Consider the following 60,948-nt stretch of genomic DNA (forward strand, 5'->3'; position numbering starts at 1 on the left):
TAGAGTTGCCTCTGCCCTCCGGACATGTGCTGTGACATAGACACATGAACACATAATAGTCACACACACACACACACACACACACACACACACACACACACACACGAAAATAAGAAAGTAAACAGTAAACCATAGCCAGGCATGGTGGCATACCCCTTTAATCCCAGTACTTAGAAGGCAGAAGCAGGCAGATTTCAGAATTTAGGGCCAGCCTGGTCTACATAGCAAGCAAGTTCCAGGACAACCAGGGATACTCAGAGAAACCCTGTCTCAAAAAACCAAAACAAACAAAAAGAAATCATTTTTTAAAAAAATGAAATGGGACCAGTTAGAAAGAAAAGGGATGTCAGTGGGAACGGAGGGACTGAGGATGCTGGCGGGGGGCGAATATGATCAAACAATATTACTATATATCTGTGTGAACATGTCACCATGAAACTATCGTTCTGTAATTATATACAACTAATATATGCCAATAATTACTAAGGGACCCCTAGTTCAAATCCAGACGCTACCTTTGAATGGATCTTTCTGGAGCCATTTTAGCCCCTGGAGCTAACACATCAGGCTAGGAAGCTCAGCTCAGAGTCCATTTGGGAAAGATCAGTGAGATCCACCTTATACTCCTGTGACTTTGCATTAACTGTGGTGGCTTTAAAGTACACTCGCGATCTTTGATATGTCCTTTTGAAGACTATGAAGCTCAATTAACCTCCTTTTGAATGTAAGCTGCCTTGGTAACACCATTCTAATGACTAGGATGTAACAGAAGTGAAACTGTCACTTCTGAACCTGGTCACTGAACACACTGGTGACATCTCCCTTGGGTCTCTGAGAGAAGTCAAGTGAGGGCCTGGGGAACATCAAGCTGTTCTGTGAAGAGCCCCACTTAGCAAGAAGGGAGACCTCCTTCCAGTACCAGCAAGGCTTCCAACAGACATACCAGAGGGAGCTTAGAAGGACTCCTCCTGCAACAGCTGGCTGTTTGTCTGCATCCTCATGAGAACCCAGAGCCACCAAGGTAAGCCCGCCCCCTTCTGAGCCATTGGAATCTTAGACACAGAACATGCCCTGGGATGTCCAACTGGTAACCAAGGCTCAGAGCCTGCTTTGTCAGAATATACCACAGGAAAGCTAAAATAAAATATTTTAATTTATTATTAAAATTCCGAAATTCCAAGCGGAATCTGTGGTTCCCTGTTCTGCCTTGCTCTGGGGTGTGGGAACTCCACCAGGCAGATGAGTCAAGAAAGCTAGATTGCATTTACCCTGTGCCGCTATCACCCTGTGCTGCCGTTGGATAGATACCCTGTGCTGCCATGAGGTGCTGGGCTTGTGGGAAGCACCACTCAGTGGGTGGGAATACGTAGCCTAAGACGTAGATCTCAGCCTGGATGAGAAATGGCACAGGTTGAGGCCGAAGCTGGGGTCCCCTGAACTCACAGAGATCTACCTGCCTCTGCTCCTGAGTGCTGGAATATATATAATATATCCAATAACAATATAAATATTATATATATAAAATATTTTAAACGAACCTTAGAATTAAGTTTGATTTCCCTTGCCCCAAGCAAAGCCTGTCGGTAATTCAGTTGGAATTCAAAGAATCTTTTAAGTTAATTCTGTGAGATTTAAAGCATTTTATAAATGGAATACAGAGTGCTTTATTTCATCTATTCAATATCCCCGAGGTTTTATACTTTCCCAGGTGGAGGAAATTCTGTCAGTATTTTGATTGAGTTACTTCTAATGCTTCATGTTTTATTCTATAATGAATGTAATTTTATACAATTTATGTTTTCTATTGTGCCTGAAATATATATATACAGATGAGATCTTCCTCGATTGTCATTACTATGGTGAAATTCTCAGAACATATAATTTACCATCCTTACCAAATGTAAATGCACAGTTCAGGGATATTTTTAAAAACTTCATAATGTTGGCCAGAGGTGAAGTGGTCAGGAGCACTTCCTGCCTGCGCTTGCAGAGGACCCAGGCTCATTTCCCAGAACCCACATATGTGTGGCTCACAGGCACTAATAACTGTGGTTCCACGACCTCCGAGGGCATCATGAACACACTTGCTACACATATGCATATACAAACACTCATACACATAAACTAAAAATACACTTTTAAAAATAAAAAAGTATAATGTGACCTGGAATACACACATAAGTAAAAACAATAACAATTTTGAAAATCCAGAATGTTCTATAGCTGTTAGCACCATCATCACATCTCCTTTCATAACTCATCCTGCAAAATTGAGACATTATTAACCAGCAACTCTCCAGCCTCCCTCTTCCCCTGCTCCTCAGAGCCAGCGTTATACTTTGTCTCATGATTTTGGTAACTCTACGTACTTCATATAAATAGAACCACGCAGTTTGCGTGTGCACTGCATTGTACACCTTTTATTTTCTCATTTATTGGTGTGTGTGTGTGTGTGTGTGTATGTGTGTGTGTGCGCGCGCGCACACACGCGTACCAGTCACAGCATACTCAATGGAGGCTAGAAGACAACTTAAATGGGAGTCAGTTCTTACCTAGCTTTTAATTTTGTTTGTATATATTTACTTACATTTTTGAAACAGGGTTCTCTGTGTAGACTTGACTATCCTGCCTAGAACTTGTTCTGTAGACCAGGCACTTTACCAACTGGGCAGTCTTCCTAGCACCCACACTAGTCATATGCCATTAAATTTTCTTCACTTAGCACAATGCCCTTTCTGTGGCATGTATTTGAATGTCCTCCTTTATGTTGTTTTGAACAGGGCCTCACTATGTAGTCCTGGCTGGACTAGAACTCCCCATGTTGATCAGGCTGGCTTTGAACTCACAGAGATCTACCTGCCTCTGCTCCTGAGTGCTAGAATTAAAGGCGTGTATCACCATGTGTCTTCACTGGGTTTCTATTGCTGTGATGAAACACTGTGATATCAAGCAATTTGAGGAGAAAAGGGTTTATTTCACTCATATGAGTTCATCATCAATAGCAGTAGAAAAGGAACTCAAACAGTGCTGGAACCTAGAGGCAAGAGCTGTTGCAGAGGCCATCAAGGAGTGCTGCTTACTGATTTGCTTACAGTTTCAGAGGGTTAGAGTCCCTGATCATCATGGTGGGGAACATGGAGCAGGCAGGCAGGCAGGCATAATGCTGGAGCTTACACACACACACACACACACACACACACACACACACACACACACGGGGCGGGGGGGGGTTCCACTTTGTAGCTCTGGCTGTCCTAGGACTCGCTATGTAGTCCAGGATGGCCTAGAACTCTAAACTTGCAGAGATTTGCCTGCTTCTACAACTGTTGGGATTAAAGGGCCACTAAGAGCTTACATATTTTTCAAAAGTTGAAGGCAGGGAAAGAGACTGGGCTTGGCATGAGCTTTTGAAACCTTGAAGCCTTCCCCTGCCCCAAGTGATACACCTCTTTCAACAAAGCCACACCTCCTACTTTTTCCCAAACTGTTCCACCAAACTGGGAACCAAGCATTCAAATATTTGAGCCTATAGGGGCCATTCGCGTTCAAACCACCACCCTCAGTGCATTCTTTTTTAAACAACACTTGAATTAATATTTTGCCGCACATGTACACTACATTTTGCTTGACCATTATTGTTGCAGCCCAGGTTGCTTCTGTATTTCTGCTATTGTGAATAAACAAACACCACAGTAAACCTAAGCTGGATTTCTTGGTTTTTACCTCAATTGTGCTCTTACCAAACCCCAGGCCAAGGGATCTTTGAGCTTAAGCAAGGTGTGTAGATCAACAAGGAGAAACTATTTCGGCTGCTGCTTTTGTCAGCCGTTTGGGAAAAGAAAAAAACTTGAACAGTAATGAGACTGAGCCCCTTGCAAGGGAAGTTAAGTGTCCAGCCTAGCCCAGGTCATCTGTGTTTTGTTGATCAGTGGTTTTGTTTTTCCAATTCCAACCTGCTCTCTCACTCCCTCTGGTGGACACCTACTTACCGATTCTGTTTCTTCAGCTCTTAAGAAATATCTTAAATGTTCTTTTCGGATATCATTATTTTTCTCTCAAATATTACCTACTTCACACTCAAAATAGAGTTGCCCTAGCTTTGGGGCTTTGGGAAAGGAAGGGGGCACCCGGATTTGAACCGGGGACCTCTTGATCTGCAGTCAAATGCTCTACCACTGAGCTATACCCCCTGCTGGTAGGGCTGGTCTCTCTCTAAACCTATTTACTTTCAATTTCCTGGCTGAACCTGAACCGGCTAGTGTCACCTGGCTACAGATGATACATTAAATTTCAATGGATAGAAAATAAAATTAATTTACTAGGCCCATTAGTGGAAATATCAGAGAAACCAATGAATTTGGAATTCAAGTATTCAAGTGCTGTTAAAACTCTGTTTCTCGGGCTTTGCTTCCCTTCCTTTTTTTTTTTTTTTTTTTTTTTTTTTTTTTTGGCAGAGTGAGCTATTAACTGTTTTCCTCCCGTTGCCTAAGTGCTGGGGTTATAGGTATATCTATGCCACTGAACCCAGCTTTGGGTCCGTAGTAAGTCAGCTTTAATGTCTCACAGGCGTCTCTCCACTCAGTAGAGATAACCTCCAGCATTTGTAAGCTCACACTTCATACTTACGCCTCCAGAAATGAGGCTTATGCCTGACTTTGGTTGGTCTGGTGTGGTTTCTGCTCCTATCCGTGCTGCATAAATGCAAGCACGGGGACGTAGGAGTGGTGTGAAAGGCCTCGGGGTTCGATCACAGTGATACAATACTATAACCAAAAGAGAAGAAACCTTGGCTTCTATGTCCCAATCACAGCCCATCATTCCAGGGATGTCAGTGCATGACAGGGCAGGGACAGAAACATGGAGGCAGGAACTGGAGCAGAGAAGGGCGATGCTGCTTACTGCCTTGCTCGGTTTCCTTTCTTTTACAGCCCAGTACTACCTCCCCACGACGGCCCCACCAGTTCCTTAAACTGAGATTCATTCTTCCTGAGTACATTGTCAGTTGACAAAACCAACCTAGACGCAGTTCCACTTAGAGTATGAGTTCATGGAATGGATAGAAACAGTTAATCTCCAAAAGAAGTCAGGGGTAACCAAGATGAGACTAGAACAGGCCATCCCTAAAACGCCTTTGAGATTATATACTATGTTAAAGAAGACTAAAAAAATAATCTGAGGGGTTGGGGATTTAGCTCAGTGGTAGAGCGCTTGCCTAGCATGCGCAAGGCCCTGGGTTCGGTCCCCAGCTCCGGGAAATCTGTTGTTCTGTTTCATGGTGCTGCCCAAAGCCCACTGCCACATTCCTTGACATTCCATCGTTCATTTACCCACCAAACACTCAGTGATGCCTACCGTGTGCCTAGCTCAACCATCCACACAGTTCCTGGTATCAGGAGCTAACAGCCGAGAGGGAAGTGCCTGATGGGACGCAAAAGCAGAGGTAGTTGTGAGTTAGGTGCTATGGAGAACACAGAAGAGGGGCTGCTCTTTAGCAGTGAGCATGGCTGGACACCAGGCTCACACTTTGAAAAGATTACCTAACAGAAGTATTTAAGAGGCTTGGAATAGCTGTGCACTTCTGAGAGGTAGGAGAGGAACCTAAAAAGGAGGGTGCCCAGGCATAGTGTGTGTGGTACAGTGAGGACTCTACCCCCAAAAGATAGAATTAATAAGTATCTGAGTTTTCACTGAAATTCTGAGGAGAAAAAGGGCCTCCAGACCGGCCAGGGGTTTGGAGTCCTGAACTACATGTTCAGAAACTGGGGCTAGAGTCCAGATATTCTGAAGTCCTACTACTCCACCCTGGGTTTCCCACTTGAGTGTCCTTGTGCTTCAATCACACTACAGCCTTCTGGGCAACCAAGCAGTGTCTACACTTGTGTCCCCATGGGGCTTTGAATTGTGCTGTTGTAAGACCCCATAGTGGCCTTACCTCAGGAGCGCCACCCACAGAGCACAGATTGACAAAGTGACCGCTGCAATAGCATGAGAGTATAAGGTTTTTAATCCACGTACGTGGGGTTGCTCATCCACGCAGGGACAGGCAACCCTGAAGATAAAAAGCACACAACTTTTATTAATTACAGAGGGCAGACTTCAGCAACAGGGTTAGCTGGTTCATTCTCATTGGTGGAACACAGGACAAAGGATCTGGTCAGGTATTGGCTGGCTTGCTCAAGGGGCTGTTCTTGGCTCAGTTGGTCACTTTCCTCATCCAGCCCTACACCTGGCCTTGGAGAATCACTGGGAAAGGGCTAAGTTGGCATGTCTCTTAGAAGGGGTGTGAACTGGGTCGTCGGGCAGGGTCAGGATAACATCTTGCGGTTGTTCTCAGAATTTACCACAGGGAGGGGTAGGGGGTCTTTCTGAGAACAGTTGTTATTGGTTTGTCTTAATTAGCTTAGTCAGAATTACCTCAATATCTTGATCACTAAAACTTTATCATATCACTGGGCATCCTGACCACCAGATGTATTTCTCAAAACCTTGTTTTTATAACTTTGTTTCTCATATCTATGAAACTTTATTTCTTCAGTGTTACCTAAAAAGATTTGTCAAGGCCACATGGGGCATGCCCCTGTTCCTGGCCCTTAGGCGAATTGAGAGTTCAAGGCCCTCTGAGTTACCTGTGACTGTCTCCAAAAACAATAAAACATGTTGAAATTTGAATCTCTGGTCTCTGACTGTGCCCTTCTTTGGATATAGCAATGCACAACTGTGCTTGATGGAGTCAATAGGCCAACCGATGTCCTTGGGTGGGTGGGTGGGGCACAGACTCAGTCATAGAAGAGTAACAACACATGAAGATGGAGTGGATATGGGATTGACCTAGGTTCTAAGGCAAGAAATCCCAAGAACTGCTAGCCATCCCCAGGAATGAGGAAGAGGGGCCAAGGAAAGAAGCTGGGCCACCTTCACCCGATGCCACACTTCTGCCCTCAAGAAATGAGAGATTAAACTTTTACTGTTGAGGCCACCTAATTTGTGATACTTTGCTATGGCAACCTTAGGAAACTTGGCCCCAGATGGGGGGTTCTCTGGCCAGAGCCTTGACCTGTACCAAGAACAGTGAGGCCGACTTGGTGTCTTCTGAATGCTAAGTACCAGCTTCTCCAGCTTCGCTGAGCTACCCAGATGTGAGAGACTCTTGTGGCCCTGTATGGCCACAAAAGAGCTTTCCCTGGAGCCTTACTCCCCAAACAGGTGGAAGCTGAGTAAGTGGCACCAGAGAAAAAAATTCAAGTCCGAGGAAAACACATGGCATTAACAACATGTGATGCTAAGTGTTCACATGCTGTGCAACCCATCCTCATATCTGAAGGCAGGAGTGTGGACCAGGAACCTTCAGGCCTTCTTCCTGCCAGTCTACCCCAGAATGAGAGCAGCAAGCTATAGTACTCTGTGGTGGTGGTGGAAGGTGGTGGTGAGCAGGTGGGTGGTCTTAGTCTCTCATGTAGCTGGGCTCACTAGCCTATGCTACCATCCCCAACATGAGATTTCTCCCAAGACAGGGTTTCTCTGTGTTACCAACGTTGTACCAGAGCTCACTCTGTAGACCAGGCTAGTCTCACAGATCCACCTGCTTCTGCCTTCTGCCTCCTGACTGCTGGGATTAAAAATGTGTACCACCAATCCTGACCTATTTTGGGGGATGGGGGTTTACATGTATGAATATTTTTCCCATATGTATGTTTTTATACCACACACATGCAGTGCCTGTAGAGGTCAGAAGTGGGTAGTGGATTCCCCTTGGAAATGGAGTTGCAGATGGTAACCATCATATGGGTGCTGGGAATTAAACTCAGAACCTCTCAGGGAACAGTCAAGGCTCCTAACCTCTGAGATATCTCTCTCTCCAGTCCTCAGAGAGAATGACTTAATAATGGAGATAAGTGCTCCATAAATATTAAATGTCAGTTTATAAAAATACTCCATGTCAGAAGAATGTAGTGGCACATAACTTTAATCCTGGCAGAGAGGCAGAGGCAAGAGGATCTCTGTGAGTTCAAGTCCAACCTGGTCTACATAGTGAGTTCCAGGACAGCCAGAATTATATAAGACTTTGTCTTGAAAAACAAAAAACAAAAAAAACCAAAATCAAACCAAAAGAACCCCAAAACTTCCATGTCACATAAAAATAAAAAATAAAATCAATAAAACCCAAAATTCAAAGTCCCTGAGCGGGTTGGGGATTTAGCTCAGTGGTAGAGCGCTTGCCTAGGAAGCGCGCGGGGGGCGGGGGGGGGGAGGAAGAAAAAAAAAAGATAAAGTCCCTGAGCTGTTTCCCTGGAACCCAAGCAACGCCTCTTTACGATCTATGAGGACAGAGCTGAGTGGTTGCACTGAGATGAGAAAACCAGAAGTCTGGATCTTCTGGTGCTGAGGGATACAGCTCAGTGGCAGAGTGCTTCCCTTGCATGCACAGGTTGCTGGGTTTGATCCTCAATGCTGCAAAACCAAAAGCATTATATTGCAATGAAAAGTGAGACAAGAGAAAACAAGAAAGCTCTAGGACAGTGCAAGTCCCTCACAGTGTGCAACTGACAATCAGGGAAAAGAGTGACTTATATGTGTGGAAAAAGTCTGGAAAGACATAAGGGCCTGGCAAGGCTGGCCCTTACAGGGGGTAAGTCAGCGCTAGAAGGGCTCTCTTTGCGTACTGCTTGTTTGTTTGTAGAGGTAAGGTCTCCTACAAAGTCCTGGCTCTCCTGGAACTCACTATATAGCCCAGGCTGGCCTCGAACTCAGAGATCCTCTGCCTCCTCAGTACTGGGATTAAAGGGTAGGCCTACCACGCCTGGCTCCCCTGTATAGTCTTGTATCATTTGAATGTATGTATGTATGTATGTATGTATGTATGTATGTATGTATGCATGTATGTGTGTGTATGTGTATACACATATATCTTATAATTGGATAGGAGGCATGGGAGGCAAAGACAGATGAATCTCTTGAGTTCAAGGTCAGCATAGTCTACAGAGTGAGTTCCTGGTCAGCCAAGGTTACACAGAGAAAGTCTATCCCAAAAAAAAAAAAAAAAAAAAAAAAAAACAGTAATTTTTTTAAGTTCAAAATGTTTTATGTGGGTTGGAGAGATGGCTCAGTGGTTAAGAGCACTGAATGCTCTTCCAGAGGTCCTGAGTTCAATTCCCAGCACACGTGGTAGCTCACAACCATCTGTAATGGGATGTGACACCCTCTTCTGGTGTGTCTGAAGACAGCTACAGTGTACTCATATACATAAAAATAAATAAATCTTTAAAAAATGTTTTATGTGCATGACATTTTGCATGGATGTATGTGCACCATGCATGTGCACATGTAAACCACTGCATGTAGAAGCTAGAAAAGGACACTGGATATTCTGGAATGGGAGTTACATATGGTTGTGAGCTGCCGTGTAGGTGCTGGGAATCAAGCCTAAGTCCTCTGGAAGAGCAGCCAGTGCTCTTAATCACCTTAAAGACTTAGACATCTTAAAGATTGTCTTTCCAGATCCTGATTACCCATCTTAAAGGGAAAAAGGTGTAAAAAGAGTAGAAGCTCCAACATAGCCCAGGAATCGCTTTTTGTGCGCTACAGCAATAAACACCTTGTCCCTTTCTCCTCTGTTCTTTCCCCACTGGCCATTTGTGTTTCCACATAAACATGTACATTCTCTTAACATATAAATAACTGGGTGTGTTTCAGTGGGTAGAGTGATTACCTAGTATGAAGCTCTAGGTGATACATGCCTATAATCCCAGCACTGGGTAGACAATGGCAGGAGACCAAGAATTCAAGGTCATCTTCAGTTACATCGTAAATTCAGGGCCAGCCTCAGCTACATTGGACCCTGCCTCAAAACAGACAACAAAATACAGAGCCAGGCACAGTGGCCAAGACAGGAGGATCACATTAAAACGGGGACTGGGGAGATGGTTCAGTGGTAAGAGCACAAACCCGAGGACCTAAGTTCATAATCCCTAGCACTTTGAACCCCCAGAAACCAAAGCGAGGAATCACTGCATGTACCTGTAACCCAGCCTTGAGGGGTGGAGAAGGGGAGATCTCAAGAACCTAGTGGAAACAGCAAGTTTCTGGTTTAATGACCAGCTCTGTATCAAGGCAAGACAGAAAGGCTAGAAGAAGACACCATATATCCTGGTCAGGCCACTACATTCGGCACATTTACCCATACACTCAAATGCACGCAACACATGTGTGCTCACACACACACACACACACACACACACACACACACACACACATACACGTGTATATGCGAGCGTGATGGGAGGCCCTGCATGCTATGGCACATGTGCAGAGGTCAGAGAACAATTCTGGAGTCGTTCTCACCACCTGGAGTCAGTTCTCACCACCTGGAGTCGTTCTCACCACCTGGAGTCAGTTCTCACCACCTGGAGTCGTTCTCACCACCTGGAGTCGTTCTCACCACCTGGAGTCAGTTCTCACCATCCACCTTTATGGTGGATTCCAGGGATCCAACTCAAGGATTGCAACTCAAGGATTGCTTGTGTTGCAAGGTGGCAACTGCCATTGGTCAGTTGCCATATATGGCAAAAACACTTATGTTTAAAGGTAATATGACTAATAAAGTTTCCAAACCCAGTTACTTGTGAGTTATTATAAAATACAGGTAAAGGGGGATCAGGAGCCATGGATGTAGCTCAGTGGTAAGTGCTTGCCAAATATACCTAAGGCCCTAGGTTTGATCCTCAGCGGTGAAAAATGTCTGTGTGTGCTGGCGGTGCAGCTCAGTGGTAGTCAACCTGCCTTACATGTGTGAGACCTAGGCTTTAATCCTGAACACTGAGAGAGAAAAAAAAGGGGATTCATACTAGAAATATTCAGGCACAGTGAGTTAAATTTGCAGACATACAGTTTCTAGTCTAGTGTGGTCTATCATTATTTACAGAATGTCCCACCAGGCCAGTCAAAGTAGAACATTGTACATCTGCTTCCATCATTCCCCATCTTCCTTCCAGGGCCACTGCCATGTCCCAGTTACCTGTGTTGCTCCATTACCAAGCACAGCCTGGCTCGTCACTCAAGATCAGCAATATTTCTAAAGTAACAAGGGAGGACAATGCAGAATCCTGATAGAAAGCTGAGCTGTCCTTGTCAGCATCTGCAGCGTTAAGCAAATTCCCGGGAATGTCCACAGGGACATTGACTACATCTGGGGACAGTGCAGCTGGCCAGCCTACGGAGTTCACTCCGCCCATTCACCCTCACAGCCAGCAGCAGCTTCCTTACTCACAGGCCCCCAAACCGTACTAGGGTGTCTGCATAAGCAAATTACAGAAAACAAAACAGCAGTTGGTCATAAGTGGATGGTCACCAATATACATTTCTGAGTGGAGGTCACTGAATCAAGGTTACTGGGCACTTATCTTCAGGGACTGAGGATAGGGAAGCGGCTACCAGGAGGGATGCCTAACATACATGGAGGGTTTTTTTAAGCCATCATACACTCAAAACCACTTTAGGTTGGTCAGACCCATGTATTCTTCCTACCCACATAGGCTGGGAAAACATCTGATTGCTGTTAGGTGTGCAGAGGCATACTAATGTTAGGGAGGGGTTTAGCCTGATGTGGGCAGGGGCCTGAGGAATTCTGAATTGCTGAGTGCATTGTTCAGAAGGGTGTGTGTGTGTGTGTGTGTGTGTGTGTGTGTGTGTGTGTGTGTGTGTATGTGTGTGTGTGTTAATACCTTCAGATGCAGGAGCTAAACTGCAGTGTGCATTGTTACAAGGGAGAGGGTGTATATAGACAAAACCAAACAGATGGCAAGCCGCTGAAGGATTCCTATGGTGCTGTGCCTCTATTCCATTGGCACTTATGTAGAAGGACCTTTTGGACAAACTGCAGTTGTTCTTGTCCTTGATGTACAAACACGAGACCCTGTCCCCTGGCTCCTTAATCCTAGGATTAAAGGTGTCTATCATCACCATGTCCAGCTAAGTTTTCCTGCTTTTTTTGAAATAAGGCTCATATAGTCAAGCTTATCTCTAGCTCACTCTATAGCTGAAGTTGGCCTTGAACTCCTGATCTTCTTGCCTTTGGGATTACAGGTATGTCACAAGCATGGTAAAGTCTTCCTTTTTGATCAAGATTTTTTCACCCAAAGTATCACTAATCCTGTTACTTTTAGTTAAGTGGGCTTTTGTTATTGTTATTTATAATCCAGCTGTTGCCCCCCATCCCTTCTTCCACAGTTCCTCATCCTATCCTCCCCCCCATCTCTGAGAGGATGCTCTCTCCCCGAATCAGGCCTCCCCCCTCCCTGGAGCCTCGTCTCTCTAGGATTAGGCACGTCTTCTCCCACTGAGGCCAGACCAGCCAGGCAGTCATCGGCTACATATGTACTGGGCCTCAGAGCAGCTTGTATATATTGCCTGGTCGGTGGCTCAGTGACTGGGAGGTCCCGGGAGTCTGAGTTAGTTGAGACCGCTGGTCTTCCTATAGGACTGCCCTCAGCTTCATCTTCTTCCATATTTCCCCTAATTCAACCATAGGAATCAGAGGGTTGAGTATTTGTGTCTGTCTCAGTCAGCTGCTGGTTGTGGTTTTTGTTTTGTTTTTCTTTTCTTTTTTTCCTGAGCCATTTCCGTAATGCTTTTTACAGGGCATTATGTGTAGTCCTGGATCCACACATAATGTAGACAGGGCCTCACCGTGTAGTCCTGATTGTTCTGGAACTCACTGTATAGACCAGGCTGGCCTTGAACTCACAGAGATCCACCTGCTTCTGCTCCCTGAGAACTGGGATTAAAGAAGTGTGCCACCAGACCCTACAGATAATTGTTTTGATTGTACCTCAGTGGAATTGCATGTTGGGAGAACGAACAGTAACTACTGTTGGGGTTCAGGAATCAACACACAAAACATATAATCACTGATCTCAGTTAAGCAAAAATAGTTTATTGAATGGTCAGAATAGCTCAGAGCTATATGAGCAACAGTATTTTTTTTTAAAGATTTGTTTATTATAGAGCAGTCTCCTGCATATACTCCTGAAGCCCAGAAGAGGGCACCAGACATACTGTAGCATGATCCCGTTATAGATGGGTTGTGAGTCACTATGTGGTTGCTGGGAATTGAATTCAGGAAGAGCAGCCGTGCTCTTAACCGCTGAGTACTCTGTCTTCACACCAGAAGAGGGCATCAGATCCCATTACAAATGGTTGTGAGCCATCATGTAGTTGCTGGGACTTGAACTCAGGACCTCTGGAAGAGCAGTCAGTACTCTTAACCACTGAACCAGTCCCATCAGTTGACAACAGTATCTTTTTTTTCCTTTCTGTCAGCTTATAAAAGAAAAGAAAAACCCATAAAACCCACAATGAGTTCTTATACAGGTACAGAAAGTGCTTGGTCAGCTCTGACTCAAAATATTTAAGACACAGCAGTTTATTTTGACCTTTGATTTGATGGGTCCTGCATAAAGCTTTGTGGAATTAAGATTAGCAAACCTCATACAGAACATTTAGAACATACAGAACGGGGAGATGGCTCAGTGGTTAAGAGCACTGACTGCTCTTTCAGAGGCGTAAGTTCGATTCCTAGCAACCACATGGTGGCTCACACCATCTGTACTGGGATCTGTTGTGTGTGAAGAGAGCTACAGTATACTCCTATACATAAAATAAATACATCTTTATACATATATGAAACAAAACAGGGTATGTGGTCGAGATGTCTTCACTCTGAGTCAAGTCGCTTCTCTGTGTCAGTGACTGGCAGGCATGTTACAGCAACAATATGAGATAGATGGCAGGCATGGACAATGGCTATGCTGGGGTGGGAGTGGGATCAGATCATAACAATTGTATATCAATTGTCAAGACCCCCTTTTTCTTTTTTTTGTTTTGTTTTGTTTTGTTTTGTTTTGTTGGCACAGGGTTCATCTGTGTAGCCCTGGCTGTCCTGGAACTCAGTCTACAGACCAGGCTGGCCTTGCACTCAGGGACACGCCTGTCTCTGCCTTCTGAGTGCTGGGATTAAAGGTGTGCAGCATCAGCTTCAAGACCCCTTTGAAAAGACTGTGTTCATGGGTGTGGATGTTTTGTCTGCACTCATGCCTGTGCACCACTAGTGTGCCTGGTGCCTAGAGAGGAAGCAATAGCATCAGATCCCCTGGAACTGGAGACTGGAGTCATAGAGAAGAGCAGCCATGTGGGTGCTGAGAATCGAACCCAGGTATATCTGGAGAGCTTTTAATAACTGAGTCATCTCTCCAGTCCCTGTCATGGCTTTTAGCCATTTTTGAGCAACAGAGTTTAGAAGCCTACCTAAAGCTTACTAAGTCCAGTTTCACTTTTCCATAGGTGCTGCCATCATTCAAAGCACTGGAACACCATTATTCTGTTAATTGTATTTTTGTAGAAATTTGACAGGTACACAATTTAAAAAGGAATAGTACAGGGACAAAGAAACAGCATATAGAGACAGTCCTGGTTCATATAATGGTCTTCAATTGTGAACACAAGCCTGAAGTTAACCAACTAATCAACCAGATGACCACAGAGGGTGAGACTTATAAACAGATATCAGACGAAACTAGGTGAGTTAAAGTAACTGGAGAGCACTGCATGGCTGTGACACACACCTTTAGTCCCTGCAGAGGCAGGTATCTCTGTGAGTTGAAGGCCAGCATGGCCCTCAAAGCTAGTTCCAGGACAGCGAAAGCTACACAAAGAAACCCTGTATTGGAAAAACAAAAGTAATAACTTGAGAATGATGAAGATCTATAACTGATTCTTTTGAAATCATCCCAAATCTTAGCTATGGCAGCTTTCACACTTACTTTTTTCCTTAAGAATTATTTATTTTATGTATGTGAGTTCACTGTAGCTGTCTTCTGACACACCAGAAGAGGGTGTCACAATCCCCTTACAGATGGTTGTGAGCCATTATGTGGTTGTTGGGAATTGAACTCAGGACCTCGGGAAGAGCAGTCAGTGCTCTTAACCGCTGAGCCATCTCTCCAGCCACGCTTTCACACTTTTTTGAGGCAGGGTCTTGTTGTGTAGGTCTGGTTAACCTGGAATTGCAGAGCAGGCTAGTCTCAAACTCCAGAGATCTGCCTGCCTCAGCTCTGGAGTGCTGGGATTAAAGGTGAGCACCGCCATACTCAGTGCTGTTTTACTTTAATGCAAACTAAATTATCTAGTCATTCATCGAAACACTTGGTAACCATCTAAGACATGCCAGAAAGTCTTGTTCAGAAACAAAAAGTCCCAGCCTTGTAGATTTTGTCATGGACAAAGAACTAATCAAACGATTGTGAGTCAGATGAATGGCTATGAAGAAACACAAGGCAGGATAAGGGAAATGGGAAGGGCTAGAGTTGATGAAGCCAAGCACAGTCCTCAGACCTAATCTGACCACTCAAGGCTGAGACAGGAGCTTCAGGCCAGAGTATCCAAGTAACAAAAGAGAGAAGGGGACTACAGTGGCGATCTTTGTAATCCTCTGTCAGAACATCTATAGGAGCAGTCTAATGGAGGGGTTTTAGACTTCATGGGGAGGAAAGCACGGCATCTGGGATGGCATGTGTCCGGGGCAGTGAAAGCTAGCAACACAGGACTTCATTTCTGAGCAGATGGAGTAGAGAGAAGGAAAGGATTTTCATCACCAGCTCCATGGCTTTAGACACAAGACCTGTTTGGTCTCTTCATAGATGATCCCCAGAGCTCAACATCTTGGCTTACTTCACCCTCAAACTCCAGCACCCTCTGCACAAAACTGGATTTTCCTTCCTGCTACCTGCCCTCAGGTACTTCCACTTCTGGTTTTACTTTTTTTTAAAGATAGTTTATGTGGCCCAGGCTGGCTTCAGAACTTTAAGACAAGGTTTCATGTAACCCAGGCTGACCTTGAATTCCCTATGCAGCCAAGGATGACCTAGACCTGCTCATCCCACCTCCACATGCCAAGTGCTGGGATTATGGATGTATACTGGTTTCTATGGCTTTAAGGATCAAACCCACAACTTCATGCAAGCTAGACAAATGTTCTACCAGGCTCTACTCCCAGCTGTTTTATCCCAAGACATTTGCTCATTGAGATTATGCAACCAAATGCAGGCTCGTTGTGAGTCCCTGAGTAGTAGCACAGGCTAGACCCATGATGTCCTTACCCTGATGGTGTTTAAGAACAATGTTTCCATGATGCTTGAAGCACTGCACAAAAGGTCTTGTTTCAAAGTCCTGTCCCTTTAGGTGTGAAACAGAGCCACTGGGGGCCTGCTGAGTCTATGCTCGGAGTGTGTAGGGTATGTGTGTTATGGAAAGGGCTTGTCTGGTACAGAGTAATGGTGAGGGAGAAGAATACAAAATGTCACCAGTACCTGGAGAGGGAAAGACATTTTCTGGTCAGGACCTACCCAGGACAGCCTGACACTTGTGCTCAACTTGGAAACATGGCTACAGCACTTAACATCCTGCATAGGTAGGAGTCATGAGGGCAGGGCTACAACTTTTCCTCACTTACAGAAGTAGAAAATAAATGTATGCCTTATAGTCAATGGACCTTAGGATTTATGAAAATTAATGTATAAACACTGCACATAAGTGGTGAACTGTGGTGCCACCTTATGGGAACATACTTATCACCTCCACTGAGTGCTGAAGATCTTTTATTTATGTGCACGTGTCAATGTGCATATGCCATGTGTTATGTGTCCATCATGACCAAAAGAGGGCTAGAGCAGAAGAGGGCTGGGCTTTGGCCTAGTGTCATCCATGCAAAACCATCTGGCCCTGCCCCAAGCCCATCTCCTTGGTGCTCCCCAACAATCCTTTTCTTTCAGCACTTCAATAGGGACACACAGTTGAAAGTGACTAATCATCTCCATTATCAAAATCTGAGCAAAATAAGATTACTGCATCACAAACAATAACCAACTTTGGTAGGGTCATCAAGGCAAGGAGAAGATGTCACAGTTCTTCATAAACACGTTTATTTTTACAGGTTTTTAAAGTGAATATGGAGCCAGGTGGTAGTGGTACACACCTTTAATCCCAACACTCAGGAGGCAGAGGCAGGTGGATTTCTGTGAACTCAAGGGCAGCCTACAGAGCAAGTTCCAGGTCAGCTGACACTACACAGAGAAACCCTGTCTCAAAAGAACAACAAATTAAGCTTAATCAGACCTTCAGTAAAACCCAGCCCCAGATGCAAGCAGCAGCACAGGCCTGTTTTCCCACATTCCTCCCAAGTGGGGACAGTGACGCTAACAGTCCCAGCCACTCCAGTGGGAGTCCTTGGAAACACACATGCTGTTATATATGTGGCCACTGATGAGAGAGATGATTATCTGACAACTCGGACTTTGAACTCCTAAGGATATTTTTTGAAACGGGGTCTTCACGTAGCCAAACACAACCTTGAACTTCCATTCCTCCTGCCTCTACAAAAATACAGGAACTACAGGCAAATACCGTCATGGACACATAATTTGACGCTGGGGATCTAGCCGTGGCTCCGTCCATGCATGCTCAATGAACACTACTGAGTCACAGCCTCAGCTCTGTCCTAGGGAAATCCTGGAAACTAGCTTGAGTTGTTCAGCTTCTGGCCAAGCAACTCTCAAAACTGTGACTTTCCTAACACGTCTTTGTTGCTGCATAAATTGCTAAGACGGTGGTGGGACTGTCGAGCTGCTTGTTTCTGCAACATTTTCTGTGTGCATGAAGCTTCCCTGCAGGAAGAATCCCAGGGGCACTTAGCACCTGCAGTCCAAGCCCTGGGAAGCCAAGAAGATGGCAGGCACCATACATCTGATCCAGGAGAAGCTTGGAATCACGGAGAAGCCCTGTGTCCTAGTGGCCTCGTTACAGAGCTCTCTGGGTGCTACCCCGCATTCTCCATCTTTACAGACAGACAACTATGCAGAGACCCCACTAGACTTTCCTGATCATGGTTGCTGAGCTGCTGACCTCCGCCATATGCCTTGTGGTCCTGACTAACTCTAGTGTCCTTGGATCTGGGCGAGACAGAAGGGTCACTGGAGAACTTTCCCCTGGCTGAACCTTTAAAGAGACCTGTAGGTGGCACATAACTTGGTGAGCTCCTCTCACAAGCCACATAAGCAGAGGATGCTGAATGTGCATGACTGCTCTGATGGCGTACCAGCCAGGAGCGGCAGGTGAAGCTCTTGCCACACTGGCCACAGGTAAAGCGCTTCTCTTGAGAGTGGCTACGCAGATGTCGCAGGAAACTGGGCTTGTGCGTGAAGCATGAGCCACACTGGGTACACTGGAAAGCATGCTCACCTGAGTGCACACTCTGGTGCACGGTCAAGTTGGCCAGGCGTGTGAAACGTTTGTCACACTGGGTACATGGAAATGGCTTCTCACCCGTGTGTGTGCGCCTATGTTCCACCAGAGTGGACAGGCGCCCAAAACGACGGCCACACTGTGCACAGGGAAAGGGCCGCTCTCCAGTGTGGGTACGCTGGTGCTCCAGCAGTGTGGACAGGCGGCCAAACCGCTTCTCACACTCAGCACATTTGTAAGGCTTTTCCCCAGTGTGTGTGCGGTAGTGTGTGGTAAGTGTCGACTGGTGGACGAAGCTCTTGCCACACTGGACACAGGTGTAGGCACGCTGGGCTGCGGGTGCACGACGATTCCTGGTGAGAGCGACCTGCTGTGCAGCACTTTGGGGACACTGGAGACCGGCAAAGGGCTGCGATCCATGGTGTGAGTACTCGAGCTGCGTGCTGAGCTCCTGCACATTAAAGTTCTGGCCATTCTCAGTGCCCTCAGCAGCGGACACAGGCTGACTCTGAGAGCCTCGAGGGAGGGAGGAGGCCTCTCTCTCTCTGCAAACAGGGAGCAGATCACCACAGGTACCCTGCTCGCTGAAATCCTCCTTGCCAGGTCCCCCTTCAGTCACCCAGGATGGCTCTGGGGCCAGGGACATCCCCTCCAGGGTCCTTTTCTTGTTAGCCAGCCATGTTTCTGGTGGGATGAGACACAAACATGAGTCATCTCTGTCACAAGCTCTGGATCCAAGACACAGGACTCTGTTCTTTGGTATCAAAGGCCTGAGGCTCACAAGAGCCTGTTACTGAAGGCTCTCACTCTGGAACTAACCTTTCTCCCATTTGTCTTCTGCCAGAGGCCCACTCTGAGTCATCTACATGACACCCAGATGCCCTTTAAGCTAAGCCAGGGGCCTCTGCTTAAGGCTTCTTCTCATCTATACCTTCAGATGCTGCTGTCTGACAACCACTCATCTGTGCCATCAAGACCATAAGTGACATGGGCTGCCTATAACACCCTGATTACAGAGGTGTAAACACACTGACTGTATGTGTCTTCTGCAGATACTGTCCAAAACTTTTACCATTCTGAAAGGGCTCTCTGGCACAGACATGGTTTCTTGTTCTTATGTTGCACTGTTAATTTCTGGTAATCTTTCTTCTAACTGAAAAGTCCTTCTGGGGATGGGGAATTGTGCCTCAGGCAGTTAGTCCTTGCAGGGCCCACCTAGTAACATGTTAGCTATAGTTCATAAAGCAAAGCCAGGAGACCGGGGGCAAAATGACAGTTTCATGCAACTCTGTGGAAGGACGTCCACAGCAAACATGGCCCAGAGACCATAGGACACCTCGGGATATCTGTTCGATGCCACTTCCAGACACTCATACAGGAGGCCCCATATGGTTCAGAGGCCCAGAAATGCAGCCTACCCTGGGCCTCACCTGAGCATAGGGATGCACTGGTTGTCTCTTGCAGGGTCTTCTCACACACCTCTTCCTCTTGCTTGATCCAGGGAAGAACACTCGGGGCAGATTCCAGCTGGCCTGTTTCTGCGGAAAAGAGAAGAAGCTCTGAGGGGATCAGATGTCATGGTCTTTCCTGTCACCATCTCTGTCCAGGATCAGTGACCACCATGCACTCTCAAAAGAACCAGAGGCCAGCAAAGACAGAACAAATACTGGGATTTCTGGTAAGGCTAACATGAGGTGTGGTAGGGAGTCAGGAGAGCAGGGATACATGGCTTCTGAACAGCCAGCAGTCGTCTATGCACAAGGGCCCATAGCCTTCCATCACTACCACCCTTTAGGCTAGGCCTCAGTCGCTCCAGAATACAGACCATGTTTCTAAAATACTCCTTCAAGCAGATAACCAAGAGATGTAAGGGCTCAGACTTTTCCAGCTATAATTTCCCAAGCCTCTCTATGTCTTAGTTTCTTCATTTACAAATAAGAAAAGACAAAAACCTACAAGGGATATAAATGAATTAATATTTATAGTGCATAAGTACTAACCTGGCTTGTTAAATTGGAAATAAATGTAGCATCCTAAGAGAAAGGGCAATTCTTCTTTCCCTCCTAGTATCTTTCAGTTTTGTTTTTCAAGACAGAGTTTCTCTAAGTGGCCCTGGCTATCCTGGAACTTGCCACACCCAACTCCCACTAGTTTTGTTTGGTTCTTTTTGGAGACAGGATCTCACTATGTAGACCAGGCTGGCCTCACAAAGTTCCACCTGCTTCTGTCTCCTTAGTACTGGGGTGAAAGGTGTTTGCTATCATGCCCAGCTTCCTAACGGTTACCTAGAGCTGCAGTAGCAAGGCTACTCCATAGAAAGGGAAAGCAACAAGGTAAAGGTCCCTGGGTCTCGGACACCTTGAGCTTCAGACAAGTCCATTAGGAGTAAGAAAAACCATCTTGTCTAAGCTGATGTGCATTATCCAGGATGCCTTTGTAATTTTAACCAAGCAGCTGGGGTCGCCAGCAATCTCTCTCTGGCAGCCTATGAAGCACAGCACCCTAGGGTTAAGTGTCCTTCAAGGGACAAGTGACTTCACTAATTGTGCCAATCTAAGCTCTACATCCACACCACAGCATCATGCATCCCCACTCCAGGAGGAACCAGCAACCAGTGCATAAATTTATGTTATATAAATAAATTTATTTATTTTATGTGAAAATAAATGTTAAAAGTTTTAAAAGTGAAGAACATTTCAAGCCACAACTACAGAGCTACTAACCATGTGCTTCAACATTGTGCTAGGTTTGACCCAGAAATACAGGGTCAGCTTCCCACTGTTCCAAAGGCACCTGAGATCCAGCCACATGTGCCTGCCTCCCCTACACAGGCTGCTTCTGTGATTTTAACCAAGCAGTTGGGAAACCAAGTTTTTTGCAAGTAGCACTTCAAGCTCTGGAGAAAGAAGTCAATAGTAACATATTACCCGGGTAAAGTGCTTGCCACAAAGTCTGATGACCTGAGTTAGATTCCTGGAACCCACAAGATAGGAGGAGAAAAGTGATTCCTACAAGTTGTCCTCTGATTTCCAGATGTACTTTGTGAGGTCTCTGTATACAGACTGTAATAAGATTACCAGCTACATGGAGAGACTTGAGATGGGGGAGGTCCCAGTAAAGAGAGGCTTTAAAAAAAATTAGGCTGTGTATATATATCTGCACATGAGTGCAGTGTGCTCAGAAGACAGAGGAGTCAGATCCCCTAGAGCTGGAGCAACCAGCAGCTAACAGCTGCCTGATATGGGTGTCCAATATAGGTGCTGGGAATCAAATTTAGGACCTCTGGATAGTAGCGTGTGCTCTGAGCTTCAGAGCCATCTCTCCAGCCCACGAGAAGTCTTTTAAACGGGGCACAGCTGTAATCCCAGCACTCAGAAGGCAGAGACAGAATGAAGGCTCCAAGTTTAAGGCCCACCTGGTCTCTATAGTACGTTCTAGGCCAACCAGGGCTACAAGCAAAACCCTATCCAGAGAGAGAAATGCTTGACCTCTGCACTGCTGAGCAAAAACACATTTATGTAAGAATGTACTTGTATTATCGAAAGTTAGAGGCTCAGCAGTCCCTGTCCGGGGGGTCCCTATAACCAACGTCTCAGACTCTGAGGTATCCAAGCCACTTGTACATGCTGAAACTGTAATGCTCATGCTTACTGATGGAAGATTCCCAATTATGCTTTCCTTGGAAATTTGGCAGGAAGAGCTGCCTTTGGAAACTTCTAGGAAACTAAGCAAGTTTATATCAAATGACAGTGAGAAGCCAACCAAGGGTGGGTAACAGCCAGAACTATCAAAGGATAGGCAGTCCTGAGCTCTGAGGTCACCACATTCCACAGCATGCCAAGCTCCACAGGAGAGTTGTGGGTCCCTCCAGGGACATACCAGCCTATCCTGCATCTGCTTCCTGACCATGCCTAACACAGGGTCCTAGGCCTTTCTGTACAACAGGAAGGGTTGCCATCTGGCTCTTGTAGAAGCGTCCTCAGTGAGCCAACAAGTGCTACCACCCACCAAGCACGTCCTCATGATACTTTGTATCTTCCAAGTACTTCCCACTGACTTCTGTATGCTGGCACTCTGGTCTTTCTGTTGTCCCTACCCCTGCAAGGACCCCAAAGTTTTTCATCTTAGTGCAACTTGCCAACCACTCAGTGAATTCTTCCTTAATTTACCCACCCAGAGACTCCTTTAAATGAGGGCTTTTCTTCTCAAATACAGTAAAAATCTGGGGTTAGGGATTTAGCTCAGTGGTAGAGTGCTTGCCTAGCAAGCGCAGGGCCCTGGGTTCGGTCCCCAGCTCTGAAAAAAAAAGAAAAAGAAAAATACAGTAAAAATCTAAAAGCAAGGAAAGGGGCTTGAGAGATCGCTCTTGCAGAGGACCTAGGTTCAGTTCCCAGCACCCACATGGGGATGTTCAACACCGACTAACTCCATTACTAGGGATCTAACATCAGTGTGCAGTACCTCAACAGGCACAGACAGACAAGAAGGTACAATTTTGTGTGTGTGCAGTGTGTAAAGGTTAGTGCCTCATATCTTGTTTTAATATGGATATGGCTTTGTTACATTTATTCTTAGAAGCAACTGTTTCAAGTTTGAATAAACACTGCTCCTCATTCATTCTCTGTCTTGCCAAAAAAAGCTAACAGGCCAATACAGAGTTTTAAAGTAAATAAGGTGGGACTTTTTTTCCAATTCTAAAAAGGGATGGAGAAAGGGACAGAAATAAAGGAGGAAGCCAGGAGGAGAGGTGGAGAAAAAACATCAGAAGAGAGCTGGATGAAGGAAGGACGAAAAAATGCAAGGAAGATGGGAATCTTGTCTGGAGGAAGTCAGACCAGCATGGAGGTTTAGAAGGGAGGAATAACTGCTCAGTAATTGGCTCAAGCGATTTTTAAAAATCTTAGAATAACTGTCAGACTAATCTTGTGAATCTATAGTAATAACTTTACACACATGCATGGAGGGAATGGTACCTTTGTGTTCTGAGCAGACAGGAATCTATTCTCTTTCAATAAGAATGATCCCTTCTGGGGTTGGGGATTTAGCTCAGTGGTAGAGCGCTTGCCTAGGAAGTGCAAGGCCCTGGGTTCAGTCCCCAGCTCCGAAAAAAAAAAAAAAGAACAAAAAAAAAAAAAAAAAAAAAAAAAAGAATGATCCCTTCTGGGGGCTGAAGAAATGGTTCAGTAGTTGGAGAGCACTGACTGCTCTTCCAGAGGTCCTGAGTTCAAATCCCAGCAACCACATGGTGGCTCACAACCATCTGCAATGAGATCTGATGCCCTCTTCTGTCTGGTGTGTTTGAAGACAGCTACAGTGTACTTATATAGAATAAATAAACTATATAATAATAATAATAATAATAATAATAATAATAATAACAATAATAATAATAATAATAATAATAATAGCGATCCCTTCTATTGTTTCTGTCATTTGAACTAAGGGTTTCTTCACCTTTAAAAAGTTTCAAAAAGCAATATAATATAATCCTATAATCCCAATACTCCAAAGACTGAGGTAGGAGGCACAAATTTACTAGCCTGAGCAACCCAGTAACTTCCCAGCTAGCCTGAGTTATAGCAAGATCCTGTCTGAGAGAGAGAAACAAAAGACTAGATCTATAACTCAATGGGAGGGGCTTCCCTTAGAATTTGCAAGGTTTGATCTCTTATTAATGCAAATGGCTTTACAATCTGCATTCCAACTTGGTGCTATTACCTAACAGAGAATGAAAACTAAGCTCTAAGCTCCCATACTGACCCAGTACTCATTCATTGTTATCATCCTAGAGTGTGCCAAGCACAGGGGAAGAGAAACATCACACTTAAGACTTAGTTCCTTCCCTGAAGAGAGCACACCATGGTGGAAGCAGGGTAAAGAGCTGGGCCATGGGCATAAACAGGGCATCACAAGTCTAATAGAGGTGGTAAACTATCTGCCTCACTACAGACCCAGAGGGACAAACATAAGTAGAGGAAGCCAGCCTCTATTCTACAGAAGTGAACTGGGAAGAACTGGAGAGTGGGGAGTATATTCTAACCTGCGGGTCTGGATAAGCCACTTAACCTCTCTGCAAGCTCCAGGACGATTCAAGAGCTGGGGACATAGCTACAAAATTTAATCAAGTCTCACACAAACTCAGTCCTGCAGACTTGGCCAGAGGACCTAATGCTGGTCCTCACTTCTCAGACCTAAGTCACTTTACAAATCATGCCCATGGGGCTAGACAGATGGCTCAGTGGTTAAGAACATGGACTGCTAGGTTCCAGGGAATCCAGTGCCCTCTTCTGGCCTCTGCAGGAACCAGGCAAGCATAGAACCAGGCAAGCATAGGATAGAAGCACAGAAATACACACAGGCAAAACAACTCACACTCACAAAATAGAAGCATGCCTACACGTAGCTCTAAAGAGGGAAATCAGACCTACCAGCTTGAAGGCAGAGGATCAGTCTGCTCTGGTCTCAGATCCAAGAGTCTCAATACACTGAGGAAAAGAATGAAAAGACATTTGGAAGCCCGGGGAATGTCTCTTACCTAGAGAGCCCAGCACCTCACGCCTTTCCTTTGCCACATGCTTACAGAGCTCCTTCTGCCAGTCTTCTGGGCTGCCTTCCTGTTGCTCCGGGAAACACCCAGCCACCTCTTCAGTAGTCACAGAAACCTGGAAGAACACAAGTCCCCCCCACATCCCTTCAGAAACCGGCCTTCAAAATTGTGGGCACTGTGGACTAAATGCTAGCTTCTGCCCACATTTTTTATAGAAAGGAAGACGGGTGCACATGGTCCTTCTAGCGTCTGTGCACACTTGTATCTTTTCTGAATGGAGATGCTTTCTGTTGATTTCCTCTACTTAAATCAGTTCTCACTCTCAAAAAGTCTTTCTGGGGCCTTCCATTCCTGTAGGTCAGCTGCCCATCCTCAGAAACACTCTCTATGGGGGTCCCCAGTGGCCACACCAGGCTGAGATTCAGATCTGCCTGGCTCAGCCATCAAGAGTGGCTTCTTCCTGTAGTATGTGGGAACTAACACAGAGACCCACAATAGACAATGTGTGGAGAGTGAGAGACTTTGGGGCACTCAGTCTTGAATGGAATGTCTTCATCACAGAAGGCTCAGGGATCTTTGTGGAAAAGGAGGAAGAAAGGGAGACAGAGTCCCAGTCCTGAGAAAGGAAGTAGTCAAGGGCTCCTATCTCTAACTAAAAAGCTATCTGCAGTCAATAACACGCTCCCCATATCGAGGAGTAGTTGGCCAACATAAAGCAGGCTCAATGGTATTTTTGTAGACTTTGTCTTGTTTTGCCTGCATGTACATCTATGTGAGGTGTCAGATCTTAGAGTCACAGACAGTTGTGAACTGACATTAGATGCTGGGAATTGAACCCTGGTCCTCTAGAAGAGCAGTCAGTGCTCTTAACCACTGAGCCATCTCTCCCGTACCTCTTTTTCTCTTTTCTATTTATTGATTTATTTATTTATTGAGACAGGGTCTCCCTGTATAGTCCTGGCTATCCTGGAGCTCTCTATGTAGACTAGGCTGACCACCAACTCACAGAGATCCGCCTACCTCTGAAGGCATGAACCACCATGCTTGGTGAAAACATTTTTTGGCTAATCAAGACAGATTTCTCTGTGTAGCCCTGACTGCCCTGGAACTCACTCTATAGACCAGGTTGGCCTCAAACCCAGAGATCAGACTACATCTACCTCTCAAGTACTGGGATTAAAGGTTACCACCACCTAGCAAAATTCTTTTCAGTAAGAAAAAAAAAGGGTCATTCTAGAATAATACAACTGTTGGTCCTAAACATATCCTTCCCAACAACCCACTCTGTTACCTTTCCAATGTCACACTGTACTTCTGACATTTTTTAAAGCTCCTTAAAGTCCATAGTGACTAGTGTTAAGCACTAGAACTTGGATTGGAGGCCTCTCCTCACTCTATGAATACCTTGGGGGCATCATCCTTGCTGCTGGGAGGAAGCCTCAGGACCCAGGGGTTCCGGTTTTGCATCTGGTTCTCCAGGTTCTCCAGCCGCCGCTGCAGCAGCCCGTACTCCTGCAGCAGGGTCCCCAGCACGGCCCACTTGCCCTCCAGCTGGTTCCTGAACTCCACAGCTGTCTTCTCGAAGTCAGTCAGCTTCTTCTCGGCTGATCCTGTCCGCACTTCCAAATTTTGAAGGTGGATACCCTGGGACTCTGTTTTCTTCTCCACTGCCTGAATAGCAGCTAGGAGAGCTAAAAGGGAGGTCTCTGTGCACTGGATCTGGGCCTGTTGTTGGAGGTCAGGCCCCATATGCCAGTCCTGGAAACAGAGGCAAGGAGATATGTTGGCTTCTAGAAGAAGGCCCAGAACTGTTCTCAAATACAGGAAGAACAGTATCTTCTGGAATGGGTTCAGATTCCTCACTGATCAGATCCCAGTCAAGACCAAAGACACAGGCACAAAGACCCTTCAGAACCTTCATGGAAATAATATTGAACCTAGATCCATTGCAACAGAAAATAAAATAGCGTTCAAAGTGTGCAATTTAATCTCGCCCTTCTACTTACGTTAGTTCCATCAGTTATTTGACCACATTTTCTTCCTCTGGGGACATAGCCCAACAGCAAGGCCACAAACCTGTCTATCCAATGGCAAACTCAATTCTCAACCCCTGCCAGGATCTCTGTGTGTAGCCCTGGAACACTATCTGTACTGTAGACTGGGGTGGCATCAAACTCAGAGATCCACCAGCCTCTGAGCGCTAGGATTAAAGGCCACCACCTGCACCTTCACCATCTCCTAGAGCAGCTTCCCTAAAAGTGAGAGCCTGTTCTTTCCTTGGTGATCTCTAAGGTCTGTGACTTAAATAACACTGTGCAAATTCCTAACCTGCTACTAGGTACCTTAGCGTTCCTATTGCTTTGATGAATCACTATGACCCAAAACAACTTGGGGAGGAAAGGGTTTATTCTGCTTACACTTTACACATCATTATGTATCACTGAAGGAAGTCAGAGCAGGAACTTAACAGGGCAGAAACCTGGAGGCAGGAGCTGATGCAAAGGCCATGGAGGAGTGCTGCTTACTGGCTTGCTCCTCATGGTTTTCTCAGTCTGCTCTCTTACAGAACCTGGGGACCACCAGCCCAAGTGTGGGCCACAATGAACTGGGCTCTCTCACACCAAATACTAATTGAACGCCCTACAGGCTTGCCACACAGCTAGATCTTACGGAAGCGTTTTCTCAATTGAGGTTCCTTCTTCTCAGGTAACTTCAGCTTATTTCAAGTTGGACACTAGGTCTCTGTGACTGAGGCGCCTCAACAAACAGTCCCTGAACAATCACTACGCTGCCTTGAACAGTCACTTTACTGGAAGTTAGATCTTAGCTGCCAGTAAGCAGAGCCAGAGAAAGCTGAAAGCCAGCATCTTAGTCAAAAGAAGGGGGACAATGTCACCAGGCATAATTGTAAATAAAATGAGGAGCTGTGGGGACAGCAGATAAACCCTGGAACTTTTCTCTAGCTCTAAGGTGGTGAAGCTACAGGCATGAAAAAGCACTCAGGGTGTATGACATTATTATACACTGTATTGCCAATACACATGAAGGTCCCTGACCATTGGTTATAAGTTATAAACCAAAGACTGCAACTAATACAATTCTGTGACATGACACTTCTCCTCTTCCATAAAAAGACACAACAAAGTGGTCCACACAGTGATATACTTGTCACCAGACACCTATCTTCCCCCCACTCCTTTTTCAGCACCATCCATAAACAAAATGTGACTGGGAGGAGGCAGTCTTCACACATAAAGGTCAAATATCTTCGTCTCTCTGTGGTCCCTTGCCACACCAAGAGATGTCTTTGAAGTCACTGCAAAGCTATTGCTAGCAGGATGCCTCCTACCTTCAGGGTCAGTCTATCTCAAACCTGAGCCTAAAACACGCCTACCCACTGTCTTTAATAACACCGATTCCCTAACTAGCTGCAGTCGGGAAGGCTTCCTGGTGGTTATCAGAAAAGAGCAGGCGAGGAAGTATGTAAACACCCTGAATGGAATTGAATTCAGGCCTAAAAGGCCTGAAAACCCTCCTAGGCAGGAACAAGATTCTAGGTCCCTGGACCAAGAGAGCTACCTGGAGGAGCCTTAGCTCGGGATTGGTTCGGAGATGGCCAATACGTGCTAGGTGAAGCAGAGAGGTCCTGGAAAAAAGGAGTCATGTGGGGTAAAAACGTCCACATCTGGTGCACCGGGCCCAGATATTTCCTGGTTAAGCTCAACGGTCGTTTATTACGAATGAGCAAAACCGTGGCAAAATAGACAAGGACTTTATCATATGGCAGCAGGCCTTTCAGTCCTCCCTGACTCCCTGACTGAGCTCTACCCAATTTAAGGAGGTGGTAAGATCCTCCCGGGGAAGTCAGGAACCGCTTCACAACCCCCGCAGGGGGTGAGGGCCACCCTTACCCGTGCAGCGGCTGCCTCAGTCATGGCTGCGCGCGATTCTGCCTCGTCTCGTTGTAGCCGCTGTGTCCCCTACTGGCGGCCCTTCCTGGCCCCACGGTACGGAATCCGGATGGTCGTCCTGGACGCGGTTGGCAGTTTTGAGACCGCTGCGTCCTTGCTGCTCTTCCACTGCTCCCGCGGCTGAAATGCAGGCCCCACCCTCCACAAGACGGCTCCCCATTGGCTAGGCCTGGAGGTTCCGCCCCTGGCGGTAGAGAAACCAAGCTCTATTGGCTAGCTGGGAGCACAAGCCGCACAGCGTTCGCAGGCTTGGCGTCCCAGCCCGCAGGTGTGTGCTCCAGGTGTTCAGCAGCTTTCACCTATGAACTGCGGAGACAAACCAACAACTAGTGTCACCTGCTGAGACTTCCCAAAACAAACAAGGCCAAAAACATGCAGTTGCTTATTCCAGTGTGTTTATAAAGCACAGATTAGGCTAAGATTTCCACCTCCATATTTCGTAGGGCCTTGTGGCCCAACTATATCTTTGTTTTACAAAATGAGTCAGAAGAATATAGGACCCAACGTCGTTGAGCTCCTGCAATCAAGCAGTCTTTGTTCATTAATTTAAAATACTCTTTAACCTGCCCTATTGAATTCCTATTGATAAATGCAGTAAGCCCAGTTGGGCACAATGGCACAGGCAAGTAAATTCTAGTACTCTGGAGATAGAGGTAGGAAGAAAAAAATCACTGCAAGCCCAAGGCCAGCCAGGATTATCCAGCACCTCTTTGCCCACCCCTAGCCCTTAAATTTGTGCTTCAAACATAGAATACTTGTTTCCAGAGAACATCTAAAGAATTAGAAGAGAGGCCTCAGAACCTCCAGAACAGCAGCTTGTGTGCTTGCAGTTGAGGATTAAGTTTGGGACAGCTATACTGTCCATGTCCTGTCTGGGCGCTTACTGACAACTGCTAAACAACGGTTGGGTGAGCAGGCAAGCAGAGTCCAGCCTCATGGCTGCATGCCACAGACTTGCTTACTTACCCCCACCCTGGGAATGATGGCAGTGTTACCTTCTGCCTCATCTGTGCAGAACTTTCGAATGGCTATAGTCTGAAGGACGTTAGGAAATAGCACAGCCAGGAATGAAGGCATGGGAGCATGCCTGAGGTGCTCTGGTGTCTGAGTGTCAAACAAGAGAACAAAGCATCAGAGCTGGAATCCATTACCCCAGCTCCGGAAGCACCCACCAGGCTGTCTAGGCAGCACCCAAGGTGTGTGACAGAGGCACACAAAGCACCTGCTCTCATGACTTTGAGCAGGACACTATCAGCTCAAATCCCTGGTCTCAAGCTTGTGCTTTTGAAGGGCCCCTAAAGTACCAGCTCAGCTGGAAAGCAAAGGAACATCTACCACTTGGCAGGAAGAACAGGTCTTCCTGTCTGGGAATGAAGGACACAGGGTCAAGAACAGCGTCCCAGACTTACTAGGAAGAACAAAACCATGCATATTTGTCTAGTGCCTCTTTTGACACAACTCAAGGTGACATCCTGGAGCTATTCGCCTTGTCACACAAGGAACATGAGCACCAAGAGAGCTAATAGACAGGTGGGCTTGCTCTAACATTCTCTTTCAGGCACTTTTGAAGGCCTGTCACAATGGATCAATCACATAGTGACAATAGTGGAGTTTTGGTTTCCTTGAAAAGCACAGGAATATTATAGGTGTGGGATATAGGCCTGCTTCAGATTGTCCACAGTAGCTATGATTTGTTTTGTGCTCTAGCAGGAGCGTGATTTCAAAAGCTGCAAATAGTTTCTGCAAGTGTGCACTATTTGGAATTCTGGGAACTATTCAAGAGGGTAAATGTTAAAGCCCCAAGAGTTGGTTGTTGTTGCTGTTGGTTGGGGTTTGTTATGTAGTTGTACACAAAGAACAAATTGGATATCCTGACATCAAAGATCAAACTTGCCCCAAGAAACTCAACACCACTTATCAGCAGGAAGTAGACTAATGATAGTGTCACCCCCTTTCCCCTGTATCCTTTCCTCTCTCCTATCTATTGTTATTTGAAAGGGAAGAAAAGGGGTGAAGGATAGAAGAAAGAAGAACCCACAAAGTAGCTAAAGTCCAGCCACACAACTTCTCTGCCACTGACTTGCGAGGAGTAATCCATTCTTCGCTTCCATTTCCCTCACAAGTAGCAGTAATGGATGTGCCTGCCATGTGAGGGAGAGACCTCACATGGATCACAAGACTGTGAGCCAGTCTAGGCACTCAGACCCCCGGCACTTTGCTTTCAGGGCACCCCACTGAAGCAGGTCTACACTTAGCTGTTCCTCCCACCCTGTCAACCCCACATGGAGGAGGCACCAGAAAGTTCCTAACCCACAAGCAGCTTCTGGTCTCCAAGAAAAACCTCAAAGTAACAAAGTAAACAAACCAATGCAAATTTCCCCTGCTTCCCTGAGCCATCTGTCAATTCCTGCTTTCTTTTCTCAGGCTTTTTTCTCCATTCAAACCCTTTCCCCCAGACCTCTCTTGTCCACCTGGAAGAGACACAATTTCTGTTCCTACTGCCTGCAGTACTGAGAAAGAAGCCCTGATAAGAATCTTTTTCGGGAATGTCCAAAAGGAGGAGGAATTAGGAGATAGAGTCTCTCTCTCTCTCTCTGTCTCTCTCCCTCTCTCTCTCTCTCTCTCTCTCTCACACACACACACACACACACACACACACACACACACACACACACACACACACACACAAAATCACCAAAAGAGCTGCTTCTTCCTATTTGAAAGGAAAACAAAGACAGACTCTCCAAAGCCATCCCAGATTGAGGAACCCATTTCAGGTTAGGTACAAGGGGAAAGGCCCCAAGATAGTGCAGGTCCTGCCAGGTGAGCCAGAGGGTATCATGGCAGGCTCTTGGTCAGTCTTCCTGTTTAGGGTTGGGCCCTTGCAGGGCTGGACTCCCCTGGAGGACAGAAGGCAAGAGGAAATGCAGGATTGTCTGGCCTCAGGAATGAGTCTGCATGTGGGAAGTCGGGTGGTGGTTCTTGTTAAAGGCCTTGCCACACTGAGGGCACTGATAGGGACGCTCAGCAGTATGGATGCGCTGGTGACAAGAGGTCTGAGGACTGGTGGAAGGTCTTGCCACAGTAGGGACAGGCAGATCAGCCCTGCCTCTTGCCTGTGTGCTGATGCTGGTGCAGTACCAGGCTCTTCCATTGCTGAAAGGAGTGCAGGCATTTGCTACAGTGGTAAACCTTAGTTGCTGGCCTTTGTCCCAGGAAGGCATGACTTGTTGGGGACTGGTGGCTGGTGGACTCCTCAGGTAGCCAGCTGATGACAGGACCCAGCACCACCACTTCTCTAGTTCCAGTGACCTAATAGGCAAGCGACTCCAAGCATCCCTGTGTGGGTCCACTGATGGATTGTCAGATTGATCTTCAAGTGGAAGCTCTGCCCACAGTCAGGGCATGGGAATGCCTGCTTCCATGGTAGAGGAAGGATACAGGGTAGCTCTCCCATTGCCTCTGCTGCTGGGGTTCCCCAATCCACACCCTAGGCACTCCCTGGATGTGATGCTGTCTGTGGCCTCTAGTCTTAATCCTGGGCCTTTTATGGACTCTAAATATGGACTGGCTTGAGGACTCCAGAAGGTGCTTCTCAGGTTTGTCCTCAGCTGGGGCTTCTGTCTTAATGGTCAGAGTATCACCCCCCCACCCCCCTCTCCCCACACCCCACCCCCGGCAATGGCATCATTACTGGTTCCAAGAGGACCACAGGGCTTCCCTCACCATTCGATCCAGGTCTTGCTCCAGGTTCAAGGCCTCCTTTCCTCCCCAGTTTCTGTGAGTGCCATCAGAACAGGCCACGGGTCCTATTCAAAAACACCATGGGGCAGGCAGTGTCTCGTGTATTATTCAACTGTTTGCTGTCTTAGCCTCATTCCTGGAAGCTGAGCTAAGACTGTCCGAGGAAGGAAGCTGCAGAAGCCAGCAGCCAGGCACCCTGCAGAGTCAGTCCATAATTTGATTCTAAGATAATGGCTGAGACTATGGGGGAAGACACTCCAGCCATGGCAGTGGTGCTACCAAGACCCTAAATGTTAAGATGAGAATAGTGACAATCTAAAAAGGATCAGGAGCCCATGGGCCCCACCTGCTTCCAGACCAGGTGGCCTAGGTCACATGTAGCTGTGATCCTAGCACTCAGGAAGTGAGATGGGAGAATTGTCACAAATTCAAGACAAGCCTTAGTTACACAGTGATTTTAAAGGCAGCCAGCTACATAGACCCCCATCTCAAAATGGGGTTGGGGCCTAGATGAGGGGAGTGACTTGCCTGTATGTCACCCATCCCAAACAAATCCACCAAGGTGTGTGCTGCCCTGTCAGCCTGTGATTCCTGTGGGGTCTCAGTGAAGGTCTTGCCTGATGCAAAAGTGTAAGTGAGATAGTGTAACTGCAGGGACTGAGCCATGAAAAGCACAGGCTGAGGTGAGGATAGTGGTCCCCAGGTACAGAAAATAAAAGGTCTTGGCATTGAGCCCTAGCAAAAAATATATGGAATTCAGGTAAAGGCCCTACACTGAAATTCTAGGTCAACACGAAAAGAGCAAGATACCACAGGCTGTGAATCTAGGTGGGCCACCTCACAGGGTTCCTGTGGGACTGGAGCAGACCATATGAACAGCCTATCTATCACTAGCAGATAGACTCTGTCTAGCTGCAGCATGTCTTCAAGCACTAACTTTCCATTAAGGCCAGTTAGCCACAGGCTGACTGTTACTACCAAACAGCCCTCTGAGCTTCTGTGAGGCTCTGTCACAATCACAAGTGTCTTCTCTTGTCACTCACCTGGCCCAGGTAGACTCAGACAGGCTATCTGTGGGAGGGGAGGGTGGCAACTCTCCTCCCTCTGCAGATTCTCCCTCGTGTTTAATTGACTAAGTGCTGGAACATGCTGGAATCCCTGAGAGAAGGGAAAATCCGATGAGGGCCATTCTTGACACAAGTATCAGAGAACATAATGGCCATTTCCTCAGCAGGCCCTAGACACGCACACTTAAGGGTCTGGCAGGAAGAAGAGATCCTCAGGCTCCATCTGTAGGGCTTCTGAGATGAGAATAGAGCTAGCTATAAAGGCCACATCTCCAATCCCATGTACGACCAGGCTGACAACATCCACATCTGTCACCTTCATCAGCCTCAAAATAATAAAGGTTTGGGAAGAGTCCCAGCTTTGCAATGGGTGGGGACACTACCCTCCTTCCCCAGCTCCCATCTCACAAACTGCATGCATACGGCGTGAGCTTATACTGGCTGGGTGGAACGCCAGTGAGGGAGAAGCCATGTGCTGTGGGGGGAATGCAGAGAAATCACTGGAGGGAGAAGCCATGTGCTGTGGGGGGAATGCAGAGAAATCACCGGAGGGAGAAGCCATGTGCTGTGGGGGGAATGCAGAGAAATCACCGGAGGGAGAAGCCATGTGCTGTGGGGGGAATGCAGAGAAATCACCGGAGGGAGAAGCCATGTGCTGTGGGGGGAATGCAGAGAAATCACCAGAAGGAAAGCAACCAGGATTAGGAGTGAGGCCATCAGCAAGAGAAGAATAAGGGAATGCAGTAAGCCCAGTTCTGTGCATGGCATGGCGTTCATGTCCTCTGAGTTGGTCTCAGAAAAGGGCCTGCAGAAACCACCTGGAAACAGAAGCAGACACAGAATCCTGGATGAAAGACAAACGTTGGTGTTTTCAGCAAGATTTCAGAAAGAATACTGAGAAACTGCAGCGTGCCAACCTAGCGCCACACTGGGAGGTGAGACAGAGACCACCCTGTCAACATGGCCACTGTAAAAAGCTGCAGCAAGCCCCATCCACACTCTTCCCATTACTCCAGGCAGATGGGTATGTGCAGGCCCCCTCAGTGCTATCTATTCAGACATCTGAGAACTGAAAAGGCTAAACCTACCTCTTCAAGGTCCAGCTCCCAAGAGCCTACCAGCATAGTTCAACATTTGGCTTGCCTCTTATGCTAAGAACGCTGGCGCTGCTGTCCAGCTTTCTCACTCACCAGTGCCTGGCTCAGGTGGCGTCATGCCTGTCCCCTCTTGCTGCTGCTCAGGTGTCTGCCTTTGATTTGGTTCCTCCTGGGCAAGGCCAGCTGGACTTGGGGCCTGCTCTGGACTCAGAGAAATGCCTAGAAACACAAACCAATGTCATTGAGCACAATACCAAGGTCTCCCAGATAGGAGACCAGTGACTCTGGGGCCACACTAAGAGTCTCTGGGATATCAAACCAAAGACAGACTGTAAAGACACAGTGGCCATGCCAACTGCCTGTGGCTCAATTCTTGTCTAAAGCCTATTTGTGTGTGTCTCTCACATGTCCGTTTTCCCTGCTAAGCCATCTCACTAGCCCTAATTTCACTTTTGATGCAAGGTCTCACTAAGTTGCCGAGGCTGGCCTTGAACTCATTCTGTAGACTAAGCAGGCTCTGACCCATGAGTCTCCTGTGCCCCAGAATAGCTTGGATTACAAGCCTATTCTATAGAGCCCATTTAAATGTGTACTCTTGGTTCTTTCCTATTTGTTTTTTGTTTGTTTGATTGTTTTAGATTACAATCCTCCCACCACAGACATTGAGGAGTTAGGGTTATACTTTAATAGGTGGATTCTAGGGTATATAAATTGCACCTCAGCAAAACTGTTGAAAATGTGGGCAGACTTGGATGGAGTTTTTATAGATTTAAAAGACATAAACCAAGTGCAGTATGGGACTTCAGGTTATTAAAATTAAGATCCAAGTTCCTACAGAATAAGGACCAGGTGTTCGATGATTTTCTGTGGGTGGGTGATGATATTGTGGTTATCTAGGAAGACAGATGGGTGGCAAATTTCTATTACTGATTTTTTTTTCTTTCTTCTCTTTTTGACACAAGGTCTCACCTTATACCTTAAGCTTGCCAAAAACTCACTGCTGTGATAATGATTTGGTGGTTACTGTCTTGTTCTACTTTGGGTTATGTTTAATTTTTTTTTAAAGATATATTTATTTTATTGACAAACACGGTGGCACCAGTCTCTAATTCTAGCACTTGGGAGAAAGAAACAGGCAGATCTCCATGAGTTCAAGGCCAGCCTGGTCTACATAGTGAATTCCAGGACAACCAGAGCTACCTAATAGTGAGACCCTAAATTAAATATCAAAAAATAAAAGAGGTAAATAGACGTGTATGTGTGTGAGTGTGTATGAGTGTTTTGCATGTATGACTCCTGCCCACAGAGGCCAAAAGAGGGCACCAGACTGCCTAAACTGGAGTTACAGACAGCTCTGAGTTGTCATGTGGGAGCTGAGTCCTCTGCCAGAGCAATGAGTGCTCCAAACCACTGAGCCGTCCCAGCCCCCAGAGGAGTCAATAATAGTCCCTTTGGAGCCATTGTCAAACACTGGCTATGGAGCAGTCCCAGCCTTGTCCCCAAGGACCCATCCTAGAAAAAAGCAGAAAGGCATCAGTAGTCTCCTGCTGCTGCCAGCTGAACAACAGTGATGGCAGATGGAATAGACACCACTGCAGGTGGCACATCGTAGGTGCTTTACCGTACCTGACCACCAGCCTACTCTGAAGATGCCTCTTAGATCCTTGATCTCTGTTTGCCACCTCTGACCTCACAACCATCCCTCCCTTTTGTACTGATGCCTCCTACACAGAGGCAGAATCCTTCCAGTTCTAAGGAAAAGCCTTCTCTCCCTTTTCCAGCTTCAAAATGGTACAGTCTACCCAGGAAGGCATTTTGCCCTAGCAGTCTCGGGATGTACCAATACTTACCGATGTCTGGTTTCCTTAAGCATTCTGTCTCCTCCTCACTCCCCTTCTCCTGGCCCCAGGGGCCTGAAGGACAAGGCTCTTCTCCCCTCTCTATCTGGGTAAGAATGTCTGGTTTGGAGATGATGTAATCTGCATTCAGATTGGGGAGGGCATGGAGAAAGAGCCTTTGCAGCCCTACCCAGGGAAATGAGCATCTCATAGTTGCCCCTCATCACATACTTATAGAGCTCCTTCTGCCAGTCTTCCAGCTTGCCCCACTCCTGATCAGAGAAACACACAGCCACGTCATCAAAGGTAAGGGGCGCCTGAAATCACAGTGTCACACTTGTTCACCTATATGCTTACAGACACAGATCCTCAGGTTCCCCACCCCTGGGCTCCCAAGGGGATGTCGCCCTTGCTGCCAGGGGGAAGCTGCTGGACCCACAAGTTCCTGTTGCACAAGAGGTTCTCCATGTTCTCCAGTCACTGCTGCAGCAGCCCATACTCCTGAAGCAGGGTCCCCAGCACGGCCCACTTGCCCTTCAGCTGGTTGCTGAACTCCACAGCTGTCTTCTCACAGTCAGCCAGCTTTTTCTCGGCTGTGCCTGTGCATCCCTCCAGAGTCAGCAAGCGGGCCAGGCAAGCATCCACTTTCTTCTCCAAGGCCTGAACAGCAGCCACCACTGTCCACGGTCCACGGTCCATGGTCTACGGTCCACGGTGTGATTTCTGTGGAGTAGAGGTATGCGCTCTTCTCTGCATTTGGCTGAAAGGAAAAAGAATGGGTTGGAAGCCTCTTATTACACATCTGACTGTCCCTCTCAGAAAGCTGCTCAAGAGACAGGAGACTCATATGATCAAAATATCCACATTGTAAACCAGGCATGGTTCACATAGTTATAATCTCAACATTCACCAACTGAGGCAGGGAGATTGCCTCAAATTCAAGGGCAGCTTGAACTAAACGGTGAGTTCCAGGCTAGCCTAGACTGAGGTCAGCCAGACATGGTGGCATGTGTCTTTAATCCCGGTGTTCAGGAGCTAAAGGCAGGTAGATCTCTGTGAGCTCAAGGCCAACCAGATCCCATTTAAATGGCAAGTTCCAGAGTAGCCAGGGCTACATAGCATAACACTGGGTTTTTTGTTATTTGTTGTTGTTGTTGTTGTTGTTTTGTTTGTTTGTTTCAGTCCCTGGTGTTTAATGCAGACAGGCTGGGCCAGCTGACTGTTGGGGTGGCTTTGAGGGACAATCAAGGCCAGCTCTCCAGAGGCATCATGGGGATCCCAGACTCTGGAAGCTTGGGGAACACCTCCATGACCTGGCAGGTGGCACCAGGAAAATTTTAAGCCAGTAACCGGTGCACTGCTGCCCCTGGTGCTGACTTCAGCCCCTGGACCTGCCTCTGTTTCCCTGTGTGTGACAGACAAGTATGCCTACTCCAGGGCCTTCACTGGGGCTTCATTGGCCTCAATACTGACTTGAATCTCAGCCCCTGCTGCCTCATCTGCTGCACTTGACAGTTCTGACTGCGCCTTCTCCAGGTTGGCCCGGGCTGCCCCCAGGTTGTCCAGTGTCACAGCTTCTTCAGCTAGTAATTGCACAGAGGAGTCCGAGTTCGCAGTGATGGAGCCGCTGCTCACAAAATACTTAGTTGTGGTGCCATCTTCCACGTGAACCACTACCAGCCCAGGCCGTAGGACCTGTAGTGTGGGGACATGAGATGCCAAGATGCCAAAGGCTCCAGTCAGAGTAGACACGTCCACTTGCCGGACATTGGCACCATCAAAGAACATCTGCATCCGGGAGGTGAAGGTGAAGGACATCTGTCCAGGCCCGGCGGTGGGGGCAGATGCAGCGGCAGCCTTGGCATATGTTTGCGCCTGGAGCACCAGGTGGCGCCGACCTGGGTGACGAAACAGTGCAGCGGACAGCATGGTGGTGGAAATGTCAGTGGACTCTAGCTTAGCGGACAGCAGACACACTGGGCTAGCTAGGCGGTCTTCAGGGAGAGCGAGGAGGATGACCTTTGTTGTTTTTAAAAAGGCACTTTGTCCCATGTACCTGCAGGTCTACAATCAAAAATTCACCTGAGTGGAAGCCTGGTGGGTGTTGGGGGGCACATGTCTTTAATCGCAGCGCCACCATCAGCCTCCACCTTCTCCTCCTCCACAAGGATCAAGACACCCTTCCAAAAAAAAAAAAAAAAACAAAACAAAACAAAACAAAAAACTACTGCTAGGGCTAGAGAGATGGCTCAGTGGCTAAGAGCACTGACTGCTCTTCCAGAGGTCCTGAGTTCAATTCCCAGCAACTACATGGTGGCTGACAACCATCACCATCTGTAATGGGATCAAATGCCCTCCTTCTGGTATGTCTGAAGACAGCTACAGTGTACTCACGTAAATAAAAATAAATAAATAAAAACCCTGCTAAACTTTCAGTGGTTCTCAACCTTCCATAGCTGGTGGCCCTCATGTTGTGGTGATCCTTGTTAGCTGCAACAAAACACCATGACCAAATAAAGAAAGGGTTTATTAGGCTTACACTTCCACATTTCTGTTTATTACTGTAGAAAGTCAGGACAGGAACTCAAAAAGGTCGGGTTTCTAGAGGCAGGACCTGATGCAGAGGCCATAAACCAGTGCTATTACTGGCTTGCTTCCCATGGCTTGCTCAGCCAGCTTATAGAACCTGGGACTACAAGCTCAGGGATGGCACCACCCACAATCGGCTATCTCCCTCCCCCTCCCCCTCATTGATCACTACTTGAGAAGTGCCTTACACACCTGGATGGAGGCATTCCCTCAACTGAGATTCCTTTCTCTCTGAGGACTATCGCTTGTGTCAAGTCACACACAAAACCAGCCAGTACAATCCCTAACTATAAAATTGTTTTGTTGGTACTTCACAACTGTAATTTTGCTATCGTTATGAATTGTAATGTAAATATCTGATACGTGACTCCGAGGGGGTCGCGACCCACGGGTTGAGAACAGCTAGATATTGGAAAACCAGTCACGAAATTCAGAAACCTGTTGCTGACTGGATTCAGTATTGTTTCCTACGAAAAAGTAGAGTCGCTAGGTATTTTAATGGTGGGCTTATCCTAAGGTGTTGGCCTGAGGACCCTTCGCAGCCTCAACCTTGCGGATGCGGCAGGTAGGGGACACTGGCTCGGCCGCAGATCTCAGAAGAAACAATGGGCAGGGTCTCTGGACTGTGTTATCTGCCTGCCTGGTCCTTCCAGGCTTTCTGAAGAAATGTGAGCGCCTGGCCTAGAGGGGCTACGGAGGCCATGTCGCGGTCACGGTCTTAGGGCCCAGCCCACCGGGCCTGTGTTTAGGTCTCCCGCCGCCAGGTGTAGGCGGATGGCTTCGGTGGCCTTCGTGGCCTCCAGGCTGGTGGCTCCTTGACATCAGCAGGCTGGGCTGGGACCAGAGAAGGGGGCGCTCCGGGCCAGGTGGCCCGAGACCCTCGCACGCGGCGGCCGTTGGCCGGGGTGCTTACCCCGGCAGGCGCCGCTTCAACTATGGCTACCGCGTCGTCGCAGGGCTGCGGTCCTCCGCCGACAGATATAGCCAGGCGCGGGCTGCTCGTCGGTAAGGAGTCGAAGCCGCCCAACTTCGGAGCTGCTGTCTAGCGGCCGCAAACTCCACACGGTCCCAAGCCACACGCCCAGCAGGTCTTTATTTAATAGAGCTGCCGCTGAGGCCGCGGCTGGGCGCGCAGAGCGCCCCCTGCAGTCAGAAGGACCGCACGCCGTGGCCGCTAGCCTGCCGCACCAACCCTGCCCCTGGGCCAGCAAGCCCACCCTCCGGCGAATTTGAGAAAGACGCCCGTGGGGGAAGCCCTCGGGCAATTCCTAGATTCCATTCTGAGGCGGAACGCCCTCAACCCAAGGGTGTTCAGATTCCCTTTTCTAGAGTCGCTAAGAGGGGAATCGGGGCGGGGGGGCACATAAATAAAGGTTTCTGAACTTCATTTTGGCTTTTCAGAACAAGTAGGAAGCGCTAAGGGAAATGGTGCGTTTAAAACCAAATGCAAGCCCAGGACTGGTGTGTTCCTCAGTGGTAGAGCGCTTGCTTGGCTTGGGACAGAACCTGAGGGAGGTACTTCCGGGGTATTCTCCCCTCTTGTACTCACCTTCCAGGCTCTTAGCCTTCATGCAAACGGGGCAGAGCCCCTTCTTTCAGCCTCTCTGCCATACCTAGTCTGCACCTACTACTTGTGGCATCAGCAGGACATCCTATTAGCGCTGGCTCCAGGTGGGGAGCTGGGGTTGGCCATCCTGCTCTCCCTGCTAGGGGGCTTCCAAAGAGACAATGGACAGAACCACAGCTACCGGGTTCCATTTAAGACCCATTTCCTTCTGAAACTAGAAATCTTTACTCAGGAAAGCCGGAATTAACCATGGAATATAAAAATAAAAGCTTTTTCTTCGTTTCCTGAATTTTCCAGTCATTCTATGGTCACTATCCAACAAGTCAATAAACTTCCAGCTGACAACGGTGTTATAAATCTTTGGGTTTGTTATGGTGTGTGTGTGTGTGTGTGTGTGTGTGTGTGTGTGTGTGTGTGTGTGTGTGTGTGTGTGTATTGGGGATTATCTCTAAACAAAACATGGGCAAGCTGACATAGTAAGGATACAAAGAAACTAGATACTCTCTCTAAAGTACATCACTGCATCCTTGCATCCTAGGGCAAGGCCAGAAAGTGCTACTTTGAGTTATGTCAAAACAAGAGTTAAATCACATTTAACTATAACAAGATCCAAGTCAACATTTAGCACTATTCGTTTTGATTTATTATTAAATAGAGTCTTGTAGCACAGGCTGGCCTCATGGTCCCTCTGGCTCAGTCTCTCCAGTGCTAGGATTACAGGCTTGTGTCACCATAACCAGCTCCTCATTTTGAAAATTCTTAAGGAACCCCACCTAAAAGACAAAACTGCAAGTATATGCTCATAAAACAGAAGCTTCAGTAGGAGCTCATTAAAGGTCAGTCTAAGATATTTAAGATTATAAAACACTAATAAAGTGTGTCCTTTAAAATAATAGTTAAGGCATGGTGGCACACACCTCTAATCCTAGTAACTCTAGAGACTGGGGCAGAATTGATGTTTGTGAATTGCAGGCCAGCCTCCTAGATTTCAGACTACCTGTCTTAGGGTTTCATTGCTGAGTTGTAAGTTTTATATCTTGATCCAAGGTAGGCAAAGGGGTTCTCTCTCCGCACTGGGCAGAGATTGAGCATTAGGAGACCTCAAAGCCCACCCCCACAGTGACACAAGTCCTCTAATAAGGCTATACCTCCTCCAATAAGGCCACACCTTCTAATAGTGGGCCAAGGATATTCAAACCACCACACTACCTTATATAAGTATAGTCATGTGAGACTGAGATCTTGCCTCCAGAAAATAATAATAATCATTGTTAATGTTACAACCAGACAAATCTGAAAACAGATTACAAAATAGAAAACATTGAGCTTTGCTAAGGAAGGGGGAGGTATTGTTTTGTTGTTTTCTTTTTGAGATGAAATCTCCATATGCCTGGTGAACTTCTATATGGCCTGAACTCATCTTGAACTCAAGGCAGTCAATCCTCTTGAGTTGGCCTCCTTAGAATTGAGTTACAAATCGTTAGCCACCACAATAGGATAAGTATGATCTTTTTTTGTAGTATATATATTTGTGTGTGTGTGTGTGTGTGTGTGTGTGTGTGTGTGTGTGTATACCATGGCATTCAGGTTGCTTGAAGAGGCCAAGAGAGTGAGTGTCAGATGTCCTGAAGCTAGAGTTACAGGTAATTGTAAGCCACATGACATGGACATGGACGCTGGGAGCTGAACTTGGGCTCAACTGGAAGAGTAGCAAGAGGTCTTAACCCATGAGCCATCATCATTTCTCCAGCACTCTAAGTACTGACTTTTTGTCAACTAGAATTAATATTTTGGAAGCTGCCTCTAAAGCCAGGCATGATGGTATAGGCCTGTAATCCCAGCATTCAGGAAGCTAAGGCAGAAAGATTATCCTGAGTTCGAGGTCAGCCCAGGACATATAGTACCAGCCCAGCTGGAGCCACATAGCAAGACATTTTCTGAAATAACAAAACTAAAAGAAAATGAAGACAAAAGTTCTTTGAACGGCACTAACTCAGATGTCATTGTACATCTAGTCTACCTTAGGGGTCTACTGAGAGAGACTGCATTGAGTGTTGAGACAGGCATTGCTAACTGTTTTACAGAGCCAATGGTAACAGTTCTGTGTATCAGTTACTGATTTACCTACCATTCAATGCAAAATAAATATATTTTTAAAATACTCTACACTAAAAGCCATTAGCCACCTAACATAACTCAAGGAGTGGGGTCAGGATATTCATTCAAGTATTGTTGCGCCCACTAAGAGGCAGGGACAGCTCAGAGCATTGCAATGACCCACCTCATCCTACAATCCAAGCATGTTACAGTAATATGAGATGTAGATGTTCAAACTAGGGATGTAGCCCAATTGGGAGACTGCATACACTAAGCCCTGAGTTCAATCCCTGGGATTTACTCCCAGTGACACAGTGGGTGCTCAAAGGACACAAAACAGAGACTCTATGTATAACCAGGCCTCTTTCCCCCAACAATTCTGGCAACATTGTCTTTCTGTTCTGAGGACACCCATTATACATGCTCATTAATAAACATTGGTAAGCACCTCATGTAGGACTCAGTTAACAACTGTCCCTGTATTTTATTGCATTGACTCAATCTTAATGATCCTGTCCTTCGCCCTTCCTAGTACAGCTGCAAACATCTTCACAGGCTCCTGCCTGTCTGACTCAAAAACCTAACATGACAATAGATCCTATTCTTCACACCAGTCCCCAATCCCAACCCAAATCAGTTAGAATCGAGGCCAGTCTTTGCAAAGCTTACTCCTTAGCCCATTACCAAAAGTCTGGCCCCAGCCCTGTCTCCACTCCTTTACTCCTCACATACTCCCCACTTTCCAGCCAGGTTATAACTGTTTGACTGCTGTATGCCCCTTAACTGCTTTGGCCACACCACCACCATTATTTATGACATCTTCTTTCCATCTGACTGTACTACTAATATTTAGGAGGTGAAAGCAAGAGAGCCGGGAGTTCAGGCACAGCCTGGGCTACAACCAAATGTCTCAAAAACATCATCAGGGATGCAGCTCAGTTGACAGAATGCCTGTCTAGCATGCACAAATGCCTCGGTCCAATCCCCAGCATTTCATAAACCAGGCATGGTGGTTCGCTCTTATAATCCTAGCAGTCAAATAATGGAGGTTCGAAGGATTATAAATTCAAGGTCATTTTCAGCTATATAAAATAGTCGAGATCATTCTGGGCTAAGTAAAAGCTTTTCAAGGAGAGGTGGACACAGGATAGAGAAGCTGGGTAAGAATCAGTCTTGGGTGGGGGTAGGGGTGTGGTTGGTGGAGAAGCTGGTGAGATGGCTCAGTGGTTTAAGTGCACTTGTTCTTGCAGAAGATCAGGATTTGATTCACAGCATCCACAGTTCCAGGGGGGTTCAAACCCCTCTTCTGACTTGTACATTAGGTACACAGATATATATTTGAGCAAAACACTCAGACACATAAAATAAATCTGAAACATTTTTAAAAACAATTAGTTCAGAGGCTGGCAAGATGGCCTAGTGTGTATGTAAAGGCACTTGCTGCCCAAGAGGATGCAAACCTGATGATCTGAGTTCAATCCCAGGTCCCATGTAAAAGAGAAGACTGATTTCACAAAGTTTTCTTCTGACCTACACACACACACACACACACACACACACACACACACACACACACACACACACACACGGTAAGTAAAACTTAAAATTTAGTTGTATGTTGGGCATGGTGGTACTTTTGGGAGGCAGTGGCAGGTTGATCTCTGAGTTGGAGGCCAGCCTGGCCTATACAGAGTTCCAGGACAGCCAGGGCTCCAGAGAAGTCCTGCCTCAAAAAGCCAAAACAAGCCAACAACTTCATGACCATCTATCTGGGTATGTGCACTTTCCTGTAATCTCAGCACTTGAGGAGCTGGAGCAGGGAAACTGGAAAGGTCCGTGTCTGCTTGGGTTACACAGTAAAAGCCTGTCTCAAAAACCTTTTTTTTTTTTTCCACATGAAAACTATCAGTCATTTGGGAATGCAGATTATAGTATGGTGTTAGTCTGAGGAAGTCTGTATAAAGATCGAGAAGAAAAAACTAGAACATAGTGAGAATTCACACATTTCGGTTCCTTTCAAAAAAAATACATAAGTATTTTAGGAATGTGCTATCGTTTTAATCCTAGGTGTGGAGACACGGGGCTACTTTGGACTGTCTGAAGCAGCTCACCATAATCTGCCTCCTGCTCTAGCATAAGTGTGGTTTTGCCAGCTGCGAATAACCTCTGCGATTGTGTGACATTTGGGATTCTGGGAACTCTTCAGAGGATGCATAAATGTGAGGGGGACTGAGAGACAAGGTCAGTGGTTGTTGTTTAGGGAGGTTGCTAATAGCTGTGGTCAAAGGAGAAACATAAATTAGATTCAGCAATTTTCCTAATTTCTCTCTCCCCTCTAGCCTGTTTCTCACCTATCTAGTTGTTAGGGGTGAAATGGGGTCAGGAGGATAAAGGGTGGGAAAAGCCTCATGAAGTAGCAAAGACCAGCTACACTAGATTTTAATACAAACTACAGCCAACACGCTCTGTTCAGTATATCCCAAGTGTTAACACTGAACACGTAACAGGCACTTACCATTATTTGTCACTAAAAAATGGGATGGGAAAAGTAAGTAGCTTAGTGAGTAAAGGTGCTTGCCACCAAGCCTGACACCTGGAGTCTGATCACTGTTCCCACATGGTGGAAGAAGTTGCCTTCTGATCTTGAGAGGCATACGGGGGCATCTGTGTGCTCATACACAATAAATGCAAAAGAGGTGGTGTGATGGTTTGTATAAGCTTGGCCCAGGGAGTGGCACTATTAGGTGTGGCCTTGTTGGAATAGGTGTCACACTATGGGAAGTGGGCTTTTAGAGCCTCCTAGCTGCCTTGGAAGTATTCTGCTAGCAGACCAGATAAGATGTAGAACTCTCAGTTTCTCCTGCACCATGCCTGCCTGGATAGTGCCATGCTCCCACCTTGATGATAATGGAATGAACCTCTGAACCAGCCCCAATTAAATGTTGCCTTGGTCATGGTTTCTGTTCACAGCAGTAAAACCCTACAGACAAGAAAGAAGCTCTCAAAAGGTGTTTAGACACCAAAAAAAAAAAAAAAAAAAAAAAAAAAAATCAAAGATGACTTGTTCTGGACAGGAAGAAGAATGGGACAGCAACAACTGGAGAGGCAGGGTGAGGTAAGCTGTAGAAGCCTCCAAGGCTATGCGCAGGAGTTTGCTTTTGATTGTAGGAAGGAATTGCAGCCTGTCTTTTGATGACTTTGTGGGTTCTTTCCCACCCTTCCACAGCCTTTTCCACCCTTTCAACCCCCTAACACTAGATAGGAGAGAAAAAAGGGGAGAGGGGAAAGAGGAAGACCTCAGACTTCTTCTTGCTGGTTAGGGTCATCAAGTTCTTTGGGGCAGTGTGATCTTTGCTGTCAAGATATCAAATTTCTTGTTTCTTCTTTGCTCATTACAATTTAACAAACTGCAACCCACCAACAGCCACAACCCCCGTCTAGGGACCCTAGTATTTATATTCCATCTGAAAAGTCCCCAGAATTCCAGACATCACACACTTGCAGAAACTGTCTGCAGCTGGCAAAATCACACCCCTGATGGAGCACAAAGCCAATCAGTCAGCTGCTGTGGACAATCTGAAACAGTTCCATATCTCACACCTGGGATTAAAATGAGAATACATTCCCATAAAATTTATGTGTTTTTCAAAGAAACCAAAGCTCTCACTACAGCAAATGATATGGCAAGTCTCTCCAACTGCTCCGCAATACTATATGGTGATGGGACTAGCTAGGGTCAGGTGAGTGACCATTAAAACCTTAACTGGCCAAGCCATTTGGGTTTCTACATTAATCTACATGCAGGAGGTAGAGGCAGGCAGATCTCGGAGTTTGAGGCTAGCCTGGTCTACAGAGCAAGTTCCAGGATAGCAGGAGCTACAGAGAAACCCCATCTCAAAACACAAAACAGAACAAAAAAAAAAATCAACCCCAAGACCCAAAACCAAACCAAACAAAATCAAAATGTGTAATACATTAAATTGTTGTATGCACATGAACCCGTGAGGATGGGCCCATGATGAGTTTTCCCCAATGTCCCACTCTGGGGATTCTTGGTATAGATACCTACTTATGTTTCACCACTCATTTTTGATTCAGACACCTCCATGTCCTCTTCCTGTTCTTGTGTGTTGACATAAAACTATATTATATGCCATAAATCCCAGTTACTCATTTTGCTGAGTGAAAATAAGAGTTTCAGTCTTTTGGATATAGGTTCCCAATGAAGTCTACTGTCCAGTATTAACAGCACAAGTGACAAGTTAACTCTCAAGTAGGAGTTGCTTTTTGGGGTGGGGATGCAGGAATTTTGTTCTTTGAATGAACTTCTTATATATTAAAATAATCTTGCAGATGCCCTGCAAAGCCATGGCAGATTTGAGGTCATTCTGTTACATCCAAAACCCTACCAAAGCTCAAGTAGGGAGGAAGGAAGCCTTTGCCTCTGGCAGCCCCTCCCACCTTCTGAAACTGTCTGCCCTTTAAAACAGACCCCTTCAAGCTAAGTAGTAGTGGTGCACACCTTTAATCTTAGCACTCAGAGGGCAGAGGCAGGAGGATAGGCCACCTGGTCTACAGAGTGAGTTCCAGGACAGCCAGGACTACACAGAGAAGCCCTGCCTTGAAAAAACAAAAACAAAAAAATATTCCAGCTAGAGGTCTAGGATGGAGCCTGAGCCTGTACTCCCTTCAAGCTCCTAGCAGGTACTGAGAACAAACTCCTGGAGACAGGGACTCAGGATCTTAATTGACATTAAGGTATAAAACCATAGAAGCAATAGAACCCCTGGTTCAGTGTGTGAGCTCTGAGGCAAGATGGTCACAGGACCGATCAGGCTAGGCTTCCTGATGAAGTACCGCTCCCCGCTGACTCTTGGTGAGAATTCTTGACAAACAGAAAACACCCTATGTGAACACTTTGTTTTTCTGAAATACAAGTAACAAGATTTATTCCAGACAAGAGTACATTCACATATGACCAAGGAACCCACTCTCACCTCCCTCCCCCAAATGACAGTGGGGCAGGTACTTAACACTCCTGAGATAAGCATCTGTGCTTTTCCTCCTTCATCCCTGGTACAGCCATTAGAAAGTCTAATCTGAACACCCTCAAGTGATGCCTGGCTTAAGAGAATCAAGCTCAGTGTTTCACACACACCCTATCCCACCCCCAGGGCTGCAGAAAACATTGGGGAGGGGAAAGTATGTTGAGACACCAACAGCTCCCAGAATGAACTCTTAGCTTCTTCAAACCAGTCTTTACTCAGCAGGGGTTTCAGGGGCTTCCTCTTAGTCCACCTGAGAAAATTAGCCCCACCTGCGTGGACTCAGCAACCCAGTGAGGGAACCCAGCAATGTGTCTTCGCTCTCTGGCCTATGTTAAGCGTGGGTGGGCTAAAAGAGCCCCATAAACTACTCCCTCCTGGAGGGTAGGCTCAGTTCCCATGTTAGGAACAACTTCTACAACTCTTGAAATTTATAAAACAAGTTTTGAGCTATATTTAAAAAAAAAACAAACCAAAAACAAGAATCTAACTCCAAAAAGGGGGTTTTTAGAACAAGCTAAACAGTCATTTAAATTATTTATACTAGTTATTAACAAGGAGGCTACAAAAGGAAGAGAAATTGAGGGTAATACCTCCTGGAACTTTCTACATATCTCTATGACCCCATACTACTGTGGGAAGACATGTATGAAATGCTAGGGTGGGCCCTGGAACGGGCCATCAGTCCCTGTGGTGTGACAGTGCACCAGAAAAGAGAAAACCAGAGACCTGCAGGGGCTACGGAAACAACAAACCCAGCAACAAGACCAAGATGGCAAAGGCTGGGGCCACAGATCCTTCTCTCCTGTCCCTCAGATTAGACTTTGTGCTTAGCCAAGGAGGGCAAAGCAGAAGCAATTCTCAGAAAGAAGTCAGCCAGACTTTGTAGTGTACCTTCGGGGGACTGATGCCACCCCCCTCCGCCCCCGGACGACGGTGAGGGGCTGGCAACCTTAAAGCAGACCATTAGGTCTTGCAGACTCTGAAGCCAGCCCACCCCGTTCCCGCTGGTGGATTTTCTGGTGCTGCAGGAGGTGCTGCTTCTGGACAAAGCTCTTCTCACATTCGGGGCAACTGTAGGGCCTCTCACCCGTGTGGATGCGCTGGTGCCGAACCAAGTCTGATGGGTGGCTGAAACTTTTGCCACAGTACCCACAGATGAGAGAGCTTCGACTTTTCCTCCAAGGGATGTGGCCAGGCAAAGCAACTAAGCTGTTCGGGGAGAATCTCTCCTGGATTTGTGGGCTGGTGCTGGGGCCTTCCTGCTGATGGCACCGCTGGTGGGTCACAAGGCTGACCTTGCAGCTGAAGCTCCTGTGGCACACATCACACTGATGCAGCTTCGACCTTTTGGCCTGTGGTTTCAGCCGGGGCCTGGGTCTAAGGCTCTCCTCTGGCTCTGTGGCAGAATAAGATTCTCTGCCTGTGTGGCTCTGCAAATGTGCAGTCAACTGCTGCTTGTAGCGAAAGCTGATCTGGCATTCGGAACATTTGTACGGGCTGGTGTCCCTTTTCACCTTCGGACCCTGTCCACACTCTTGACCCAGTTGCACCTGTCTGTGAGACTTCTGTTTTCGGGGGCAGTCCAGATTTCTACCAGGGGCAGGGTCTCTACTGCTCTCAACAGACTCAGGGTTTGAGTCCCCAGGGCCTGATTCCAAGAGGGCAGAATCTCCTGGACTATTCCAGAACACAGCCTGTTCTGAGCCAAAGCAAGCCTGAGGTTCAGCAGCACTGGAAAACATGCTGGGAAGACCTGCGGGGCCCTCCTGCTTGTACAGCATCTCCTGTTTAACCATGGCCCTGTCTGCTGCAAGGGAAAAAACCAACAAAGATCACATTCCAGCATTTTTGGTATCTCCAGAGAAAACACTGAGGACTTTAGAAGGCTCAAATCAAAACTCCTTAGGAACAGCTGAATCAGAACAATCTGGAGGAGGATCAGAATATCTTACTCATAGAGAACAACATTATTGTAATTTCTCCATACCTGTCTATAAACCGGTACTTAATCTCTATGTGAAAAAATGACAAAATACACTAATGATTGATTAATTAAAAAATGTTAAAATAACAAATTGGAAGCAGAACCTGGTGATGCAGGCCTCTACTCTCATCTACTCAGAAAGATGAGGCAAGAGGATCACAATAGATTGCCTAGGCTACAGAGCATGTTCAAGACCACTGTGGGCAGCTCAGATACTATCTCAAAAATTTGAAAAGTCTTTTATAAAAGAGGCTGCAAATAAAGCCCAGTTGCAGATGCATGCCCAGCAAAAGGCCCTACATTTAACCCACTGAACTAACAGTTTAAAAATCACATCTGGGGCAGGAGAGATGACTCAGCAGTTAGGAGTCCCAGCTGTTCTTGCAGAGGACCGGGTTCAATCCCCCCCCCAGCACCTATGTGGGGGCTCACAACCATCAGTAACTCCAGCTTCAAGGGACCTGATACCCTCGACGTAAGCATGTAGTACTCATACAGGTAAAACACACAAACACAGAAAATAATAAATAAAATGATCGAATATCCAGTTCTTTTCTCCCTGGATATTCTGCTCAAATGCCTTTCCTGGCGTCTCTTTCTCTTGGCCCTGTGACTCACTGCCCATCCTCCATCTCCCACTCTGAGCACAGCCTGTTATGTCTACTACTTGTAGGGCATGGAAAAGCATGCTACACAATCTACACCATTCCAAAGGCTAGCAGGAGTTAAGAAACACCTCTGACAGTTATAAAGCAGTGGTTCTCAACCTTCTTAATGCTATGACCCTTTCAGTTCCTCAGGTGGTGATCACCAACTATAAAAATACTTTCATTGTTACTTCATAACTATAATTTTGGTACTGTTATGAATCATAATGTATATCTGTGTTTTCCAGTGGTCTTAGATGACTCCTGTGAAAGAGTTGTTTAATCCCCAGAGGGGTTACAACCCACAGGTGAGAACTGCTATTATAGTCACCTAAAAAGGTTGTAGTGGTTCTTAACTGTAATCCCACTCAGGAGGTAGAATCAAGAGCATCGTGAGTTCGAAGTCAGCCTGAGCTCCCTAGTGAGTCTAGGCTATTGTGGACTACACGTAGGACTTGTCTCGAAAACAAGCAGAGGCTGGAGAGATGGCCCACAGAACAAGAGCACCTGTTTCCAACACCCACACCAGATGGCTCACAATTACCTGTAACTCCAGCTCTGGGGGATCCAATCCCCTCTTCTGTCCTCTGTGGATACCCCCCCCCCCACGCACACACCATACATATAGACATCCATGCATACCTATAAAAATAAAATAAACTTTTAAAAGCCAAAGTCCACCCCCTGCACACCAGATTCGGTTACTGACAGCATTTGGCAGCTCAGCTGTGGGAAAGTTCCCTGTTAGTTGTGGGAACCTGCAGAGGGATGGAGAAACAACACAGAAGAACATTCTACAACTACTCACCCAGGTGGGTACCTTCTTCCACCAAGTCACCCACCATCTCTGCGCCCAACTCCACTTCTTCCTCTGGCTGGCCAAGGACCTCTGGGTTAGAAAAGACAGAGTGTAAATGCAGAATACAAACTTACTGCATGCTGATCAGAAGCCGATGAACAAACGATGTCAGCAAATCGATACTAACAGCTAAAAGACATAAAACTAATGTTACTGTCACCTTCCCCATGTCAGTGGATTGCCAAGCTGCTGCTCTGCGGCTCCTTCACTAGGCCAACTAGGCTCAGGTGCCACTGCCTACCTAGCACACCACCTCTGCCCACACAACTCAAGTTTTGCCAAGGATTCCTTCCACAGTGCCTAATTCTATTCTTGCTGAGGCACTGCCAGGTGAGGGAGGCCCTGTGACACAAGGCAACAGTCTCAAAGAGAGCATGGAACCCATCTGAGGTAACATGGCCATCCCTCTGACCCACCCTGACTTCCCTTGCCCTCACTGTGGTCTAGCCAGTGGCCTCCTTGGTATTTCTGCAAGGACCCACATTTGAAAAGAATTTATCTTAGAAGAAAAATATACATTCGTTATATAGTATGCATTAGTAAGTTTTATAGAAAACACTTCCACACACAGTGCTACCATTCTAGTAACAATGTGCAGACCACAGTGGCTGGTGATGACTCTGGCTAATTCCCAAGAAAAAGGTTTTTTCAGCTTGTGCTGCATGTTTCATCTCAAGATTCAAATTCCTTTACATTTTCATTTTATTTTATTATTTCTATGTGTAAGTATATGCTATATAAGAGTCTGGGTACACCTGTACCAGTGCACATGTGGAGGCACAGGGCAACTTAAGGTGTCAGTTGTCCCCTCCCCTCATGGGTTCCAAGGATTGAATGCAGGTTATCAGGCTTGTATAGAAAGCACTTCTATCCACTGAGCCACCTTAACAGTTCCTATGTCTTCTTATCAAACAATCTTACATATTAAAAACAGCACATTAGCTGGACGTAGTGGTGTATACCGATGGTACCAGCACTCAAGAGACTGAGACATGAGGATCTCTAAGAGTTCAAAGCCAGCCTATTTATATAGCATTTTCTAGGGCAGCCAAGGATACATAGAAATTCTGTCTCAAAATACAAAAGTACATTATACACGTGGTGGTTTGAAGGAGAATGGCCCCCATAGAGTCATATGTTTGAAAACTTGGTCCCCAGTTGGTAGAACTGTTTGGAAATAGGAGGTGTGGCCTTATTAGAGGTGGTTTCTCAATGAGGGCAGGCTTTAAGATTTCAAAAGTCTCAAGGCTAATTTGAGTTAGTCCTCTGTGCATCCTGCTCAAGGTTCAAGATATGAATTCAGGGTTGTTCCAGCCACTGGCCACCTGCTATCTCTGCTTGGCCATCAAGGACGCTAACCCTTGAAACCATAAACCCCAAATAAATCTTTTCTTCTCTAAGTTGCCTTGGTCATAGTTTCTTATACAGCAATACAAAAGTAACTAGTAAAATACTTCCTAGAGATGTTATTAAAAACCTATATTATACTTTATCAATAATATCCAAATAATCTTAAGAAGTCATTGTGTTACCAGAAAAGAACTACAAAAGACTGGTCCCTGGGACAGTTTCATGTCTCTGCAGGTGAGAGAACCTGCAATGTCAGTCCTCAGCTCAGCAGAGGATTCAGAGGATGAGAGCCAGGCAGTCACATGTGCAGTCAGGAGGGCTCTGAGAGAATTCTAGGGAGAATTTCACTCACTTAGAGAGACCAGCGTCTCATAGTTGCTTTCCATAACATTTCTGTAGAGCTCCTTCTGCCAGTCCTCCAGGTTCTCCCACTCCTGTTCTGAGAAACAGACCCCATCATTCTCAAGGGGCCCGGACACCTGCAATTGTAAGCCACAAGAAATGAGCACTCTGACTCCTAGGAGTACCATCCAGATACCAACATCTTGATTAGTCAAGGCTGGGTTCCCCTTCTTGCCTAACTTTTAATGTAGAGGTTCTACCTTTGGGGTCTCCCCCTTGCTGCCTGGGGGTAGTCGAAGGACCCAGAAGTTCTTGTTGCGAAGCAGGTTCTCCACATTCTCTAGCCGTCGCTGCAGCAGGCCGTACTCCTGCAGCAGGGTCCCCAGCACGGCCCACTTGCCCTCCAGCTGGTTGCTGAACTCCACAGCTGTCTTCTCGAAGTCAGCCAGCTTCTTCTCCGCTGACCCTGCGCGTCCCTCCAGGCTCTGCAGTCGGGCAGCCTGGGATTCCATCTTCTTCTCCACAGCTTGAATAGCAGCTACCACTGTCCAAAGTGAGATTTCTGTGGTCTGGAAGTACTGGCTTTTCTCTGTTGTCTGTGAAGGTGGTGTGGCTGGAGCTAATGGTGTGGAGCGCCTTTTCCTCCTGTGCTGTAGGATTGAGGATACAAGGCCAGTGAGACACGGTCATTTCCAAATATCAAATAAAGAAAGCAAGTCCAAGTCAAAGACTCAGAATTACCTAGCTTTCTTAAAACAAACAAAAACACACAACATACCCAAATGTACTTACTCTGACAGTGTGCTGGTTAGTTTTATGCCAACCTGAGACAAGCTAGGGTTACTGGAATGGAGGGAGCCTCGATGAAGAAAACGCCTCCGTAAGACTGGGTTATAGGCAAGCCTGTAGGGCATTTCCTTAATAGTGACTGATGGGGGAGGGCTTAGCTCATTGTGGGTGATGCCATCCCTAGGCTGGTGGTTCTGGGTTCTTTAAAAAAAAAAAAAAAAAAAAAATCAGGCTGAGCAAGCCAGTATAGGACGGGAACAAGCCAGTGAGCCACCCCTCCACAGCCTCTTTACCAGCTCCTGTCTCCAGGTTTCTGCCCTGTTTGATTCTACCCTGACTTCATTCAATGATGAACAGCAATGTGGAAGTGTAAGCAAAATAAACCCTTTTCTCTCCAACTTGCGTTTGGTCATGGACAGCAATAGAAACCCTAACCAAGACGGATGTCATGTGTGGCTGGGTATGCAACTCTGTTGGTATCATGCTCACCTAGCACGGACAAAGCCCTGACTTCTATCTAAAGCACCACACGAACCATGGTGCATGCTTATAATCCCAGCACTCAAAATGGAGGCAGCTGGATCAAAAGTTCAAGGCCAAGCGTGGGCTACAAGAAACCCTGTCTCAAAAGAAAAAGGGGGATGGGGACTTCTGGGAAGAAGACATGTATATTTTATAATAATTTTGAAAGTATTAGAAAAATAGACAAAATACCACCATACAGAGTTAAGTAAGCTTTTTCCTCAAGTTGTTGACCTCCAAATGTATGTGTACATACATATCCATGCACATATACACACAAAGTAAGTAAAGAAATGTAAAAAACAGCTTTAAGTCATTTTAAGTTGGTGAGATTGCTCATCAGCTAATGGCCAAACCTGAGGACCTAAGATCCCTGAAGCCCACATGGTGGAAGCAGAGAACTGGCTCCTACCACCTGCCATCTGACCACACGAGTATGATGGCAGGCTCACACCTACATACACACATTATCACAAAATAAATACAGCAGGGTCAGGCATGTTGGCACATTCCTTTAATCACAACACAGGTGGATCTCTGAGTTTATGCCCATCCTGGTCTATATTGTGCGTCCCAGGACAGCCAGAGCTACATAGAGTAAGACCTTGTCTCAGAAAGTGCAATAATAATAAATAAAAATAAGTAGTCGGGGTTGAGGATTTAGCTCAGTGGTAGAGCGCTTGCCTAGCAAGCGCTAGGCCCTGGTTTCGGTCCCCAGCTCCAAAAAAAGAAAAGAAATAAAAAAAAAAAGAAATAAAAAAAAAAATAGTCAACAATTACCCACTAATCCGTAATATCATTCTCTACCATAAGCCAAATTTTGCTGTCAGCCTGTTTCCATCATTTTTTTCTTTTTGTTAATTGTTCTGTCACTTTACCAATATTATAATCTTAGCTGTACAGTAGTTACTAATGATCTCATCTCTTTATTTTATAGTAGTACCTTGACTTTTGACCCACGGACATCCTACAAACATGAGTTTCACAAAAATATCTCCAGAGACGTTTGGAAATGTGTCAAATTCCACAGATAAATTTGAGAAATAACATTTTTAGGATAAAATGTTTTGACCCATACACAAAGCACGTTCAACATTTTAACATAGTGTGCCTGGTACCAATGCAGACCAGAAGAGGGCATCAGATCCCAAAGCTGGAGTTACAGATGGTTTTTAAGTCACCACGTCGCAGCTGGGAATCAACCTGGGTCCTCTGCAAGAGCAAGAAGGGCCTAAACCACTGAGCCATCTTTCCAGCCCCTATCCTTAGTTCTTTCTCTTTTAATCTATATTTTATCAATATACATAGATATTATATGCTACTAGAAAATGGATATGGTATTAATAACATTTTGAGCATATGCTTTTCCTCAGCTCACTACCCTATTCCTATTTTGGGGAAGATTTTTCCCTTCTCTTTTTTGAGGCGAAGTCTTGCTATACATCTCTGGCTATGCTAGAACACACAATATAGAACAGACAGGCTTTGGGGGCTAGACAGCTCTTCCAGTAGAGGTCCTGAGTTCAAATCCCACCAACCACATGGTTGCTCACAACCATCTATAATGAGATCTGATGCCCTCTTCTGGTGTGTCTGAAGACAGTTACAGTGTACTTACATATAATAAATAAATCTTTAAAAAAAAGACAGGCCTTGAACTCAGAGATTCATCTGTTCTGCCTTCCAAATACTGGGACTAAAGGCAGAGCCATCATGATTAGCTCATCTAATTAAAACTCATTTTATTGTTCATACTAGCTACATCTTAAGACTTGACAGTCCTTGTATCTAGGGACAACAGCAGCAAATGGGGCAGAACATCTCTGTCCTCTCCACAGGTTCTAATGGGTGAACAATAATACTCATGACTTTTTTCTACTAAATAAAATACATTATATTTGAATATTCTATAATGAGCTTTGACTGTCATTTTTTAAATCTACCCAAAGCTAAGTAATTAGCCTCAAATTAGTTTAAAGATGTCATTTCAAGATGGAGAACTGAATCTTTTTCCAAGAAATGCATTCAGTCTCTGGCAACAATATATTTTTTAGCCTAGTTACTTTTAATTAGTATTGTTGACAAATTGTTCTCATGTCCTTTTATAGTTAACCATATGTATAGACATCTTCTAGCTATATTTGCTATAAGCCAGAAGGTCGGATTTTTCTGTACTGGCAGTCTTTATCTTTTACTTCAATTATATTTATTGTAACTGACTCTTTAGTCTTTAGCAATTATCCTAGAAATTATAAAAAGTATATTTAAAAGGCCACAAGACTTCTGAATTCTGATCTCTTCTTCCTAGCTTCTACATCAATGCTGACAAGTAGTTTAATTACCTGTCATTACTTCAACAAATTACTTTCTATTCAGCCAGGCATTTAATCCTAGCACTTGGGAGGCAAAGCCAGGACAATCTCTGTGAGTTCAAAGCCAGCCTGTTCTACATATTGAATTCCTGGACAGCCAGAGTTATGTAGTAAAGCTCTGACTCAAAAAAAACAGTCACTTGATTTCATAAACATTAAATGTGATTGTTCGACAAATGCTCTCAAAGTTGGCTTCCCAACTCTGTTCGTATCTTAGGAGTTCCCACTTTCTGTCTTTGAGTCATAAGTATTACTTGTACTTATTCTGGATTGTTGCACAAAATAATGGGCTTATGATTTACTATAAATTTCAAATATTATTTACATAGTTTTTCTCAATATTTTTTATTTTTAATTGTTATGATCAGGACATGTATCTGGCCTAGCAGTACAGAATCCTCACCTGAAGAGATGTGTGAGAATACAAATATATTCAAAGTATGTTCAAGAACAGTTTAAATAAATCTTACAATGTCAAGACTGTAAGTTCCAGTTTACTTTTAGATTTTGATTGACCTTTATTGCTGCTTCTTAGTGAGGTTGGCTGGTGATAACTCAGAGTGGAACACCCAGGAATGGAGTGTGTTGGTCCTCTCACCTCACTTTTGTGCTAAAACTAATCTACCTAGAGAAAACACTTTATGGACTGCATCTGGGTCTCAAGGGAGTCAGATACAGAACACCAAAAGCACAAGTGTCCTGTTTTCTGTTAAGTGGTAACTCCTTGAAAATAAACACCGATAAATCTTTCAGTCCATTCATTCTAATTAGTTCTAACCCACTTCCTAGAAAAAACATAGTGAATTTCAATCAATGCAAAACTTTCAACATTAATTTTATTAGATCTCTTTTCCACAAAAAGATCTCAGGGTTCCCAAAGTGATTCTGGACCCAAAAAGCCAAAGTGCACAACATTGGGCCTACTGGTACAGTCTAGGAGTCTGGAAATGAGCCACTCTAGGGGTCTGGATAGTGTGCATTTTCTCTGCCAGCTAAAAATTAAAAGGCAGGAAAAACCCAAGCCCCACAGGTAGCATCAAAGAGATCTCAAACACTACTGACAGGATCCACAGTTGAAGAAAAGTGTTTATTGGGAGTATGGAAACACATATGCAGCAGGCACAGAGAAAAGGATGCTCTTCAAAGCAGAGGGCAACTCGGGGAGTTACTGGATTTGGGGGGCTGTGGCTTTACAGCTTCTGAAGACTCTTCATCCTCTAATTTAGGGCTGTTCAGTTTGAAGATGGTTGACTGGCCCAGAACTGTTGTGCAACAGGCTGTGAACTGGTTGGGCCAGTCCATCAGCAGGGGACCTGCTGGTGGGTGACAAAGCCTTTGCTGCCGGTCTTTACTCAAGTCAAGAGCATCAGGAAGAGATGTCCATCTTTGAAATCTGCCTACCTACCCGTGCCCCCCCCCCATCTGCTTACCCTGGGGAAAGTATGTCTAACTCCTGGTCTCTCATTAGCACTGCGATGCAGAAGCAGGATTGCTCCAAGTTCAGAGCCAGCCTGGTCTACCAAACTGGTCCCAGGTAGCCAGGACTATACAACAAGACCTTATTTTGAAAGATTAATAATAATAATAATAATAATAATAATAATAATAATAGACAGTCTAGAGAGATGTCTCAGTGGGTTAGAACACTGACTGCTCTTCCAGAGGTCCTGAGTTTAAATCCTAGCAACCACATGGTGGTTCATAACCATCTGTAATGAGATCTGATGCCCTCTTCTGGTGTCTGAAGACAGCTACAGTGTACTCATATAATAAATAAATGAATCTTTAAAAAAAATAGACAAAAAAAATTGCCTGTAATCTCTGCAAGTTGGGAGTCAGAGGTAGGAGTTTTAAGGTCATTCTCAGATAGGCTAGGCTGGGGCACTTAAGAATCTGCCTCAAGGGGCTGAAGAGATGGTTCAGCGGTTAAGAGCACTGACTGCTCTTCCAGAGGTCCTGAGTTCAAGTCTCAGCAACCACATGGTATCTCACAGTCATCTGTAATGAGATCTGATGCCCTCTTCTGGTGTGTTTGAAGACAGCTACGGTGTACTTTTATTTATTATATATCTTTAAAAAAAAAACAACAAACAAACAAAATAACCCACCAAACAAAACCCTGCATAACGATGCCTGTAAATGCATCATTGGGAGGCTGAGTCGGGAAGATTGTCACCAGCTTGAGGCCAGCCTCTGCTACAGAGTGAGGCTGTCTCAATGACAAAAAGCCAGTTCAGGGCCATCCATCCTACTCTTTTCCTATGTTAATTTCGACTGTGACACAGTATGAGGAGACTGGGAGCCAGAAAAAAAAGTAGAAATGCTCTAACAAGGAACTCAACATTCTCAATTCAAGTTAAGGAGACAAAGGCCTAGAGAGCTGAGCACAGGAGCTTCCTTCCGAAGACAATGTACTGAGTAGATGAACACTGAGTTATAGAAGATACTCCTCAAAGCAATTTTCAGTGTCTTCACATTCCCTGAATAGAGAACAGCTGGAAGAGAAGGGAAGCGGGTAATAGTGTGCACCTACAGTTATTTTTTAAAAAGCAAGCAAACAAAACCAGCAAACACACCTGTCCCCAAGGAGAGAAGGCCCCACCTGGCTTCAACCTGTGGCTGCAAACTCAGTACAGATAGCTATGGCAGAACATGGCACCCGGATCAGAACCCCACTGGTCCGAGAGAAGCCATAACTCCTGGGGTCTTAAGCAGCTGAGCCCAAAGGCAACAACCGGAATCTAGGGTTTTATCCCGCGCCATCATTCCAACTCAGAAAACGAGTCCCTAGTTGGCACGAAGCAGGAAAATATGAGGGCACAGTCACAAAAAACTTAAAAAGCCTCGCAGAAGTTTCTACGGAAAGACGCAGAGTACCCAGCCTCTGAGCCTGACGCAGAAGGACCCAGAGAGCGAGCGGACGGAGGGCGAGCGTAGCCGGGAGGAAAGTCGGCATCCGCCGGCGCCAACGGCCGCGGAGGAAACCGAGCCCGCGACCGAGCGCCTCAGGCCCCGCCCCGGGCAGGGCGCTGTCTTCCTAAGGCCCTCCCGGGCCTGCCGGAGCCCCTTACCCGAGCAGGCGTCGACTCCGCCATGGTCACAGTCGCCCCACAACACTGACTGGCGGGAGAGTGCCCGGACTGTGTTGCTCCACCAGACGCCCGGACCCTCCTGGAAGCCGCCACTGCCGCCGTGTTGATACAAGGTGCATTATGGGAGCGCCCCCGCCCCCACCAAGAAGAGCGGCTGCGGCTCCTCCTACCGCGCGGTATATCTGTTGCGCCACTGTGCTCCTGGAAGGGGAACAGCAGCCTGGAAATTCAGTCATTGAATGTGGGGTGTAAGCGCAAGGAAAGGATTCTGAAAATCAAGAGCATTTTCTGAATTTAAGCCCTGCACTCCGCGAAATGTTTTAAGAGATTCAAATATGCGTAAGTTAAAAAAAAAAAAAGGCGCGGGAAGGAGAGAGAGGGAAAAAAGGCGCGGGAAGGAGAGAGTGGGACTAGTGCAAAGGGAGGCTAATGGGGGTGGATGTGTTCACCGTACATTCTGTACTTGCAGGCAGTTGTCAAAAATAAAAATAGCTTTTTATTTATTTTTTTTTTAAAATAGCTTTTTAAAATGTGTACACTTACACTTTTCTGTGAGAGATGAACACAGCTAAAGCTGATGAAAAAGTGAGTCTCATAAGCAAGTGATTTTGTTCCAAATGCTCACCTGTTACGTTGCTTTTTCAGGTTAATCCACTGTAGAGTGTTAAATACAGTAATCACTTGCATTGCAGAATTCAAGGTAGCCTAACCGCAAATAATTAACGTAGTCCTCATGCAGGGATGAATGTTAGAGGCAGTGTGTTCTGCATTCTGTCTTGTAAACATCTGGCCACATCACCAGTAGCACCTTTAACTCCAGTGCTTAGGAGTTTGAGACTAGCCTCGCTATATAGTGAGTTTCTGGCTAACTCACTATATCTAAAAGAAATATCTAAAGAGACCTGGACTCCAAACAACACCCCCCAAACCAGTACTCGTAATACCCATTTTTGCCTCATTTCCATTACATTGTCCGGGAGATGCTGAGTGAGAATGACAAGACAGGAGTCATGAATAGTTTCCTCTGAGAATTCAACTACTCCCACTAGACTGGTTCCTTCTTGTGTTAGGGCTGGGGTAAAATTCTACAAGGGATCCCAGTCTACACTGACTACAACTAACAACTTTCTCCAGGACC

The 60,948-nt window shown here is 46.1% G+C and overlaps 4 protein-coding genes and 1 non-coding gene across 6 annotated transcripts; all 5 read right to left on the reverse strand.

Annotated features, from left to right (window-relative positions):
- Positions 1-4,118: 4,118 nt before the first annotated feature.
- On the reverse strand, positions 4,119-4,190 carry Trnac-gca. Its single transcript has one exon. It is a non-coding gene; the product is annotated as a tRNA-Cys (tRNA).
- Positions 4,191-17,664: 13,474 nt separating this feature from the next.
- LOC116903873 (zinc finger protein 398-like) lies at positions 17,665-33,727 on the reverse strand. Its single transcript, XM_032906626.1, has 7 exons — positions 33,594-33,727; positions 31,502-31,706; positions 28,747-29,112; positions 26,240-26,593; positions 24,824-24,950; positions 19,719-19,826; positions 17,665-18,972 (listed from the first exon to the last, which is right to left on the reverse strand). The coding sequence occupies exons 3-7, from the start codon at positions 28,768-28,770 to the stop codon at positions 17,864-17,866; spliced, it is 1,722 nt and encodes a 573-aa protein (XP_032762517.1). The 5' UTR covers positions 28,771-29,112; positions 31,502-31,706; positions 33,594-33,727; the 3' UTR covers positions 17,665-17,863.
- Positions 31,662-37,251, reverse strand: Znf783 (zinc finger family member 783). The gene is given in 9 exon segments (XM_032907254.1): positions 31,662-31,854; positions 31,856-32,146; positions 32,148-32,268; positions 32,271-32,430; positions 34,254-34,435; positions 34,808-34,933; positions 36,565-36,693; positions 36,743-36,869; positions 36,943-37,251. Coding segments are annotated over 9 exon segments (1,638 nt in total).
- Positions 37,252-37,980: 729 nt separating this feature from the next.
- LOC116903872 (ATP synthase subunit delta, mitochondrial-like) lies at positions 37,981-38,481 on the reverse strand. Its single transcript, XM_032906625.1, has one exon. It carries the CDS (start codon positions 38,479-38,481, stop codon positions 37,981-37,983), a length of 501 nt encoding a protein of 166 aa, XP_032762516.1.
- A 9,252-nt stretch (positions 38,482-47,733) lies between these two features.
- On the reverse strand, positions 47,734-59,933 carry LOC116903871 (zinc finger protein 212-like). 2 transcript variants are annotated; one of them, XM_032906624.1, is made up of 5 exons: positions 59,790-59,933; positions 53,296-53,685; positions 53,046-53,172; positions 51,293-51,373; positions 47,734-49,657 (listed from the first exon to the last, which is right to left on the reverse strand). In XM_032906624.1, the coding sequence occupies exons 1-5, from the start codon at positions 59,811-59,813 to the stop codon at positions 48,804-48,806; spliced, it is 1,476 nt and encodes a 491-aa protein (XP_032762515.1). In that variant the 5' UTR covers positions 59,814-59,933; the 3' UTR covers positions 47,734-48,803. The 2 variants fall into 2 exon arrangements, with proteins under 2 accessions (XP_032762515.1, XP_032762514.1); XM_032906623.1 differs by having other exon boundaries at positions 47,734-49,660.
- Between the last annotated feature and the right edge of the window lie 1,015 nt (positions 59,934-60,948).

The sequence above is a fragment of the Rattus rattus genome, chromosome 6 (genome assembly GCF_011064425.1).
Source record: "Rattus rattus isolate New Zealand chromosome 6, Rrattus_CSIRO_v1, whole genome shotgun sequence".
Classification (NCBI taxonomy): Eukaryota; Metazoa; Chordata; class Mammalia; order Rodentia; family Muridae; genus Rattus; species Rattus rattus.

Bases quoted from the DNA above. Each gene is read 5' to 3' on its own strand.
- LOC116903871 (XM_032906623.1), bottom strand. From the start codon at position 59,813: ATGGCGGAGTCGACGCCTGCTCGG. The intron at 53,686-59,789 runs GTAAGGGGCTCC...TCAATCCTACAG, and splicing joins CGGAGTCGACGCCTGCTCGG to CACAGGAGGAAAAGGCGCTC. The intron at 51,374-53,045 runs GTGAGTGAAATT...TTTCTAACCCAG, and splicing joins TGAGACGCTGGTCTCTCTAA to AGGTCCTTGGCCAGCCAGAG.
- LOC116903872 (XM_032906625.1), bottom strand. From the start codon at position 38,481: ATGCTGTCCGCTGCACTGTTTCGTCACCCAGGTCGGCGCCACCTGGTG.
- LOC116903873 (XM_032906626.1), bottom strand. From the start codon at position 28,770: ATGACTGAGGCAGCCGCTGCACGG. The intron at 19,827-24,823 runs GTAAGAGACATT...TCTTTTCCGCAG, and splicing joins TGAGGTGCTGGGCTCTCTAG to AAACAGGCCAGCTGGAATCT. The intron at 18,973-19,718 runs GTGAGGCCCAGG...TCATCCCACCAG, and splicing joins CAGTGCATCCCTATGCTCAG to AAACATGGCTGGCTAACAAG.